The sequence below is a fragment of the Podarcis bocagei genome (genome assembly GCF_964188305.1).
Source record: "Podarcis bocagei genome assembly, chromosome: 3".
Classification (NCBI taxonomy): Eukaryota; Metazoa; Chordata; class Lepidosauria; order Squamata; family Lacertidae; genus Podarcis; species Podarcis bocagei.
In genome coordinates this window covers 54359886-54431974 of record NC_138127.1, presented here as the reverse complement: position 1 = coordinate 54431974, position 72089 = coordinate 54359886, and the positions used below count along the sequence as shown (strand labels likewise).

The following is a 72089-nucleotide window of genomic DNA, read 5'->3' as shown; positions in this document are numbered from 1 at the left end:
AAGTTTTATATTCCACCTTCTTCTGCTGCATACCAAGAAAGGCTTTACTACAACATTCCCGAAAATATGTCAGTGCTGCTAACTACTGCAATAAACCTGAAGCTACCAGCTCTGGTGATTAATCAGATTTTGCTCTAAATGAGATTAATTCAGGGAGTTTCCACAAGAAAAACAGTTGGGGCATACATCCCTCTTCTGATCTGTCCTGGGGTCTTTTTTATTTTAGTTCCTTTTTTCCTTTCTTTACTGAATTTGAAATGAGGCTTGTGCTATAATCTTGCATGGCAATGGATGGCAGATACTGGATCATTCCTTTGATAAACATCTGAAATGCTAATGAAGGGTGGATGTAGTTCTGAAATAGCAAGGCAAATGATTTTACAAAAATCTGGAGACTTTTTTTTAAAGGAGCCAACTTGAAACACTTATTTTTTTGCAAGCTATATTGTACCTCCCTCCCCCACCCCACCCTTCTTATTTTTTTACACATGCCAAAAAACAGGAGGGAAAAAATCCTACCACATCAAAATGCAGGAGCATGAAAAACTGATGAGCTTTCAAATTGTCCTCTTTTGCATGCAAATCATATCAGAGTTCTCATTAGCATAAATGCATGAGCAACTCTAAATGCTTTTAATTTCCAATCTCAGCCAGCAGAGGAGTAATTTGTCACTGTCAGGGTGAAAATCTAAAAAGAAAAAGAGGGAGGGAGAGAGATTGGACTCCATGCTAAATTGGAATCATATAAATTTTTGATTTGCTAATTGACTGATGCTGCAGTTCAATCAACTGCCTTGAAGGTGTAAATAATTCAATGTACAGTCAAAAATAAAGGAGTAATATGCTTTTGCTGAAGGCATATTAGCATTCACTGCAGCAGGACACACCTGACCACATCTCTTCCCCCCTCCATCCCTTTAGACAAATTATCGCTTTAAGTTGGCAAGTGCACTTACACTAACAAATGCAACAACTACTCAGCAAACTGCAACCCTTCAAATGAATATATATTTTGTACCAGAAACAAGATTTATAATTTATTTTACAGTGAATGTTCCAGGAAGCCATATCTAGTCCCCCCCTCCCCATTCAAGAATGGTGTGTACTTGTAGCTTTCTAATGCAATTATAAAATCTAGAAAGTGCTCCAACTGAAATCTAGCATTTCTATTAAGTTTTAATTAGCCTTTTCCCTTAATCAACAGCTTCAAATGTCATATGCAAAGTGTATTTATTGCAAAAACACTGCTCATTAGTGTGCATATACTAAAGGGTGATGTTAGAAGCCACACAGGTTAAATGCAGTCGTTTACATCATACAGTGCTTGTATAAAATGCAGTGTTTTGTACACTGACTGGCATTCGTCTTTTACTTTATCTTTTATCACTATTAGCCAGCTTGAACACCACTTGGCAGAAAGCTTGGGTACAAATTGAACAAGGCCTGGAAGAGGAAATAAATGCTGGAAGTACATTCAGGTTGCTCTGAAGTATTACTAAGTCAGGAGTTGGTTTATGTAGTATTAAAATAAAAAAGACCATGTCATGATTTAATTAACAACTCTCAGCACCCTTAACAAACTACAGTTTCCACAATGCTTTGGGGGAAGCCATGATTGTTTAAAATGGTGTGATACTGCTTTTAATGTTTCATGTAGATTGTGCCATTCTTCCATGCTTCACCCATGTTCCCAGAATCCCCAGGCAACGGTTACAGGGTATGTTTACTTTAAAGAGAGCATTGAAAGCTGTTTTGTGACATCTTTGTCGTATAGTAAAAGTAAAGGTGAAAGACCCCTGGACGGTTAAGTCCAGTCAAAAGCGGCAAATGAGGTGGCGGCACTCATCTCACTTTCAGGCCAAGGGAGCCGGCGTTTGTCCACAGACAGCTTTCTGGGTCATGTGGCTAGCATGACCAACCACTTCTGGTGCAACGAAACACCATGACAGAAGCCAGAGAGCACGGAAATGCAATTTACCTTCCCGCCGCAGCAGTACCTCTTTATCTACTTGCACTGGCGTGCTTTTGAATTGCTAGGTTTGCGACAGAGCAATGGGAGCTCACCCCGTCATGGGGATTCGAATTGCTGACCTTCCGATCAGCAAGCCCAAGAGGCTCAGTGGTTTAGACCACAGTGTCACCCATTTCCAAGTGTATATAGTAAGCCTACAAGTTATACATTTAACTTCTATGTGTGTGGCAAAAAAAAAAAAGTTCAGAAAAAATTTAAAGGGTTGGGTTTCAAGAAAAACCTATATGCGATTTTGACTATAGTCATGGTCCCCCGAATGTAACCCTCATGTAAGTTGTGGATTTACTGTACGAAAAGCACTCCTGTGCAGTGAAAAGGTATTCTAGTATGAGGTATCATACTAGGGACACAGGTGGCGCTGTGGGTTAAACCACTGAGCCTAGGACTTGCCGATCAGAAGGTCGGCAGTTCGAATCCCTGCGACGGGGTGAGCTCCCGTTGTTCGGTCCCTGGTCCTGCTAACCTAGCAGTTCAAAAGCACGTCAAAGTGCAAGTAGATAAATAGGTACCGCTCCGGCGGGAAGGTAAACGGCGTTTCCATGTGCTGCTCTGGTTTGCCAGAAACGGCTTAGTCATGCTGGCCACATGACCTGGAAGCTGTACGCCGGCTCCCTCGGCCAATAAAGCGAGATGAGCGCCGCAACCCCAGAGTCAGCCACGACTGGACCTAATGGTCAGGGGTCCCTTTACCTTTACCTTAGTATGAGGTATCAGTTGTCTAGTTAGTGTGGAAATACTTTAAACAAAGAAAATAAATATTGCCAGATTGGCTAAGGGATTTATACCCTAAGGGATTTATACTCCTAGGGAAGTTTACAAAAAGTTGAAATTCCAATAAAGCACAAAAAGTGTAAAAGCACTTAGTAGAAATAAAAACGGACACAAAGCAGCTTTAAAGTAGTGGGCACAGTATGGAGAAATAGGGAGAGGGGCTGTAGTAAATATCCACAAATGAGGAATATGGGTGAGTGTGTGTATATAATTACGTCTTGATTATAAGAAAGAAAAACGCAGGTCAAAATCAGCAAGCGTACTGTACATTCTTTCACACAAGCACTTGTACAGGCATAGAGACTGCTTGTACCATGTAATGTGAACAAGCCTACTGTTTTGCTTGGCTGTGGAGATTACAGAACATGAATATGCTTGGTTTTCTTTTCAGAGATGAGAGTAGACATTGAGGATCTGAACAATTAAGTAGAAGATTCACTTAGGCCAGCTGGGAGCTGGCAACTGAAGAGAAATGTAGGGTTTTTGGGGGTGGGGTGGGGAAGATTCCCCTACCACATATGTACTTTTGGGGACTTACAGTGTGGTTATATACAGAGGACTGTCCTCTGCCTAAAGGATTGACAGAAGGCAATCCTTTCCCCTCTTCTTTTCTGAAGGAGTTATCTATTTGAATAGTTGCCCAGTCCAAGGCCACTTCAAAAATAAAAACAAAACAAATCAGAAAAAGGATAGCAGGGGCCTTGAAGTTACCCAGGAAAAACACTTGGACAGCAGACTAAATGGGCACACAGGTCAGCTGGTCACAGAGTGAGATGTATTGAATTTATTTTTAAATGATAGGAATCATTTCTAAATTATGCACATCTGTCCTTTTTGTGATATCTTTGTAAGTAGCTAACCTAGTTTAGAGGGGAAATTAACATAAAAAAATTAGCTACCATAATTTAGAGGGCAGCTTTTTCTCTATTTTGCACTGATTACGTGCTTGGTTTGGTTGACTTTGTGCAGAATCTATGAAGTTGTTCCTCTTACTTAAAAAAAGGAGAATTAATACATTGTTGCTTATTCAGCGGAGCTTGGATAAATTCAAAGCACACGCTGCCACTCTCAAGGTTAACAGCTTTCACAGCAACAACCAGGGGTGTTGCTAGGTACTTTAAAGACTCAGGGCACTGGGTCATAGCACATATTTGCATAAAATATGCATATGCTAATTTATATGTAAAGATTCAAATTTAGGCTGACTTTCACAGGGGGGAAAACAAACTTGCTGCCATCGGGGCTTAATTTGTATGTGGGTAAAATAAGATGGTAGATTCTGGGATCTCATTGTCCCTATTCTTCAGGTACCTGACCATGCTGTAAGAGAAGTTTTTAAAAAAGATTTATTAAAATAATGCACAAAAGGCCCAGGGCTTGGCACCCCCCTTGGCAATAACCATATTACTTTGATATACTCTAGAATTCTTCATGTGGTGGCAGTGAGTTTGGTATAGCAGCAAAACCTTTCGCAGATGGTGAGGTGTCATGTGGAGGATTTAAAAGCGTAGGAAAATAAAGTGTTCTTTGTCTGACATGGCATAATTTATATTTCCTTTTTCATAAAAGAAGGGGATCCCATTTTTATTTTTTGATACCAGGGCATCTTGTACTAGATACACCACCCTAATAATAACCATGGTGATATGAGTGAGTGGCTCAGTTCAAGCGTAACGCCAAACCATTGACTCTTGGAAGAAGCGTCAGACTTGAGGGCGCCCTCTTCTTCCCCAGGTGTGCTCAGAATCATTACTTACTTTAGAATTTCTGGTAAACTGTTACATTTGTACCTGCAAGCTAAGGTTTGTGTTCCTGGCTTGCAGACCAAAGACTCCCTATTTTTCCAAGTTCGGGAGTAAATGTGAGAATGATGGCACAACGCTATACAGGTCTAATGAGAATTCCCACTAAGCTCAGTGCTGCTTACTTCTAGGTAAGTAAATCTAGAATGGTCTCTCTCCAGTCTTGTTCTCATCATGTCAAACAGTACTGTGTCCTGAGACAGTGAAGAAGTCAGCTCCAAGCATTCACTCTCCCATCCGTGTTTTTACGCACACACAACTTCTTAAACTCAAGAGCGATTTTCCCCATACTGATCCCAACAAAGAGAACAAAGAGCTCTGAAAGTAGAAAATAATCCTACAGTACTAGAATGAACAGTGGCCAAGTGGCTTAGAATATTATTCAGACTGTGAGGAGACAATTAAAACCCTGCTCCAAGAGATTAAAGCACAAAAGTACCAATATTTCAGGCTGTTTTTGGAAACACATCTTTAAATATATGGATTTTTCCTCCTTTAATCCCTTGTTACATAGCTGCCTCTGGTAATCTTGTGGTTTATGTCTCATTCATGCAACAATTGTGAGCTAATCATTTGGACACAGTGAAAGGGAGCTTTTTTTAATAGGAGAAATTAAAACTCACTGTAACTAATTGTTGGTTAATTCTGCATTTTGTACCACACATGCAGAGCATAATATCTTTTCACAAACAAATTTCACCCTAACAATATGGCTAAATTGTACTTTAATATTACCTGGTGGTTTACTACAATTTTACCACTTCAGTGTGATTTTAAAAATATATCTGGGAATACAAAGTCAGGATAAAAAGTGTTACCCTAGAATGTGAAGTCCATGGGTAAGATTCAATGATAACCAGGAAGTATATGAGTAATTTTGCAATTGTAATAAACAGGAATTTACATGCTTGGCTTTGGCTGGATCCTGCTCAAATCAGAAGAGTGAAAGGATGATGCCTCAATTAAGACAGTGCTTAAGTCTCATTTAAACTGCTGGGTAAACTCAACTCCCATTCATTTCAATGGGACCAGAGCACAATTTCCTTTTTCTGGATCAAAGCCAATTTCTATAGGAATTTAAGGAGGAAAGCAACTGTTTCCCTGAGCGACAGAGCATCAACAGAATGATTACTCTAAGTACACATTTGCATAACAGCTTCCCCTGCTAATGGTTTAATTCTGGAGTGCACAGAAAGAGCAAAGAAAGAGTCCTTCAGTAAATACCTCCTACTTTGATACAGGGAAACGAGTTGCTCAGTAGCAGATCCTGTACTCTTGATGCATGCTATGGAAAAAGAAGGGAAACAATGGCAATAGCAATGTCACATATGTATGGTTATGGGGGGGGGGAGTGGAGAGTAGGAATTAAGTGCCTCAGATGCTCTTTAAAACCCACTCTAAACCTCCATGCAGATATGCTGAGCCTTCACAATTCCTCTGGTGCTATAAAATCAATAGCCAGGAATATCGTGGCAGTGATGGTAGATTATGGCTAGGTGAGCAAAAAAACCAAAAACAAAATCCTAAATGCAAGTTGTCTAATTGCCTCTTAAATTTAACACAAATAATTTTTTTTTATTTTTTTTTTTAAGTGCCGGGTTCTTCAGTCACCCAAGTACCATTTCATTCATTGATCAGAAGAAAACTAGAAAGCAATAGCACTGATAGGCAAAATTGTTGTTGTTTAGTCGTTTAGTCGTGTCCGACTCTTCGCGACCCCCTGGACCAGAGCACGCCAGGCAATCCTGTCTTCCACTACCTCCCGCAGTTTAGTCAAACTCATGCTGGTAGCTTCGAGAACACTATCCAACCATCTCGTCCTCTGTCATCCCCTTCTCCTTGTGCCCTCCATCTTTCCCAACATCAGGGAAAGATGTAGGCAAAATTGTAGGCAAAATTGTAGCAAACAGGTAATATGAAACAACAGCCTAGCAATGACAAACAAATCCAGTAAAAGCTATATGGGGGACATGAAGAATCGGGGAGGTGGCTTTGCAATATCACATTTTTTTCTCAGGAAAGAAGCTTCATTTATTTCAAGTCAGTTACTTCTAAGTAAAGTGTGCCAAAGCTAGCCATTTGTGTTTTATACTAGAAAGGCAGCACATTTTGAGAGTGGATGAAATAATGTGCACAGGGTGGAAACTGCTTTAAACCAACATACCAAAGAATGCATGGCAGAATCCTCCATCCAGCATCAGACTAGCAGCAACAATCTTCCATTTCTTTGTACTGCTGTGGAAGCTTATTTCTATCTGCAGTCTTAGAATGGTAGCTCCACGTTTCTTTTTCTACCTTCTTTATAAATGCCCAATTGACTTGATTTCATTTTTATTACAAAAAGGTGGCAGTCTGGCTTCCCTGCTGGCTTGGAGCCAAGTACATGTACCCCATTTTTTGAGGTCCCTGTGTAATTTGCAGTTACACAGGTGCAACTACACAGCAGCGGCTATGAAAGTGATCGTGTTGCCCAGGCTGGTAGCAGAGGGAGGTCTCGCTCATGCAACAGTAGTGAGTTAATCATTGGACACAGTGGAAAAGATGTACAAGCTGATGATGGTATAAAAGTGATTGCTCCAAGGCATGGGTAGGCAAACTAGGGCCCAGAGGCCGGATCTGGCCCAATCGCCTTCTAAATCTGGCCCACGGACGGTCTGGGAATCAGCATGTTTTTATATGAGTAGAATGTGTCATTTAAAATGCATCTCTGGGTTATTTGTGGGGCATAGGAATTCATTCATTTTTTCCCCTTCAAAATATAGTCCGGCCCCCCACAAGGTCTGAGGGACAGTGGAGCGGCCCCCTGCTGAAAAAGTTTGCTGACCCCTGCTCCAAAGCCTCCTGCCTGTGCATTTAGATTAGAGAACGTTTCAGGGAATTTCACTGGGAATACTAATGGCAGTTCATATCCAGATCACCTGTGCATGCACCCACTCTGGGGGTCGGTGGGAATGAACATAAAATAAAAACCTTTGTTTGTAGGGGTGCAGACATGTTAAACAAAAATTCACTCAGCTTGCTTGTTAGCTATTTATTCTGCAGTGGCATCAGCTGAGAAAAGCATCTGTTCTACATGCCCATTGCTGCCATAGAAGGGGAAATCTGGAAGCACTAGCAACTTGTGGCAGATACTTACTGGGTCTGTGACGTCTCCCTTGGTTAAAGTGCCAATACACGAAGCCCATTAAACAGCAGGACTCAACATGTGGGGAAACTGTTGATCTTTGCTGGTGCTGGCAATTAGACTTGGCTCGTTTTGCTGAACTGATGTACTTCCTTTCTGGATCCCTTCAGCAAGATGCTGCCTGTGCCTTCTTGTGCTTGAGAAGCGCCTTTCAGATTTGCTACGCTGAACTCTGTGTGAGGGAATGTGGATCCAATTGGCTGCTGAATCGTTTATTTTGAAGCATGTGAGCAAGGAAGTCGGCCATTAGATAGCCAATATGGCATCGTAGAAGGTTGAGCTAGGAAGATATAGAGTTAAAATCTAAACTTTAAATCCTAACTGAGTGGGTGAGTGTGAGCCAATTGCCCTCTTTCAGTGGAACCTCCCTCACTGGATTGTTGTGATAGTAAGAGGGACAGGCCATGTGTTGCTCTGGAGGAGGGGCGCACTAAATATGTGAGAAATAAATTCAATGCAGCCTATGATTTTGTGATTTGTTTAGTTTTTATACAGCTATAGCAAATTCTGTGATTAATATAATTATGAATACTTGCCTTTTTTGGCTTCTAAACCAACCTTTTATGGGAGGGAGGAAAGAAACCCAGCAAGGAAAGAAATGCAAAATGAAAATAACCAGAGTTGGGTTAACCGTTATAAGGATGAAGTGCAAAGACTGAGACTCTTAGCTGCAATGAGAATGATTATATGTTTAGAGCAAACAAATTCCTTCTGTGAACTTGTGGTCAGCCATCTGGAAGCGAAGAGACAGTTTGATACCCTCCTATTCGTGTATCATTCTTTTCTCAGCTGTAGACTTCCTTCCACTGATGTAATGCTCTGTGCCTGATGCCAAGAACAATTATGCAAATGTACCACTATTTCGTAATGAAACTGCTGAGTCTAGGGACTAAATTTTGCAGTGCTCCCTGCTGTGTCCTTTGACTCTGACCTGGAAAAGACAGTTGTGTGTTTCCTGGGGGAGAGAGACTTAAACAGAAAAACACCAGGCAGAGACACTTAGACTTGTCCACACTGGACCTATATGTAGATTTGCACCTCCTTGTTACCCCAGTAATGTGGGGATGCCCAAATAACACCCTCCCCATCCCAGTGTTATCCTGGATCTTTCCCCACTTTAAATGCAGGATTTCACTCCCCACCCCCGTCTTGGCCATTTCAGACTTTCCAAGAATGGGAAAACATCACATGGACAACACTGGGATGGAAAGAACACTGTTATTACTATTATTATATTAAATTTTGATACCACCCTTCATTCAAAGATCACAGGATTGTTGGTTGGTGTACAATATAAAAACACAAGAATACATACCCCAATAACAAACAAAGCCTTTCCACACACACACCCGTGAATCCCAACTCAGCCTCAACCCAGCTTTGACTTGCAATATTAACAGTGGATTACATAGCAAGGTTGGGGGTATGGGGCATTAGGGGAGGGTTGATACCTCTGGTGGGTGACACATCATGCTCCTTGTAAGATAGTTTGTCCACCTTTGGTACCCACCTTGACCTCAGCTCTCACCGGTGGATCCTAGAAGCATGTGACAGCTGCCACACCTTGGACGTGGCTTTGACTGGCCATCTAAACCAAGTGAGGGTAGCTGATGGGTCTCAAGCCCTCAATGAGTTAGGGACTTCCTCTGCATGGGAAGACACGCTCTAGCAGATTGAGAAGATGAGACCAATAGAGGGTCCAATGGTCAAGAAAGTGGTTTCTGCAACTGCTGTAAAGGGAGGTGAGGGGCAGATGGGGCCCAAAGGTAGCCTATCTAGGAGAAGGAAAAGTAATCCTAAACCTCCGCTGCCTTGCAAGATATCTTCAGGAGAAGAAAAGGATGTGAAACCTACACAAATCCAGAGTGGAGTCCCTAAGATGGTTGGGTGGTGCTTTGTACAATTCCTTCTGGCATTTCCTGCAGCTAAGCTGGTGCCAGAGGTATTGCTCTGCTCTCCTTTGAACCACATCAATGAGGCTGAAAGGGTTTTCTTGTCATCCAGGCAAACCAGGACCTCCATACATGCTGCCCATGTTTGCACCCTGGAGAGGTCACTTCAGTGCTGCTAACGCAGCGGTTTGACTCCCACTCCCCTGGAGGTGCGCTCCATTGTCTCTCAAGATGGAGGACAACATCCATCTGCAGGGCTGCCATAAGCAGGAGAGAAATGGAAGAGGATAGCACTGGAAAAAGACCTAGAGAGACAAAACCAACTGCTTTTCACCCTTGCCTTCTCTTTTAAGTAGCCTCTCCTGCCAGCTAATTGGTGGTGCTTTGAAGCGTCCCACGCTGCTGTCACCAGCTCTTCCTTGCACCTATTAAATATACTGCTAAAACAGGTCACAAGGGCAAAGAAACACTTATTTTCAAGGCTGGGCTTCATTCTCAGTAATAGTAAACTTTTCTTATCCCTAATAAAATATTTTTTAAGAAAGATTCTGAGCTTAACCCCTCCTCCCCTAAATACTGTGGCTCATTCCTTTAGACATATATGCAAATCAAGTTCTCAAATTCAAAAAAAAGAAATAGGTCAGAAGCAAAGCTTTATGCTTCTCTTGCAAAAATAAAATTTAATTAACGATTGCCAAAAGCAACAAGACTGAGTTCTTGGCAATGTACTGATTACAGTTATTAGGTTTTTCTTCAGGTCTTGAAGCAGAGTGGCTAAGAAATTGAGCTACAAATCAGAAGTTCCTCATTTGAGTCACCTTTGTCATGACCTTTCCAGCTATGCAAGTGCCTCTCTCTCTCTCTCTCTCTCTCTCTCTCTCTCTCTCTCTCTCTCTCTCTCTCACACACACACACACACACACACACACACACACGCACACACACACAGCCCTCCATTGGTTCTGTGGTGACAATGATACTCACTGACCTTTCAAGATTGTTGTTAGGATTCTAAGTAATAAACTGAAGCACTGTGAAAATCTCTAAAATGACCATATAAGTATATAAATCCCAAGTATTATTCATATTGATTTCTTTTAAAAAATATATCTTATTTTTAATGGAACATAAAAGTATAATAGCAAATGTCAAAAACAAAAGTAAAAGGGATATCTAGAACTGAACATAAGGCAAATTTCTGTACTGGAATCAAGTATAACAGATCAATATTACATAATGCCGTTAGCTGAGCAAAGTGGGCTAAGCCTCTCACCCCCACTCCCATTATAAACATGAGCCCTCTCCTCCTGCCTCAACTATTTCTACTCAGATTGGGACCCAGAGACTGTTGCTAATTTCCACAAGCAGTAGAGGATGACCTAGTGGCGCAGAAACATTTACCTGACCTCCTGGCAGGTGAGTTACTGCTGCTTACTGGGAGGTGGAAGTATGAGGGAGTAGGGAGTGCAAGATTGTATCTGCTGGTGTGTTGGAACTATACTGACCCTGTCTATCCCCTCTCCCTCCCAGTAAGCAGCAGTGACTCGCCTGCCGGGATGCCAGGTAAGCATTTCTGCCCAACCACACCGTCCACTATTGCCCCCCAAGTAACTGCAGAATCTCCTTGTGGTGATGCGCTGTCACTCTGGATAACGGATCTCCAAAACATCACAACTTTGTGGCTACACACACACACACACACACACACACACACACACACACCTGTTAGTGTAGCATAATGAGAGGGAGTTGTAGACTTGGTAACATCTAGTCCCATGGAATTCTAAGGGGCCAGACAAAAATAGCTTGTACAGTGGTACCTCGGTTTTCAAACATAATCCATCTCAGAAGACCGAGTTCCGAAATGTTCAAAAACCAAAAATTCAATACGGAAAACTCAGTACGGAAGCCACGTGGAATGTTCAACTTCTGGGGCATGTTCGAAAATCGAAGCATTTACATCCGGGTTTACGGCATTCGGAAACCAAAATGTTCGTCAATGTTCGAAAACCGAGATACCGCTGTACTCATGACCATATGAGTGCCTTTATCAGAGGTCATTTAGTACATTTACACCTCACCTTTCATCCATCACATAGCTCAAGATGACTCCATGATGGATTTCAAGGTGGTCTCTTATACAAATGCAGACCAAACATAAAGCTGCTTAGCTTCAGCAAAGTGACTCTATTGTGGATCTTCAGGCTCAGTTCCCTTTCCTATAAAGTGCATATATCTTGACTCATTTGCACCTTGAACAGTAAACTCTGCAGGTGCCATTCATGTTCCCTTCATCTCCCTGTAGCACACTGTGCTTTGGGTTATGTGTGTCGATATGCTTTCAGGGAGTGGGGAGCTGATATGAGGGAAATATTAACTGAGGACAGGATGTGGGGTGGGACTTGATAATTTTCTTGTGCCTTGTGTAGATTTCATAATTGGGTCTTGCCAAATACATATGTTACCTCATTTAACTTTGTCCCTTCCATGTTATTTTAAACTAACCCTTGCTTTCAGTAATGGAGTGGGAAGAAAGAAAGGGAAAAGAGCAAACATTATTACTTTACTTACTTTGCAGAATTGCCAAGAATGCCGCCAGCAAATCTTAGGCAGATTTAATTCTAATATTAACTGGTTCACTTACTAATTAATCTCCTTTCTCCTTTGTTAGCAACAACATGCTTTAGAACAAGAAACAGAAATCTAAGAAACTTGTCTTTGTGTAGCTACAGTGAATTGTAGTGTGCTGCTTAAACTTTTATATACAGTGAACAGCATGGTAAAATGTAATGTTGCATTTTACAATATATTTAGTTCCTTTAAAACAAGGATGGCCAACACCAACATACAAGATCCAGCCTGCAACCTCATCCCCAGAAAGCATTTTCTGGTCTTAGTGGCCTTATAATAACAGTAAAGCTTTCAGAAATAATGATTCTATGTGTGAAATTCACATTTGGATTTTATATGACGTATGTAAATAACTGTGTACAAAAGTGCTACGAACAAGCACATGAGTGTAATAGCTGTATCCCACTTACAGCATTCAATACAAATGCAGTAAGGGGAAGACAGGAGTGCCTGGCGTGCTCTGGTCCATGGGGTCACGAAGAGTCGGACATGACTAAACGACTAAACAACAGGGGCAATCGGAACTACCTTCACTGCTTCGTTCACCACATCTGTGTCAGTCATGCTCTCCCGCTGGTGCACGATTTGCATCAATCTGAGATGCCCTTACATAGCATGCAATCTACAGGACAGGAAGCCAGAGTCCTGTTCATTCTCATAATACACAATGCCAGGTATAGGTTGATACTGCTGAATGGTTCTAACTAGCAGTGGAGCAAAAACTCAAAGCAGGAAGTTCTTTGATTATGCAAGCACCCCTGCTCAAATGCAAGCACAATTAAGGCAGTCTCATGAGTAGGCAGTTTCTGCTTGCGCCCCTAAGCCATTTGCTAACTGCTACCAAATCCCTCAAGAAAAATAAGTAATCTAAGGGGAAGGGGCAGGTAGCAGCTGGAGGGGTGTTAGGCGGGAAGAGCTTAGGAAATGTCTCCTCCTTCGCACATGAAAGCCTGGCAATGACAAACTGCACAATCCTGCCCATTGGCGGCATTATCTACAGCCAGTGAGAGGTCTATCAGCTTGTAGGTCAAGCCCACGATCTCCCACAGCATCACTTGCCTAAAGGGGGAGAGGCCCAGTGAGCTTCTTCCATCTTCTTTGAAGTTCTCCATAGCCCAAGGGGGAGCCATATTTCCCCCTCCATCAGTTCCACTTTCTGAGTTCCTTCAAATGCTCAGTATCTTTTGAAGGCGTTCAGGTTTTCAGCAATAATTCCCAAAGGCACATTTGATTTTGAGGGCTAGCACCATTCAATAGTTGGTTGCCCATTATTAATCCTACCTTGACCACTTCTTTGCCCATACACTATTATTTGGAGAACTGAATTAGACCCTGAGATTCTAGAATTTGGATTTTAAAGTATAGGTAATTTATAATTGTAGAATTTGTCTTAGGACAAATAGAAATTTAAGATTTTAAAGTATATCATACTGTTCTGTACCTATAGAATTCCACACCAGATTACTACTTTCCCCAAATATTTTCCCCCTTAACTGTAACACCTGAAGAGGACAATTGCTGAGGATAGATTGTTGTCTGTCATATTTATAAGAACTCTTAAAAACTCTTTCTCCCTGTAAATTAAATGGAGATATGCAAATATATCCAACAAGCAACACAGCAAATAATAAAACAGTCTCTCTTGCACAAGCTTTGGATAAGCTCTCTGTGGCTTTGGCACAGCCATTCCAAGTATTAAATTCTTTATTTTACACGTCATTTTCATGCACTTTTATCTCACTTGCATGAGTTAGATAAGGATACACAATCAGCCTATGTTATTAATCATAGTTAATCTATTCCATGTTGATAAGTAACTGTTTGATTTCAGATTTTGCTCCAAGGGCTCATTCAGGATTATATTTCTAACAGGAACAATGGAATCACTTCTCATTCTTTAAGTGAATCATCAGAAGTGGTGTAGTAAAGTTAAATCACTCGACACCATTTCCTTCTAAAAACAAGTATTTTTATTTTTAAAAAACTGAATAAAAATGAATGTCAATGTACAGATGTTAATGCTATTAAAATGTTCAGCTACATCATTTGCATTTTGCTGGCAATGTAGGAAATCTAAGGAAACCTTTTGTGCCAGTTAGCATGAAACTGAGCAAAGTGGAGAGCTAGTGAGCATTTATAGAAGAGGGTTAGCTAGAAGATGGCATATGATTAAGACCTTGTATATGTAAGCCAGTGCGTATTGATACATGTGGCCATTTCTTCAGTAGCTTAACAGGGAAAATACAATTGTCTTCAGAATTGGATGATATACCATTTTATAGATCATCACATGACCAGACCAACAAGATGTCATTTAGCGCATACACACACACACACACACACACACACACACACACACACACTATACAATTTAATGTATATTTTATATAAACCACTTAGAGGTTTCTGTAAATAAGTGGTATACAAAATCTGTTAAATAAACAATTAAAATACAAATAGCAAACTCATTATTCACAGGCTAATGCTTATGTAGCCCAAAGAGCGAAGTACTGTATTGTCATACTTGGTGGGGCCCACAGATTGGCAGAAATAGAAAATGCTTTGGGGGAATATTCCTAAGGGAAAGAACAAGGCAAAAACAGCTCAATGGTGAGCAGCCATGGAATGTTAACTTTTTTGGGGGGGGCAGGGTGACAGGAAACCAGGGTGGAGGAATGGAATGGAGTATCCTGGGAAACGCCATGGCTGGCTGGCTGGAACTTTAAGCTCCCCTTGTGCAACATTTTGTTACAAGTCCCACTTGTGTTCCTTAATTGTAGCTAATATAATCAGCTGCAGAGCAAGCCAATTGGGCGCCTGAGGCGGTGCGCATACCCTGCGCTCAGAGGTGGGGCCAGCTGGGGCAGGACACACTGTGGGGCCTCCTAGGAGTCTGCCTGCCTCCTGACTCTCAGCCGCCCTACAGCTGAGGGGGAGGCAGCTGGCGGACCATTTGGGGCAGCGCAGACCCTGTGGGCGCCCAAGCCACCGCGTCACTCCCAGGAGAGACGCAGTCGGGCGCACTGGGCAGTGAGTGCCGCCCAGCATTTTGTCACCCCCCTCAGTGGTGACACCCGGGGAGACCCACCCCACCGCACCCCCCCCATCCTCTGCCCCTGAATATAATCAGATAGTCTCAGTTTTAGGTCCTGTTTAGACACAATGACCCCCCAGTCTGCAGATAGGGCTACACGTACTACCTGCACTGGAATACAGATGGAAATAAGTTACTTGTTTCAAAAAAAGTTACTTGTTTCAATAAATAGTTTTCAACAGTAGCTATTTCTTAAGTGGAGAAAGGGCTGAATAGTCAGGAACATTGGCTCAGCATTTTAGGTCACTCCCCACCCTAAACCCCTGTGGTAGCAAAGCTAGGAACACTTTGCAGTGAGGCCTCCGCTAAAGCACATCATTTGGCAGCAACAAGCCATGCTAAAATGATATGATGTATGCACTCTTATCTGCTCATTGGAGGCTGCTTATGGGACTGTTACTTGCACATGACTGCCATATTTTTATAGACATATTATGCACATCCTCCAATGTGAAGGAAGTCATATACATGGTGCTGTCTGATCTTATATTTAAAGCAACCCAGGCAGGTTAGGCTGAGAGAGAGTAAATGGCTTGAGATAAATCCATCGACTGTTTGCTCTCACAGTACATTGTTCCATGTGGCTGTATTTTGGACTCTGTTTGTACAGGATGGATCACATTCAAACTGAGTATAGGTATAGGGGAAAAATGTTCCAGGCTGTGTTTGGAACTTCTGCTAATTTAAGAGCTGCTGTTGTGGAAACTTGTCGACTTCTATTTCATTGAATAAAAATCTGTGCATATCAGTTCTAATGGCTGCTCATGAGATTGGCCTTTCCAGACAAATAGGATTGTTCCTCTTCTCCTGTAATTAATTCTGATGTGTGTGTCTGAATAGTATTTCTTTCTTGTGCTACTTCGGCTTTCATATTTAATTGAAAATGTGTTATGTTTACAGAACATCAGAGACAAGGACATCATCTTTTAACTTGCGTGTTACAGCCTCTTTAAGCCACAAGATGGCAATATCAGTTATATGGCTTTCACCCCCTTTTTACTGTCTGTCTTATTTTTCTGATTTTCAAATAATTGGATTCCTAAAAGTCATCTTTAGATTACAGAGGTGTTCTGTAATCATGTGATTTTAGGAAAACTATCACTAGCAAGTCTTAGAACGTTTCCTCTAACAGATTCTTTCAAACCAAACCAGAACCTGCATTAAAAGCAACGAGAAAACAAGCTATATTTTGAAATTGTTTCTGAAGGACTGCAGCTGTTCACTTTAAGAGGACTCAGATGGAGAGGCAGGTTGGGTTAGAAGGAGTTAATGCTTTGTGTTTATAGAAGCAGTTGTGCTCAAGTGATAAACATCGGAGTGCAACTTGTATAACATGCCCTCTTTAATGTTTCAGACTAGGTTCAAATCATTTGCTCAGAAGTGTCTCACTTTTAAATTTTGAAAATCTGGTCACATCTAGAGCTGAAAATATAACTTTTGTCCTTGGCTCTTTACGTACAGTCTCTGGAGTGTTCTTTGCAGATGCTTTTGATAGGAGTAGCAATGTATCTTTCTCCAAATAAGAGGGATTTCTGGTCCAGAACAAAAACTGCTGGAAGTTGTACTGCAGGTTCTCTACTGATCACAAATAGTGATCAATAGTGAAAGTAGTGACAATGTCCTCTCTCTGGATCTTTCCTCAAAACACAGATCTTAGGAAAGTCAATGCTGCTGGTTAGCTCAGTCTAATTCATACTCCCAGTAATTTGATATATGGAAGTGTAGACTCTCCCAATAAATGTAAGAGTTTCTCAAACTACTTGAGATGTTTCACCTGATGAAGAACTCCTATGTTTCCTTTGAATTTTAGCAGCATTTCAGTGGCAACTCTTATCTTTTTCAGTTCATGGCTAGTGGGACTTGCACTAGCAGACATACATAAAGAAGCGTGCTCAAATTTTTAAATGATGGAATGTTTTTTGTTTAAAAAAACAACAGTATTCTAGCAGGTAGGAAAGGCACAAGGTAGAAACATGGGAGCACTTGGGAATGTGTCATCATATATTAATATAGTATGTGTAATGTTGTGCAAACTGAGTGGTAATGTTTTTCCTGCGCAGTGAATTTTCAGATGAAATTGGTTCTAGAGTTCTTTTATCTGATGATTTCCAAGAATTACCAGAAAGCGTGAAGAGTAATGCAGCCAGTGTGGTTCAACTTCCAACTATTCACCTTCAACAGAAAAAAATCAGCAACAGTTATATTATGTTAAACAAACTGGTCAACCTCTTCAGTGTCTGTGAGTTATTGAAATCACAGATCATCTGAGTATATTTCGGGGGGGGGGGGGAATAGGACCTGAAGTAGGGAAAGGTTGGTGACCTCAGCCCTGAAATCTGAGCCTGTAGGGGGTTCTGCTGCCACCAGTTTCCTCTGCCCCACTGTAAGGCTGGTGTGGCTTTTTCATTTTGTCTCTGTAGGATATTAAACTAAATGTGAGAACCTTCCTGCTGTACTTTATAATACTCTTGGGCAATCAGAAAGCTTTCTGGATTTGCAAACAGTTGTATAAACTTCAATAGGAATCACTAATATGAAGTTATCTACTGTCTCTATATCAGACCTGGATGAATGAATTTTAATTTGACCCGTAAGAGTTGAGGTAGCCAAATAATAACAATGAAAAATGCATGAGAAGAGAAATTTCAGAGTGGTGATTTCACAGACAAGCTTATTTTATGCATCAGTTGCAAATTAATTGGAATGCCATTCCTTTCTTAGTAAGCCCTTTTAGTTATTGTAACCAGAAGTTCTGAAGTGTGTTAGCAGAGGAAGGATTATTGATGGATTGCTTTTTATTCAGGATGGAATTCTTAACATTACTTTTGCAAGGAGTTTAGCATACAGAGGTATGCTGCTATACTATCTCAGCATTGCAACCTTCTCTGTGTGACCTATCAGTCATTCAAGCTTTGAATTTATGGATTCTGTAAACAGAAATAGCTTCCAAAGGAAAACAGCCCTCTATACATAGAATCTAAATTCATGTAAATGTAGTGACCCAAAAAATGACAACTGACGGTGGGCAGGTTGAATCTCATAACTTTATGATGTTGTGCAGCTTAGTAAGAGGAAGTTATAAAAATATCCCTATAAAGGTAAAAGAAGAAACTTAACACAGAGGAGAGATGTCTTTGAATGTTAGAATGTATAGATATGCCCAACAATATAGTATTGTTGTGGGTTTTTTAAACCAGATTTCTTTGGGGATATCCAGGTGGGTTGCTCTGAGGCAAGACCTAGACTTGACATCACATCATGTTCTGGTGATATGTCTCTATGGGAGCTAAGAAGGCATAACTCATCTGAATTCTCTTTCCAGTCTAGCCACTGGGAGTGGGCTAGTTGTGTGTCAAAAGAACGTGTGAGACACAAACTTCCATGTGGGATTCATTCACATACCAGCAAATTCAGATTGCACACCTATAGTTGATTGGAGGTCTTGCATAACAAACCAGATTCCTCCAATGATTTGACTTTTGCAATAAGAGAAGCAATGGGGAAATTATATTGACAGTGTGGGATAACACTTGTTTTGATGTAATGTCAGCTAAACCTTCCACAAACAAATGAGAATGACTGTACAATACATGGGTCACCTGAAAGCTCCCTAAGAAAGATACAGAGAGTTGAGTTTGGGTTTAGAAAGCAAGTAGCATTTGAGTGCTGTCGGTTTTATGTGGGAACTGTATACTTGGGCTGTCTGTTGAAACATATGCATTTATGTCCTCCTATGTTCAGTGTTTATATATGTAAATAAACATAAAGGAAAAGGTAAAGGTGCCCCTGACAATTAGGTCCAGTCGCAGCCGACTCTGGGGTTGCGGCGCTCATCTCGCTCTATAGGCCGAGGGAGCCGGCATTTGTCCGCAGACAGCTTCTGGGTCATGTGGCCAGCATAACTAAGTCGAACCAGAGCAGCGCACGGAAATGCCCTTTACCTCCCCCCCCCCCGGAGCGGTACCTATTTATCTACTTGCACTTTTTGGCATGCTTTCGAACTGCTAGGTGGATAGGAGCTGGGACCAAGCAATTGGTCTCTCACAGGGATTCGAACTGCCGGCCTTCTGATCGGCAAGCCCTAGGCTCTGTGGTTTAGACCACAGTGCCACCTGCGTCCCGTAAATGAACATAAGTATCACAAAACACAAATAAATTTCCAGTGGACTCCTTCCAAAGTGAACCAGAAGGGGGCTATTGCTGTCTCCCTGGAATGTCTTGCCACATAAAGAATTGGGGTGATCTTAGTATTAGGCAGTATAATAGGGAAGCCTCCTACAACTCTTTCAGCTCAAAGGAAGCTAGTCTAGTCATCGATAAATACTTACAAGTAAAAAAACAAACTAAAAAAAAAACTAGTATGATCCAGTTAAGCACATCCTCAATCCATACACCCTCTTTCTTCTGTTGAAAGAAAAGGGAATTTGAAATGCTTGACTTTGGCTGAATTATAGCAAATTTGGGCACATTAATGAAGTTTGCAATCTTAACCCCATTTAGTAAAGGTAAAGGGACAAGGGACCCCTGACCATTAGGTCCAGTCGTGACCGACTCTAGGGTTGTGGCGCTCATCTCGCTTTATTGGCCGAGGGAGCTGGCATGCAGCTTCCGGGTCATGTGGCCAGCATGACTAAGCCTCTTCTGGCGAACCAGAGCAGCGCACGGAAACGCCATTTACCTTCCCGCCGGAGCAGTACCTATTTATCTACTTTCACTTTGACATGCTTTTGAACTGCTAGGTTGGCAGGAGCTGGGACTGAGCAACGGAAAATCACCCCGCCGTGGGGATTCGAACCGCCGACCTTCTGATCGGCAAGTCCTAGGCTCTGTGGTTTAACCCACAGTGCCACCCGCGTCCCCTTAACCCCATTTACATGGGATTAAATTCAATTGGAGTTGCTTCTGACATGGTTAGGATTGTGCTGTTAAGTACCATGGGACATTGTGGTCAAATGGTAAGTTTGGTTTGGTCCGTCTGTATTCAGATCTCTACTCAGTTGTTAAGGTTCCTTACATACAGCTAGTACCTATTTTTTCAATCTTAAATTCCCCACCTATAAAATGCAGGCATCAATGAGCTTCACATAGTTAATGTGGGAATGAGACAAGGGCCAGGATTGAAAGACTTGTGTAATTAGCTCTGTGAATCTGGAGGGTTCACAGAATAGCAGCCTCCTCTGACAAACAGGAACTTAAAAGGGCATTTGTGATATGGAAGGGGGATGGGGTGGTAATTCCACAAGCTTGTGTAGCGCTTCAGATTCCAGCAAGGATTGTAAACCAATTTGCATCCTAGCCTTTCTATTAAACAACAAATTTTAAAATGGTATTTGCTAGGGGCTATGCTCCTGCTTGCTCCACTCACCTACCCCGACATCCCCTCCACATTAACCCTCCACAGCTTCCCCTTCCTGCCCCCTGCAGCTACTAAGCTTGCTATTCCGCTCCCCAACCCCTTTTCTAAAACCACTTCTGTTTTCTGTTTTTCATTCTCACTTTGTTTTCACCTTCACCCCCAGGCCCAGGTCTCTTCCCCACTCCTTCTGTGCAACTTCCTTGTACACAAACCACCCCTATGAAAACCTCCTGCATCTCCCTCCTCCTCCTGTCACAACTATTAAGCACCCTTTCTGCCCTCTTCCCAACTATGAACCCACCATCCCCTCCATGCAAAGCCAGGATTGTGAGGCAGCTCTACATATCCTTCAAGGGGGGCTGCAAAATGACTGCCTTATATTTTTACATATATAGAGAGAAATTGTCTGCAAATGAAATTACATCCATGATCCTAATGATAGCAGGGGCAGCACAGTTCTGCAGTACAGTAGCGGTTCCAGTTCCTATAATTTCATTGTTACTGAAGCTTTCTTCTAAGTGCACTAGAAGAAACAAGTTCTAAGTTCCACAAGTTAGCGATAATGCTTTTCTCCCAGGACACAATAACCAAAGCGTCACATTCTGTTTCTTGCTATAAATCCTTTATATGTGAAACTCAAACCTCTGCTAGGCTAGATTAATGGTTACCAGTGTATATAATATTTATCAAACCTCCTTTTATGTTGCTTGGCAATCTGTGCTGCCATCAAACACGCTGAAATAATTGACATTTAGTGCGTTGGCTTCTTTTGACTAAGAAGCATGACATTCATGTAGATAGTAAACATTTGGCAATTGCTGTAAATGTCTCCAAATTTAACACCATGACCTTTTCTCAGGTAAATGTTTTGGGATAAAATGTAAATAGTGATTCACTGGATGTCAAATACCACTGGATGTCAAATGCTGTGTGATCCTAAGTTTGCTGCCTTGTTATTTTTGAGAGGCTGTGAATTTGGTTTACAGGACCTCCCTGTTTAAAAGTCTTTGCAACAGAAGCAGTTGAAAAAATGTATTTACTGTGCATGCAACACATTTTTAGTCCCGTATTACTTTTTTTCATACTGTCTTTTTGATTAATTGGAGTTAGAGAAAACTTCTATAGAGGCATAATTAAATAGCAGCGTGTGTTTAAATTGAAACTGCTCACACTTTAAGTAAGCTCAATAATGCTGAACAGTGACACTGTTTAGAACTGCTGTTTGGTATCTTGATTGAATATTGTATTGACAAGAAAATATTGTAATGCGTTCTGAAAAAAACCATATTTAGAGGGCTATATAATGATTTATTTATTTTGTTTCTAAAGCTGCCCTTCAGAGTTATTCATTTCTGAGGTCTAGTACTCAGAAACGGGTTTCTCAACTGTGCTACTACAGACTGCCTGTAAGTATCGCATGATCCAATGATTCGTAGAATTGTAGAGTTGGAAGGGACTGCCAATGGTCATCTGGTCCAACCCCCTGAAATGCCCACTAAAAAATAAATCCCTGGAATCCCTGTACATAGAAAACTAGCTGTTGAGGGGGGTGGGTTCTACCTTAGTTTATTCTGTGACTCTCCATCTTTCTGCATGCAGGGAATTTTATTTTTTATATGAAGAGATATTCAATCATATGAACCCCACCCCACCCCCAATTTGCAGCCTAGAAACATATTTACTCCATTGTTAGTTCTTGACAAGAACTAGGCCTTATTTAGCTGGGTGGGTTAGTTGACTCCCAAAGTCTCCTAACCTGGCAGGTTTTCCTATCTAGAATCTCCAGGTCCACTCTCATGCTAGAAACCTGCAATGTTCCCAGCATCTAGCTTATCACATGGCATGCTTCACAAAACCCCAATTGACCGGTTAACGCTTCCTTGGAGTGTTAAGAAGGAGACTCCCTAGTAGCTCTACAGACTCCCTAGTAGCTCCATCCGCACAAGGATTTCTGCTTGCACAATGGAACACCCCCTTTCTGTGCATTTCCTAAATCTGTTCTAGGGGTTCCCCCAACCTTCTGGAATAGGTTTGGGGGAGGACACAGGACATGCATGGAGGAAGGAAAGGGAAGTACACCCCGTTGCACAAGCAGAAGTCCTTGCAGTGACAGGACATGAATGCCACTTGCTGAACCTGGTTTCCCAACAACTATCAAGTAGCCTGCCCACCTTTCCCAAGAGAGGAGAAGAAAAGAAGAAGCCAACACGACCTACCTTCTATAAAGATCATCTGCAACAACACACTTCTAGGCATAGTGTTATGTGTACACAGCCAGAGGTGCTGTGCATGCAGTGAAATAGAAGTGTGTGTGTTTACTTGCAAGCTCTGAACTACATGGTGTATTCATGCAATTCCACTTAGCAAAATCAATTCTCATCTAGGAAGAGCAGAATGGTGATAACCATTTGAATGCACTGGTGCATTCACATCTAGAAGAGAAAATATCTTAGTATTTTCATACTGACCCTGAATGTGGTTATAAAGCAGCACATAGCCTTTTCTAGGTCAGAATTCAGTGACTAAGTACCAGGCTATATGTTACAGCCCTTCAATTGCATTCATTAAAGCTTGGTGGCTGGTGTTTGCAATGAAAAGAGTGGGTTCTTTTCCATAAAGAAGTGTGGAGATGAGTTCACAAAGCTAAAAGAAGCAGCTAACAGGCTTTAAATTTACTGTATTTTTTGCACCATAACACTCACTTTTTTCCTCCTAAAAGGTAAGGGGAAATGTCTGTGCGTGTTATGGAGGGAATGCCTACGGGTGGCATGCCTACGGATTTTCCTCCTCTAAAAACTACGTGCGTGTTATGGTTGGGTGTGTGTTATAGAGCGAAAAATACGGTACATATAATGCACAGTTTGGTTTTGATGCCAAGAATGCTACTCTGTGCACCATATTGTTTTCAGGACAAACCTATCAATGGTGGGAGGCAGGCAAAGATGACCTTCCTCTGCCTGGCACTCCCAAGACCCCCCTGAAAAGGTGCCCCAAATGTTTAGGAGTCCTTTTTATGCAGTGGACTGCAGTGCAAGGGGTCTGATGGGATGGTGAGATCACAGAAATGCATTTGTTCAGTCCTGAATGCTGATATATTTGACTCTTTTCCCCTTCACTTTAATTGTGTTAAATCTATATAAATCTACTTTAATTCTATATAAAATCATCGCATTCAACATTATCATCAGTAAATTACTCCAAATCAACAGAGATTTAGAATATTCATGCCTGCACCCAAAGAACCCTTAGATTTATTGAGTAAATTAGAAATCATTATAATAAGTTTATCTGCATCCTGTACTTTCAAAAAGCCAACAAAAGGTACCAAACAGAACTACAGGAATTGGAAGATTTTAACGTGACAGCCTCTCACATAGTGATCATGGTACAGTGATCACATCTAAATGTAAAATCTGTGATAGGAAGTTGGAAAGTTTCACTGAAAAATCCAGATACATAAATGTGTCCAGAACTTGTTGATTATTATTCAGAACTTCTTCATATGAGACAGTTGTGCATCCATGGATGTAAAGGCCAGAATATCAGATAACCTGAAGCAATCGATAAACAGGATGGAATATCCTGCCATCTTAACAGCTATGCAAATGGGATACTAAGTTTGAAGCCACTTTGTTACAACCAATAACAGCTGTGAAGTCAATAACTGTGTCTAAAAGATAGCAAAACATTATGTAGACCTAATTGTCTTAGATTTTTATTAGATGTTTTTCTGTATCACTTTTAGAGTTCTGACCTTCCCTATTGATTAAGTGGCAATTTTGTCTGGCCAGTGATTGAATTATTGAATCACACCTGCCAAAAGTGATCAAGAGTGCATGAAATAAAGGGCAGGTGTCATGTGATTTACAACCCAAATGAGTTGCTTGCTTTGGTTTTGATTAAATAATACAAAATAAAAATTAAATTAAGTAGTGACCAAATTGCAGGCAAAGAACTATAACAATTTTAATTTTTTCATTTAGTTTAATACCATAGACTAATATCTCAGCACTGTGTGTGATATTTTTCTTTTATAAAAGTTATGGCCACAGTTCCAAACCAAAAATTGATTATATTTTTCATGCTCTTTCAAATTGTTGTTTGTGGCACTGTTGTTGTTAGCAATACACATATACACATGTATGTGTTGCACATACACTTTTAGGGGATTCTCTTACTTGCATCATATACAAGTCCCCTGGTTGAATGACTCCATCTCCATATACCTGTTAGGCACTTGGGGACTTTGCCAGTGGTTAACCTACTTCATTGGCTCATATTAGCATGTGGGGTTCTGACAATAGCATACAGTTCAGGCCAAGTGTCAAGCACAATGGCAATCAATTATTTGGGGAGGATCTGAATCAAAGGGTCCCTTGCTGTTCCTGCTAAGTAATACTAATCTGCACTGTTCTTGTGGTAGGCTGCGTGTAAAGTCCTGGACATCAAAACTGCAGATTTCATGGTGCAGTGAAGCTGTACATGAACAAAACCTCCCACATAGGTTGAGGAATCACTCTGTGTCCTCAAAAGCCCAGTATTGCAGGCAATTACCCCCATGTTGTCATCTACTGGGGCAGTAGTAGAGAGGCCTTATTCAAACAAATCAAAACACAGACTGTAGAGACCTCTAGAGGCAACATGAGCTCATGGTAGCATAGGCTTACATGAGTGACATGAAGACTGTGCAACAGAATCCCTATTTTCCCTTCTGCTTGGGTGCTGGGTTACATATTTAATATACGTTAGGTAGCTGGTGACTAATTTCACCCATTTATTTCAAGGCAACTAACTGTCTGGACTGAGGCCATGCTCCACAACCATTCTTCCACCTTGAGCCCCCCAAAGCTGGAGGACTACAACTCCCATCACACTTGACCATTGGCTAGTGTGGCTGGGAATGATGGGAGCTGTAGTCCCAACAACAACATTTGAAGACCCAATGTTAAGGAACATTGCATCATAGCAAGCTGCTAATGAGATTGCATTCTCTGCCTAAATATGCAATGTTGCTTTGGATGTTTTAGAAACATACTAAAAATGGCATTCAAAAGGCTTTTAAAATCCTGATACGACATAGGTAGGTTGTCAGAGGGAGGGAGGGATTGATGACTGCTTAGAAGCACCGACTCCCCCTATAAATGTAAGAAACTGCAAATTGCTTTTAATGACATTCATTTCTAATGGGAGCTCATTATGCAAAAGGAAGATTAGTATAATTAATCTATTTGTTACAAAAAGAATCAGTATTGCATCTAAGTAGTCATGAGCAAAGATCACAAAAATGAATGAAAACAAGCATAAATGTCAGCAGCATTAACATACCTGAACCCCATGACTGTTTCATTTCTATTTGACAATGGGCTAGATATGTGATTCTAGCCAGTGGTAGGATATATACAATCTGTCCCACTCTGAATGTTCTGACAAATAGCCTTTCAGAAACCTCTGGAAATTAATTTTCTAAAATGTAGTAACAAACTAGCAACACAATTCTATGCATGTCTAATCAGAAGTAAGTGCCACTGTGTTCAGTAAGTGCATTTAGGATTGCAGCCTAAGAGTACAATTTGTGAGATTTGTGCTAGAAATAGACAATGCCTTGGATCCAATAGTGGCCTGGTTCAAGTGGAACAGAATTATACTTGTGCCAGGGGGTATCTCTGATTTCAACTGATTTCGCTCTTACACACACACACACACAGAGAGAGAGAGAGAGAGAGAGAGAGAGAGAGAGAGAGAGAGAGAGAGAATGAGCAACAGAGCAACATTTAATGCTGCTCAGAGGTTCTCCCCAATTCTCAAGCATGGCTTGGGCGGCAATGCAGGGGACTTTCTTAGTAAGTCAAGGAGCTGGGACAGGTCTGTTCAACAAAGCTGCAGGAATCTTGGAGCAGCTTTTGTGCATTGGTGTCTTCTTATCCCAGTGTTGTCTTCCTAGTATCTTGAAACCTGCAAACCTGCCAGAGGCAACAGTGGGACAAAAATAAAGCAATAGCATGGAAACTATGGATTGCAATGGGCTTGCCATAAGATCTGCAGCTTTCTGAGAAAGACTGTTGACTGTCTCTAACCTACCACTCAGGATTCTTGTTTCAGTGTTCGAAACCGTACACATAAGGGAGTCCCTTTCACAATAATGCTGATCACCCATTGTCCAGGGAGTGTTTCATTGTGGGGATGGATGGAGCTTACTCCATGTACTCCTGCCTGCCCCTTCATGAGTTCTAACGGGACAGCAAAAGAGGGCTACACAAAATATCTAGCATCACAAAAGTGAATGGTACTTCACATATTGTCTGCAGATGTTGCCCACTGACCTTAACTGAAAGGACATTAAAGATACAGAGAGGCTTTTATCCTGATTCATTTGAAGCAGAAGGCAATTGTATTTTGTCCCTTAAGGAAATATGGGGGAAATGAAAGATACTCTAATCATTTCATCTAATTGCAAATTATAATTGCAAACTGTAAATCAAAAACTATATGAATTCTTAGTAATGCAATGAAAAAAATTAATTGTACTTCACAATGCTGAAAACAGAGCAAATCAATTATATTGTTGCAGGACACCCCAATCTCTGTCGAGCCGCTGCACAACGTTCCAGGTGCTCCATTATGTCACACCCCTATAACAGCCATTTTGTGACAAGTCATGCCCACAACAGCCATTTGTGATTCACACCCATTGGCTGAATTTCCCATGCTAACTGATTGTTGGAGTGAGGGACCTGGAAAACCAGCAGGAATGAAATAGAGCATCACTCCAGTGGTGATGTGTAGGTGTCAAGGACAGGTAGGAGTCTGAAGGGCAGGCAGAGGAGGCAGGGGGCAGGAGGGTGAACTAGCAGAAGAGACCAGTGATTTGTGGGGTTCTGTGCCACCTGTGAGACAGGAGGCAGAGACTGGGCAAACAGAGACAGAAGTATAGGCAGGAGAAGAGGAGGTGGAGGAAGGTGCAGAGGTGGAAGAGACAGTCTCAGAGAGTGTCGGGCCATAAGACTCTCCTCCATCTCTTCACCCATGATCTCCCAGGATGAGGAGAGACTTAAAGTGGCAGGAGGAGCTAGAGATGCTGTGCAGAAGTCATCAGCTGCTTGCATGCACCATGTCAGAAGAGGAGGTTTAAATGTGCTGTTGGAGGCATGGTTGCGCTGTTGCTGCAACTGTTTAGTTTGGAGCACAGGTCTTTAGAAGAAGATGGCTAACTAGATATTTAGCAGGAGTGGTGCATGAAATTCTTGCACCTTAGGAGCTGATGTAATTGAGTGTTTTGCCAATAAATAACTAAACTTCCAATCATGTGTCTTCGTTGGGGGGCTAGGTGTGCTCGGCATAACAGGCTTCCCTCCTCCTAACCTATTCTCGCAGCAACTGCTGGCCCAAGGTTGCCCAATGGACTTAATGGCTGAGCACAAATTTAAACCCAGGCCTGCCCTGTTGTCATCATACAGGACTAACATATTCAAGTATTGACACAGTTGTACAAAATAGTGCCATTTACATATAGGATGGTTCAAGAACTGGAGAATTACTCAGTTTAGATTGCTGCCTTTCTCAAAACTTTGATGGCAAATAGTTTCATTCATTTCTTCTTTTTTGATGCTCAAGTTCCAAAGGAGGAATACCATCAAGGACTTTCCCATGTTCAGTTTTGTTGCTTTTACTTATACAAGAGCAACCTAACCAGAAGTGGGCAGCATGAGGGCCCTTGGGTGACGTCTGGCCAGATAATGTTGACATTTCTCCATTGTCTGTGTAGTCATGCACTGCCACCATGTGGCAACTGAGCTGAGGGCTAATGTTTATAAAGAAATGTTGGTAGAAATAAATTTCAATGAGAAAAACCAGGCTAGTTGGTTCTCATTGCAAACAGCAACCATGAGGGTATTCCAGTAAAGATCATGGTAGGGGCAAAACAATAAACAAACAAAAAAACCTAGCAACCTTCCCCCATACACAGTTCCAATCTGGTTCAGGGCCTTGTCAATTTGTTTTTTAACAAAGCAAAAAATAAGCCACACAAGACTAAACCACATAAATAATGTCACTTTGAGTACTTGGGGGAAATGCTGTGGAAACAGTCCTGCCGATCACTTTTAAAGCCCATTAATTATTGTGGGCCAGGGTTAAAGCATGTGCCTAACTCTGTCCTTCAATATCATTGGGTCGTCACAGGGCTTAACATTGGCTAGATCACTCAAATAAAAACTTGGGGGCACAATCCAGTCAGCCACTGCATCCCTTTCCCTCTCGTGTGTGCACTTTCCCATTGCATGGGTTTTGTGGAGGACCTTTTTTGCAATTTAGAACACTGTGAAATTAGGGTTATAAATTGTGTGAGGAGCCTTTATTAGTACAGGTGGTGCTCCGCTTCAGAGATTCACTTTCCTAATCATGGATAAAAGTGGAACACTGGAGGGCGTGGGACTTCCCAACCAACCCCAATATTCTCTCTCACATTGTGCAAAGAAACAGCACATCTGAATAGGGCTATAGTTCCTTTCCCCCCAGATAATCAGTGATAGTACCACTCAGCTGTTCAAAAGGGGACCTGTTCCATGCTTCCTCCCCCCAAGCATCTGATTGGTGGCATCACCAGTTATCTAACAATGGCAACCTGTGCGTGTTTCTGACTCTAGAGCTCCCTTCCAATTGGAAGAGGCTTATATAGTGGTTCCCCAAACTAGGAAAAGGAGCAGTATTCCACTATTTCAGAATGACAAAAATTTTATTAGGAAGGCAATGCTGGGAAAGGAAAAAAGCATTATGACTGTGAAACGTTGGTGCATTCAATCACATTTAATTCATATTTTGAAAATCAGTCACTGCCTTGACGTATATAGTCATTGAAATACTTTAGCTCGGACCTTCATATAATATCATATTTTATTTTACTTTGAGAACTGGCCAGCATATCATATAGTGAGAAATGCTATTGTTCCTACATAAACAGAATCCAGAATGATAAAGATATACAAATATTTTGAAACCAGCCATTAAAAACCTCTGATTGTATTAACTGGACCATGCTTGAAACAAAAGCTCCTCTCAGTGAAAACTTCCCCACTTACAGCAAAGGGTTCTAGTTGATGACTAAGCTGAAGTTCACTCTAGCCCTAGACTATTGTGGAATTTGATACAAAGAAAAGAGTGGTTTGGATAAAATTGCTATGAACCCTTTAAATTGACCACAAAGACAATATACTGAAGAAAAAAATATAACCATGAGTAGGGCTGGGGGCCCCTCCAGAACAGATTGGGGCATTGTGGGTGCTGATCGGGAGAAGAAGAGAAAGCCAAAGTCCTGTTGTGCATTTGATTTGGGTCCTATAAAACTTGCTTAATAGAAATTATTGGCAATTGTTCAGCCCAGTACAATCTACCTAGTCTATTTTTGAGCATTGATTGAAGTGTAAACCATTAAACAGGCTCACATGACCTGTTATTTAAAGTGGTAAAGTTGCCATTTCAGCTCATCACATGCCGCTCATCTGTTATATCCAGAGGAAGGATATGCAAAATTAGGCTAGCAACCAAGGGAAGAACACTGAATATCCTGCTTAAAATATTCTATCCAATGCACTTGAAAGCATGTCATCATCCTTGAAACTGTTTGAATAGGAGCCAGCAGTGAGATCATCTTAATCCAATAATCTATGTCTTAAGCAAACAAGGCAAAATTAATTTTGTAAAATTAAGTGTTTGTCTAGGGAGGTTAAAATATTAATACTGCATAATCCCCTGGACTTTAGTAAAATAAACAGAGATTGAGGGTTATCCTAATGCAGGAACTGAACAATTTGCTTTGTTTTATGCAGTCAAAGATGTTTGCTTTGTGGATGAAGAAAAATATATACTGCTACAATTTGGTGTTATCTCATGCAATTTTATGATCTAACTGCATTAGTTTGTGTTCTTATGAGAAAAGTGCTGATAATTCAGCAGAACACACTGAGTCTATCCATGAGTGTATTAGAAACCTGTAATTTTCATCTGAAAATTAAATATACAAACTTGATGGAATAGCACACAATAATATATATTTAGAGGGATTATATTTTAAAATGCCTGTAAAAATGGAAAGCAATTTTCAGGACTTTTTAAAAAAACAAGGTACCACTTAGCAAGTCAAATACTTAACACTTCTTGTCCTGTATGCTTCTTCCTTTCTTCCTTTTTTTTTTTTTTTACCTTCCTTCCTACCTTCCTTTTTGTAAATCTATTTTAGATCAATTAAATTTATGTATATCAATATTCTTCCCCCTTTTTAAATGGTAAAAATGCACTCTCATAATTGTGTGTCTCCATATAATGTTCCTTGCCTGTAGATTCAACTGTGCACCTGTCTTCTGCTGAAAACCTTTGTCAACATAGAAAAGAAAGGTACTGTTGCTCTGAAGATCCTGCAGCTCTTCTCCTCTAGGTACAGTGGTACCTTGGGTTAAGAACTTAATTCGTTCTGCCCAAGGATTAAGGCTTTCTGGGAGACGATATATAATGAATTGAAAAGGGTATTTAAATATACCTTCTTGAAGAAACCAGAGGCCTTTCTCCTGGGCATAGTCGGCCAATTGGTGCCAAAGAAGGACAGAACTTTTTTTATGTATGCCACAACAGCAGCAAGAATACTCATTTCAAAGTATTGGAAGACACAAGATCTACCCACCCTGGAAGAATGGCAGATGAAGGTGATGGACTACATGGAACTGGCGGAAATGACTGGCAGAATCCGAGACCAGGGAGAAGAGTCGGTGGAAGAAGATTGGAAGAAATTTAAAGACTATTTACAGAAATATTGTAAAATTAATGAATGTTAGAATGATGTTGGATAGAAATTAAGGGGTTTTCAGCTGTAATACTATAAAGGAATATGAAAAATGGATTATTAATAGGTAAAAATTTAATGTTACAATAGCTTAAGATTAAAGGCAAGGATAAACAAAGAGGGTAAGGATTTGCTGAACCAACAAACTGAACTGGAATACAAAAAAGGGAGGCGTGAGGAGGTCCGGGAAATAAGCTAATGAAAAATAAGTAATGGAAAGAATGAGTTGTTTTTAACTATTTTTATTTTGTATTTTCTTACTTTTTATTTTTATTTTGTAATACTTTGAAAATTTTAATAAATATCTTATAAAAAAAAGGAACTTAATTTGTTCTGGAGGTCCGTTCTTAACCTGAAACCGTTCTTAACCTGAGGTACCACTTTAGCTAATGGGGCCTCCTGTGCTGCTGTGCCGCCGCCATGCAATTTCTGTTTTCTTCCTGAAGCAAAGTTCTTAACCTGAGGTACTATTTCTGGGTTAGTGGAGTCTGTAACCTGAAGCGTCTGTAACCCGAGGTACCACTGTACTGAGTTGTGGGAGAGAGAGCAAGACTGTCTAGATTTGAACGCCTTGATGCAAATACAGTGGTACCCTGGGTTACATACGCTGCAGGTTACAGACACCCCTAACTCAGAAATAGTACCTCGGGTTAAGAACTTTGCTTCAGGATGAGAACAGAAATCGTGCTCCAGCGGCGCAGCGGCAGTGGGAGGCCCCATTAGCTAAAGTGGTGCTTCAGGTTAAGAACAGTTTCAGGTTAAGAACGGACCTCCAGAACAAATTAAGTACTTAACCCAAGGTACCACTGTAGACCAAATCCTTAACCTTCACATGCTTATTTGTATATTTACAAGCCTCTTTTTCACCAGCTGACTTGCTGCTTCTGAATGTTTCCTGGTAATTTAATAAGTTGATGGAATAAACTGTGTATACACTTCTTAAGTGTGGCTGCATTGTTACAGGTACAAACTATGACAAGCCTTGTGCACTCCACTTCCTCTTGTTCTCTCTTTCATGTGGGATGGCAAAATTAGAAGCTTCCGTTTGCAGTTTGAAACAAGCTATAGTTTCTTGCTTTACTCAAATAAGGGAGAGAGTAGTTTGTACTAAGCGACAGTTTGTTCACACAGTAGGATGGTCATAGTAGGAACAGATCCTGGGCCTTTGAGTTCCAGCCACATTTCATGACTTCCATCTAAAACACAAATACCTATCAGAGAAATGCAATTTGTTTCCACATTCTTAGACCCATAACATGACTTGATGCATTCTTTCTTTCTTTCTTTCTTTCTTTCTTTCTTTCTTTCTTTCTTTCTTTCTTTCTTTCTCTCTCTCTCTCTCTCTCTCTCTCTCTCTCTCTCTCTCTCTCACACACACACACACACACACACACACACACACACAGTGCTGGGCTCTCAGGATAAGAGGATCAGGAGTGACCTGGCAGATAATCCAGTGTACTCTTCTACTTTAAACAAGACTTGAAACCTGATGGAACATGTCTAGATGCTACTAGGACCAGGAGCACGCAGGCACTGCTGGATGTGACTACTTCTCAGCTACTTTTATTGAGAGAAGGTCTATAGAAATCCAGTCAGTTCCCTTTGCAGAACTTTGAATCACCCAACATTGCAAGCCAGTTGTAGCTGAACCTTAGCATCTGCTTGCTCAAAATCATCTGAAAATTGCTCTGCAAACCAATCACTACCTTGCATATTGTTTTCCTTTGACAGCCTGAATGAGCAAACAAATGATCAGATCAAACAAATGATCAGACAAGAAAGGAGGAGGAGTGGCGTTATATGTCAGGGATGTGTATACCTGTGAAGAGATCCAAGATTTAGAACCTCAAAGCCAAAGTGAGAGCATTTGGGTCAAAATTAAGGGAGAAAAGAATAACGGAGACGGAGACCTCATTGTGGGAGTTTACTATAGATCCCCAAGCCAAACGGAAGACATAGATGATGCCTTCCTGGAACAGATGGCCAAGCATGCAAAAGGAAGGGAGATAATAGTAATGGGGGACTTCAATTACCCGGATATTTGTTGGAAGTCAAACTCAGCCAAGAGCATAAGGTCAAACAGATTCCTCACTGGCCTTGCAGACAACTTCTTTGTCCAGAAAGTGGGAGAAGCAACAAGAGGAACAGCCATTTTAGATCTGGTCCTAACCAATGTTGATGACCTGGTTAGTGGGGTAGAAGTGGAAGGATCATTAGGCGCGAGTGATCATGCTCTTCTGAATTTTACTATACAGCGGAAAGGAGCAGCCAAGCATACTAGGACTCAATTTCTTGACTTTAAGAAAGCCAACTTCATAAAACTTAGGGAAGTGCTGGGTGAGATCCCATGGACAGTAATACTAAAAGGAAAGGGAGTTCATGATGGCTGGGAGTTTGTTAAGAGGGAGATAGTAAAAGCACAACGTCAGGCAATACCAATGAGACGGAAACATGGAAGGTGCTTAAAGAAGCCAGGGTGGCTATCTAAAGAACTTTTAACCGAGTTAAGATTAAAAAAGGATGTGTACAAAAAATGGAAAAGGGGGGAAACCACCAAAGAGGAATTCAAACAAATAGCCAGCACATGTAGACACAAAGTCAGAAAAGCTAAAGCACAGAATGAACTTGGGCTGGCTAGAGAGGTTAAAAGCAACAAAAAAGGCTTTTATGGGTATGTTCGTAGCAAAAGGAAGAACAAAGAAACAGTGGGGTCACTCAGAGGAGAAGATGGTGAAATGCAAACAGGGGACACAGAAAGGGCTGAACTCCTCAATGCCTTCTTTGCCTCAGTCTTCTCCAATAAAGAAAACAATGCCCGACCTGAAGAATTTGGAGCAAATGATTCAGCAAAGGAAACACAGCCCAGAATAACTAAGGAGATAGTACAAGAATACTTGGCTAGTTAAGATGTATTCAAGTCTCCAGGGCCAGATGAACTGCATCCAAGAGTATTAAAAGAACTGGCAGATGTGATCTCAGAACCACTGGCAGTCATCTTTGAGAATTCCTGGAGAACAGGCGAAGTCCCGGCAGACTGGAGGAGGGCAAATGTTGTCCCTATTTTCAAAAAGGGGAAAAGAGAGGACCCAAATAATTACCGCCCAGTCAGTCTGACATCAATACCAGGGAAGATTCTGGAGCAGATCTTTAAGCAAACAGTCTGTGAGCACCTAGAAAGGAATGCTGTGATCACCAATAGTCAGCATGGATTTCTGAAAAATAAGTCATGTCAGACTAACCTGATCTCGTTTTTTGACAGAATTACAAGCCTGGTAGATGAAGGGAATGCAGTGGATGTAGCCTACCTTGATTTCAGCAAGGCATTTGACAAGGTGCCCCATGGTATTCTTGTAAAGAAGCTGGTAAAATGCGGTCTTGACTATGCTACCACTCAGTGGATTTGTAACTGGCTGACTGACCGAACCCAAAGGGTGCTCATCAATGGTTCCTCTTCATCCTGGAGAAGAGTGACTAGTGGGGTGCCACAGGGTTCTGTCTTGGGCCCTGTCTTATTCAACATCTTTATCAACGACTTGGATGATGGGCTCAAGGGCATCCTGATCAAATTTGCAGATGACACCAAACTGGGAGGAGTGGCTAACACCCCAGAGGACAGGATCACACTTCAAAACGACCTTGACAGATTAGAGAACTGTGCAAAAACAAACAAGATGAATTTTAACAGGGAGAAATGTAAAGTATTGCACTTGGGCAAAAAAAATGAGAGGCACAAATACAAGATGGGTGACACCTGGCTTGAGAGCAGTACATGTGAAAAGGATCTAGGAGTCTTGGTTGACCATAAACTTGACATGAGCCAACAGTGTGACGCGGCAGCTAAAAAAGCCAATGCAATTCTGGGCTGCATCAATAGGAGTATAGCATCTAGATCAAGGGAAGTAATAGTGCCACTGTATTCTGCTCTGGTCAGACCTCACCTGGAGTACTGTGTCCAGTTCTGGGCACAATTCAAGAAGGACACTGACAAACTGGAACGTGTCCAGAGGAGGGCAACCAAAATGGTCAAAGGCCTGGAAACGATGCCTTATGAGGAACGGCTAAGGGAGCTGGGCATGTTTAGCCTGGAGAAGAGGAGGTTAAGGGGTGATATGATAGCCATGTTCAAATATATAAAAGGATGTCACATAGAGGAGGGAGAAAGGTTGTTTTCTGCTGCTCCAGAGAAGCGGACACGGAGCAATGGATCCAAACTACAAGAAAGAAGATTCCACCTAAACATTAGGAAGAACTTCCTGACAGTAAGAGCTGTTCGACAGTGGAATTTGCTGCCAAGGAGTGTGGTGGAGTCTCCTACTTTGGAGGTCTTTAAGCAGAGGCTTGACAACCATATGTCAGGAGTGCTCTGATGGTGTTTCCTGCTTGGCAGGGGGTTGGACTCGATGGCCCTTGTGGTCTCTTCCAACTCTATGATTCTATGAAATCACAAAGCTTCTTGACCTACTCAGCCTACAGAGACAAATGTTGTAGTGTCACTTCTCTAGGAAACTGGAAAATGAGGCAACCTTTAAAAAAACACACCAGTATTTAAAACCCTTTCAAAAGCTGCACCTGCAACAAATCTGTGATTGTCTGACCAAATCATGCCCTCAAAGTTAAGGCTTCATACCTACAAGGGCATACAGATCTGGTTAACTTTTATCATCTCTACGTTAGTCTTAATGTACCCAACATGCGTGTTATATAAAGTGACACTCATCTAGATGCTTGTAATGTACTGTACAGGATAAAAACCCAAAGTGCGTCATCATGAGCTCTTAAGAGCCAGAAGAGATGCAAAAAGAAAAGGAAAGGTAGCCATGCTGGTTCATAAGAAGAAGAACAAGCCCGAAGTTGGGTAATCACTTTATAAGGACCAACTAAAAAGCTAAAGGCTTTGTACATGCGGAACTTACACTACAGCTAAGTGATATGCCGTCACAGAAGAAAAGGAAGGTGGTGGCGGCAGCTCCAGCAATAACAACAACTGAATTGGAGTTGGGCAAAGAATGGAAGGAGGACTACTTAACAGTTGAAGGATGCACAGACTGGGGTAAGCATAAAGACCCATATTCCACGTATTCCCTTAGCAGTCAGATGTGCTTCTCTCTCTCTCTCTCTCTCTCTCTCTCTCTCTCTCATGCATGCGCGCGCACACACACGGATTCTGATGCTTGTACCAAGTCTTCAGTGACTGTCCACTCCAACTCTCTCTAAACCCTGTTTAGGGTTTAGCCTGTTCCACCCAACCTATTTTTCTCTAGAGATTAGCACCCTCCTGTTTACTTTGGAAACCCCTGGTACCACTTGTCATGCTAATAAGATAGATTTGGGGTTTTTTTTAAATGAATTATTCATGGTAAAGTGAAATTAATTCACTCTGTTTCCCTCCCTGCCATTCCTTGGGGGATATTAAGGCTCCCTGCACGTTTTAATAGCTCCTTTCAATCTTCTAGTAACAGAAGCACTCATTTTGAACAGAATGAGAAACATTTTGTATCCACCTGTTGCACTGCAACATATTTTTTTAAACCCTTCAAGTGCATTTTTACTAAAGCACTAAAAGCCTCAGGCAAGCCTAAAGCTTATAGCTCTGGAGGAGGAGAGAAGAACAGAAAGAATTACCAGGTTTTCACCTTCTTTTCAAATAACGCTGTCTGAGGCACTATGCACACTTTAATTTGGTTTAATCAAAATGAGTAGGATGTCAGCTGATCCACACGTGGGGGTGAGGGAGAAATTTGATTCCTTTTGCATTTAAAGGTGAACCTGCCTAATTTGCGGTCTCTGGCACACTTCGCAAAACAGCCATCCTTCGAAATTTGCAGTCCTCTTGATTTTGCAATGCACTTCTCGAGCCAAGCAATATGTACAGAACTTCCTGTGCTGGGGCAAAGTGTGCCTACAAATGCATGTATTGCTGAAAATAATGCTCATAATTGCATTCCATTGGGCCAAACTGCATATAAAAATGTATACAGCAGGAGAACTCCAACTGAAATTGTGATGGGTTTTCACAAGGTCTCATTTGCTTTTTAAATTGCAAGTGGATGTAGACATATGGAGAACTGTGCTTAACATTGAAAAAATAAGTAAAATGAGAAACCAAAACTGACAGATACAGTCATACCTAGCAGAGGCATTCATTGTAGGTCCCCCTCACCCCAGACTGGGTGATTCACAGTCAAACTGCAATTGCAAGAGACTACATGTTTGAATTCTTTTTCTCAGAGGTGGGGTGGGAAGGGCTCTAGATTTAACCCTCTTCCCAAGAAACCAGTTTTCTTAAGGGATAACCCCTCATACCAGAGATGCCAACTTAGATAAAACATTGGGGGGGGGGGATTTGGGGACATGGTCTATGAAGAATTAAAGAAAATGCTCAAACATCCACTAAAAGACCAGAAGCCTTTTTACTGGGCATTATGACAATAAACATCCCAAAAGAAAGCAAAGGATCATTTCTATATGCAACTACGGTGGCTAGAGTATTAATTGCCAAATACTGGAAAGGGAATTTGACTCCAGCTAAGGAAGAGTGGCAAAGTAAATTGGGTGAATATGTAGAACTAGCCAAAATGACCAAAGTGATAAGAAATCACTCGTTTACAAGGTTTAAAAAGGAATGGGAACATTTTAAAAAACTATCTAGCTAAAGATGGTTCCCAACTTAAAACTTTGATGTGCCTAGAATAAATTTCACAAAGTAAAAAACAGTTATGTGAGTTATTTTATAGAGAGGGAAGGTTGAAAGAATACTAGAACACAGTTTGAAGGAAAAAGGAAATAAAGAGATATGAAGAATCCGCTAAGAGGTAGGAGGAAGTCAATTAATGTACTATGGAAATGAATAATTTTAGAAGAAGAAATAGATTATGTATGCATGCATGCATGTATGTATGAGAATGAAGGAAATAAGATGTACAGTGGTACCTCAGAATGCGAACGGGATCTGTTCCGGAGCCCCGTTCGCATCCTGAATGCAACGTAAGCCGTGACAGCACGTCTGCGCGTGAGCGGGTTGCGTTTTGCCGCTTCCGCGCATGCGCATGATGTCATTTTGTGTGTCTGCGTGAGCGGCGAAACCCAGAAGTAACACGCTCCATTACTTCCGGGTTGCCGCGGAGCACAACTCGAACGTGCTCAACCCGAAGCACATTCAACCCAAGGTGTGACTGTATATCTGCAGATTTTAAAATGCAATAAAAAAATTATTAAAAAAAAATTGGGGGCGGGGTAAGCCTTACCCTGCATAATCGATCACAAGATGCGGAGCATGCAAACCATTTGAATGACAACCATTTCTCATAAGGCTTGGTTTCCATACCCTTGAACAACTTGGTTGACCTCCTCTGCACACGTTTCAGCTTGTCAATATCCTTCTTAAATTGTAGCACCCAGAACTGGGGTCCAGTCTCCAGTCTGAAAGTGTGTCACTTCTTTAGCCACAAAAATTCCTGAGGGCTTTAATCCCCTTTAATTGTGCAAACATCCATTTCCGTTATGTGACTGAATCCACTCCGTAAAATACGAACAGTTCAGAGGCGACCGCAGTCTCTGAAAAGCGGAATCATGGCTATTATTTTCTTATGTGTAGGTTGGGTTTTAATCTAAAATGAACGTGACTAGGCTCAGAAAATGTAAACAGCAGAATTGAAATCTAACAGCCAACTATTTAATAATTCTTTCCTCTGCATACTTTTTGTTGCTACTCCTGTCTAATTGGACAGCTCTGTATATTCTCTGTATATACACAGTAACCTCTGCTTACACTTTGTGTGTTATCTTTGGGCAGTTGCTTATATCAGATAAAAAGGGGGTAAGTATCTCTTGCTGATATCAGTGGCAAGGTCACAGAGTATACCATCACTTCATTCATCTTTCACAATGGATATTAATTCATTTCATGTAAGAAAATGTACTCTACTATCTGCTGGATAATAATTTAAAGAAGCACTATCAGTTCATGCACTAGCACTGGCTTCTTTAAAAAAACGAGCATCTGGATCTGATGCACTTCAAAGCAGAATGCTACGCAGAACTAGTCTTCTTTGAAGTACAGCTACAAGCACAGACAAGTTTAGGAACCCAAATCAGTTTCTGAATCTGCTGTACTTGGAAAAAATCCCAGTCAGATGTCTTAAAAAAATAATACGCATTTTAGAAAATTGGTGTCTGAATCAGCTGTACTTCAAAGCAGAATGTCTCATACAGCTCTTTTTTTTTTTTTTTTTTTTTGCTTTGAAGTATGACTAATTCAGATGCAGACTTACTTTCTTCCTTTTTTTTTAGGATGAGGGAGCCGAAATTGGCATTCACCTTAGTCATGCTCTGGTCATTCTTCTTTGCTGCTGTGTCGTTTTCTTTCTTCTTCAGCCAGTGTGAGAAAGGTGTAGTGCACCATGCTGTAATAATAACCTGAATAATTTAGAATCATAGAATTGTAGTTCTGGAAGGGCCCCTGAGGGAGGGCCCCTGCAATGCAGGAATCTCAACTAAAGCATCCATGACAGATGGCCATCCAACCTCTGCTTGAAAACCTCCAAGGAAGGAGAGTCTACCACCTTCGGAGGGAGTCTGTTCCACTGTCAAACAGCTCTTACATTCAGAAAGTTCTTCCTGATGTTTAGTCAGGAATCTTCTTTCTTGTAACTTGAATCCATTTGGTTTGGGTTCTACCCTCCAGAGCAGGAGAAAACAAACATGCTCCATCTTCCACATGACAGCCCTTTAGAAATTTGAAGGTGGCTATCATATATCTTCTCAGTTCCTTCTTTTCCAGGCTAAACAAACCCAGCTCCTTCAACTGTTCCTCATAAGGCTTGGTTTCCAGACCCCTCATCTAGAGTCACCCTCCTCTAACACATATTCCAACTTGTCAATATACTCCTTAAACTGTGGATTAAATTTGTTTATTATAAATTTATTTCTTTATATGCTACCATCCATGTGCATGGGGCTTTTCATAAAACAGATCTGATGGGTCCTTGCTTCCAAGAGGCATATCATCTTAAAAGGCACAGAGGAAGGGGGTGGAGGAAAGGGTAAACAGGTGAAGAATATACAGTGGTACCTCAGGTTACATACGCTTCAGGTTATAGACGCTTCAGGTAACAGACTCCGCTAACCCAGAAATAGTACCTCGGGTTAAGAACTTTGCTTCAGGATGAGAACAGAAATCGTGCTCCAGTGGCACAGCGGCAGCAGGAGACCCCATTAGCTAAAGTGGTGCTTCAGGTTAAGAACAGTTTCAGGTTAAGAACGGACCTCCGGAATGAATTAAGTTCTTAACCCGAGGTACCACTGTATTCTATTCTACTTTGGCTTAGGTACAATAGGGTGTTGCATCTAGGGGGATATTCCAAAGGCTTCCTGGGAAAAGTGAGTTCTGAAGAGGACATAAGGGAGAGCAGTTAGAGGATTCTTGGAGGAAGCTCCAGGCATAAGGGAAAGTGAGGGAGAATGGGCAAAAGATCTTTGGATGGTTGAGACTGGTTGAGCTGGGATCCAGAGCAGAAAAATAGCAGGGTGGGGCCATGTCATGGAGGGTTTTGAAGGTAAGTAAAATTAGTTGATGTAGAATCTGGCTAGAGCTATGAGAAATTCTAGACTGCGGGTGGAAGCTCTGCACAGCACCCATTGGATATTTTCCACATATTATATACATGCATGTATATGCTAAATATTACATTACTGTTGGGAAAGAGACACATCTTGGTGGTAGAGTAGAACACCTGTTTGGCATGCAGAATGTCCCAGGTTGAATCCCCTGCATTTCAGGTAGGACTGGGAAAAGTTCCCTGTCTAAAACTATGGAAAACCACTGCCAGTTAGTGTATACAATGCTGAACTAGATGGACCAGCTTCAGCTTCCTAATCTCCAGTGTTTGTAAGGGGTGGGTGGGGGAAATCTAGGGTGTATTTGAAACCTGTTGTTTGAAACTGGGTGGGAGGGGGCTGGGATTCACTGATTCTAATAAACCTTTCATTTATTCCAAAATAATTTGGACAGAAACTGCCTATTAGATTAGTTTCTCACATCACAAACTATGTCCCCCTTGGAGATCGACATCTGGTAGGAAGTCCTTAATTAGAATATTCCTAGGCTGCTGCTCCAGAGAGCTGATTATGCAGCAAGAGGAAGATACAGAGAATTCAATTTGTATTACAAGGGAGTGAATTGTTGCTAGCACAGAACAGAGACAATCAAGATGGTGTATTGGATTTTGAATGAAAGCTTGTCAGTTCTGTTATTTGTAAGTATCTATTTCATAATCAAGCTGCTGGTTCTGATTCATTTTCTGATATTTCAAAGGAACTCTCCACTTTCCCCTAAATGTTTCATTTTTATCATTCACACAACTGATGCTCAAAAGTTTCATTCTGTTTAGAATTGGGTTCTTTTGACAAATACAACGCAATTGTGAGATTTCTTAATTATACATTGCATTAGAAAGAGGAAAAGAACATTGTAATTGTAATTGATCATCAATATATTTTCTATTTACTGTAGTTATTGTGGTTGGGAATGAACTTATACCTGTTTATTGACACATTCAACTGGTATGAAGAGGAGTGTGCCTATCTTTATACTCGGGTTATGTTGGGTGTAAGTAAAAGTTTGTTAAATGCCCCTTTAACCAGGCTTTCTCTTGGATGTGCTTCTGCATTGTTATTTACCCTAAAGTCTCACTGATCTGCATGCCATTCTGCTTCGTCTCTCCCCCCCCCCCCCGTTTTTTGTAACCAAATGCCCCATAATTTTAAAACCAGCCTAACTGGTTGCTTTTTTTTATCCCACTTGATTCGTTTTAGTTTTGTGATTTAGAAGTATACTGCATCCGTATCTCATTCATTTTTGTTAGTCATAAACTGGATTAGAAAAAGAACTTATCAATTGTTTCCTATATTATGTATCTATAGTAATGCACCTCTTACCCAAGCAGAACCACTTACTGCAGGGACATCATAATATTCCTGACTACCTAACATGATATGATTTGTGACATTATACTACTACAGCCTTCCCCGATTCGGTGCTTTCCAGCTACTTTGTGACTACAACCTCCATCATTCTTGGCCATTGGCCATTATGACTGGGCTGATAGGAATTGTAGTCCAATGATGTCTGGGAGGCATGAGGACCAAAACGTTAAAAGTCTTGTTGCAGCATTAAGATTCCAAATCTTGCCTTCATCCATTTCACACACACACCAGGTCGCTTCACCCTGCTGTACGGCAGAATTGCCCTCCCTGGCTGTAAAGCTGTGAAACATAAAATAAAATGGTAATTTGTCAGCTTTGGGGGGGCTAAAACATTTCTTGTGCTTTTATTCATTTCATATGTGTAACACATTTTGTCATTTTGTATCTAGTCCACGCTTGCCTGGGCAAGAGCTTCTGCCACCTGCCTCAACTTTAACTGCCTGCTAATCCTCTTACCAGTTAGTAGAAACCTGGTTTCATTCTTAAGGGGAACAAGTTTTGTAAGTACTTTTTTTCCTATTGCACAAGTATTGCCTTTTAAACGATCATTGAAAAGGTTCACTGATAATCTTGTTGTAAATGCACATTTAAAAGAAACTGGTAAACTCAAGCATTTGACTGCTAGTGGATATTTATAGGAGTGTATTTTTCCATAGACTCATCACAGTGTTGCAAATATAGCTATAATATTTCAATAATAATAATAATAATAATAATAATAATAATAATAATAATAATAATTTATTAATATCCCACCCATCTGGCTGGGTTTCCCCAGCCACTCTGGGCGGCTTCCAAAAGAATATTAAAATACAATAGTCTGTTAACATTAAAAGCTTCCCTAAACAGGGCTGCCTTCAGATGTCTTCTAAAAGTCTGGTAGTTGTTTTTCTCTTTGACATCTGGTGGGAGGGTGTTCCACAGTGCGGGTGCCACTACCGAGAAGGCCCTCTGCCTGGTTCCCTGTAACTTGCCTTCTTGTTATGGGGGAACCGCCAGAAGGCACTTGGCGCTGGACCTCAGTGTTAGGCAGAACGATGGCGGTGGAGACGCTCCTTCAGGTATACTGGACCGAGGCTGTTTAGGGCTTTAAAGGTCATTCGTTCATTCATTTTATTTGCATACCACCCTTCAGGGCACTTCACAGCATAAAAATACAAGATGAAAAGAGAAAATACATAATAAAAACAAAAACAAAAGTTTATCATTACTGGAGTGAGCCTAGGTGACTTAGACTCATTCACTCTCTCTTTTTTTCTCCTCAGCTGATATAGCTGCAGGGAGGACATTGGGAGCTCTTGCTACTATTTTTATTTTTTTTAACCACCAGTTGTTTAGCATTATGCCCCAATCTGGACAAGCTTCAAGTAGCTTTAACTATAGTTTACTTAAAGAAGCCTACTTCAGATACTGGTTTGTGAAGCTAGCTTGTTACAATAAACCACAGCCAAAATTAACTTGAGTTTTGCCTCTCAAAATGGCCTCTCAAAATTCTCCAGCCTAATTTTGAGCAAGGAAATGAGGAGGACCATGTCATCAAACTTCTCCAAGGTGAGGAGAAACTCTGTAACAGTTTTTCAGGAGTGTAGCTCGCCATTATCAGTGACAGCAGCACCATCTCCTTTTTCCCTAAGGGTTTTTGATCATTCTTGAAATGATAAACCATAGTTTATTATTGTAGGAGTGAGCATAGGTGAATCTTGGAATCACCTCTCAATATTGCTTATGGCTGCAGTATTCCAGCTATGTTCAGTAAATTCTGGACTAGATAAACTGTACTTTATAATTATGTTTGCATGCAATTTCAAGTTCATAAAAATTATTTAAGATGCATATCTTTCCCCCTTTTCATCAAGTGTTGTGGAGGAGTCCTGAGGAGACAACTTGACAAAAGTGTCACATTTCACAAGACTATTGCATATGGAGTAGCTGTGAATGCAAGTAAGTTGTTTTTTTAACCTAATGCTTACAATGTAGGCTTCCTTGTTTTGTCTGGAGTGATATGAATTTGGAGTGCTAATCTTGCAGTCTTAATGCAGGGAGGTCCAATGTGGAACTGGCCCATGTGGGAACACTGAGGGCTGGGGTTGTATGTGTGACCTGGCCCTGCTTTTAGCCACACACTTTCAATCAAATCCCTGAATATTTGGAATTCAGGTGTGAGCAAACAAATATAAAATATTTTTGGGGGTTGGGGGTGGGATCTCTGAAGAACTCAACTTTCTGCCCTTGGTATCCAGAGACACTCTCAGTGTTCTCAAATATGTCTCCTTAGAATCTATTGTTTTCAATGAAACTCCCAGGTAAGAGTGCATTTTCCCTTCTCTCTGATAACAACACTTTCTGCTGTAATGGAGACCGGTTCTGTTATTTCAGGGATGGCTTGCTGAGGGAGTGAATAAATGCAGTTGTTTTTTGGGAAAAGGAAGAAGCTCTGTCTGGTATCACTTATGGTACCCGTAGTATTGATTTGCAATTCTTACATATTTTAGTAGCAGGTGAGATTCAGTTTCCTTTATTTCTATCTAGTCATCAGATCATTACAAAACAAAGGTTTAACAGAATGAAAGTAACGCAAGGTAACATTGACTGAAGTTTAGATCCACCGAAACCCTACAGCATAAACAAGCTTAAAATGCCAACTAAGGCTTACTCAGGGTAGAACCACTGAAAGTAATGATCATGACTCAGGTCCATTCTCTTCAATGGGTCTACTCTTAGTAAAACTTAGTTGAATGCCACCCTGATTTTTCCTGGCATAGCACTACCCTGCCCCTTTAAAAAGAAAGAAAGAAAATGGCCCTCTTTTAACAAATATGAAAATGCAATATTAAATTGAAATAAAAATGAGATGAAACAAAATGAATCCATGCAAATCCAAATACAATTATGTAAAACCTAAATGGATAAAAGCATAAAACAAGACTTAAAATTCTGAATCTCCCTGGCAGGAGACAGCATTCTCTCAAAAAATTTCTCCTCTCATTAGTTACTAGAAAACGTGCAGTCTTCACAGGAGGCAGGAGCATTTGCTCTTCTCCAAACCATTCCAGTTTTCTACAAAGTTTTCTGCAGCTTTCTTTACTACATCCAAGGAGCAACACAGATCCTTTGTTATGCAGAATGTGTGCCTTTAACTATTTAATTGCTGGGTCAGAGGGCTTACCCTTTTAAACAGGAGGATCTTACGGATAGGAGTGCCAAAGACCAAACACACACCTTTATGCTGCAATCAATTATTTAGTCAATAACAAGGTCTAAAACAGGGTTCAGCAAACTTTTTCAGCAGGGGGCCGGTCCACTGTCCCTCAGACCTTGTGGGGGCCTGGACTACATTTTGAAGGGGGGAAAATGAACGAATTCCTATGCCCCACAAATAACCCAGAGATGCATTTTAAATAAAGGGACGCATTCTACTTATGTAAAAACATGCTGTTTCCCAGACCGTCTGCCGGCCGGATTTAGAAGGCGATTGGGCCGGATCCATGGTCTAAACATTATCCCTATCCATTCATACTTACTCAAGCATACCTCCTCAGATGGCCAATCTGAGCAGAGCTGGTGAAGAGGTCAGAGTTTGGCTGATACACTCTGACCTCTGGACTTGTCTTCTTGATCTCCAAAATCCTAGGTGCACAAGTCCTTGCTTTATACTTTCCAGTTTTTGTCAAACATGACGAAAGTTATGAGTGAGTAGCATTTGAGGTCATTTGATCTGGGGTCATCAGGGTAGTTTCCCAGACCCTCATATGTTGTTCCATCACATGTTGTTTTTCAGACAGACAGGTTCCCACTCCCTGATCTTTTGAACTTTAAGGAGTCCTAAGACAACCAGAATGCAGCCTTCTGTCTTGGCCTTCTTCCTGATCTTTTAACCTTAGGTCTCACATATTGGAAATAGCTGTAGATTTTCAAAAGACCACTTGCTTTTAGCTGTTCGTGGTGTGTATTTTTGGCTTTCCTTCCTCCAGCAGATGTTCCCAGATGCCCTCTATAGTTCCCACCAACAATTCGGCACTCAGATCCATTCTTTATCATCAGCCATTGAATAAATATTCTCCCATACATTCACTAAACACCCCCCCCCATTTTTTAAAAGACATATATTACATTCTTTGTTATACAGGCAACTCCCTCCTTACACAGGTTCAACTCGCATACAACCGTGTGTGTGTGTGTGTGTGTGTGTGTGTGTGTGTGTGTGTGGTGTTGGGAAATGAATAAATAATTCGATTTAAACTGCAAAAAAGGTGTGAAACGGGCAAAAATGGCCCCAAAAGAGCACAAAAGCTGAGAAAATGGTGTGAAAAGAGTGGGGGGAAAGACTAGGAAGTGCTGCTGGTTTTTTAAAGGAATTTTTCACGGGGTTCCAGAGGTTTAGAAGGTGTTTACAAGCTTTTTAGATGCTGTTCCCCACTATACATGATTTCACATATATGTGCGGTACCTGCGATTGTAACCCTCATGTAAGTGTGAAGTCGCCTGTACCCAACCATCAACTCTGATTCATTCCTTCTGCATACAATGCAGATCCAGTGCAAAAGGGATGAGTCTAAATAATAGGATCAGTGGCTCAAGAGTTCTGCCCAACAGCTGTTGATATTCCCTTGCCTTCAAGAAGGACTGTGGAAGGGCTCCAAGATGGCACACTTCCCACCAGGATCAGTCAGCTGAATTTTTGTTCTGCTCAAAACCTCAAAAGAGCATGGAATGCAGAACACATTGCAGTGCTGCGTGGAGTTATATTTCTCTATCAGCCCAGCAACATACCGCTTTTCTTTTCATCATAAGAATGGATTCCTGAAGAAGGCACAATTTCCCCCTTTTAATTAACAAGTCATTCCAGGAATAGAAATGTATTACCGTAATTGATCTTGTTTTAGTTTCCTCAAGGTATCAAACTAAAGGTGCATTAACTTAAAGTCCACCAAAGGGAGATTTCCTCCCAATACAAATAGCAGCTTTAGGAGAGAGATTTTCCTCCCAGCTCATACATGATTGACTGGGTCTGAAAAGTGCTACTTTTGGGCTTCTTCCACAAAGATGGGGAAACTACCCAGCCGTGTTTCTCATTCCTATGGAGGAAAACCCTATACATGTAGATGGGGCTCCCTTTAGACCAGCGGTTCTCAACCTTTGGGTCCCCAGGTGTTGTTGGACTACAACTCTCATCATCCCTGAGCTCTGGCCTTGCTAGCTAGGGGTGATGGGAGTTGTAGTTCAACAACATCTGAGGACCCACAGGTTGAGAAAGGCTGCTTTAGACAGAGCTGGTTATGTGATGCATGGGAAACATTGTTGTTGAGAGGTTGGGATTCCCCCCTAGTTTTTACACACATTTCTTGTCCACAGATACTGCTTAGGGCCTCTGCCTTGGGAGGAATGGAACAGGGATTTTATCTAACTATGTATGTATGCATTTATGATAAGACATGGAAACGATTAATGGACTAGGAATAATTTACAGGATGGTGGCGATCACAGTATAGGAGAGGTGTAAGTAATGGGAGGCATTGGCAATCTATGCAGGTTAAGACATGGCTGTTAAATTCTGAGCACGGTAACTGTGAAATTAATAAATCTGAGTGTAAGAGATGCTTCTAAATGTTTTAGATAGTTTTAAACTGTTTAAAAATATGTTTTTGTTTTATTTTAAATTGTACTATTTTAACATTTCGATGAATAGAATAGAATCCATATAATACAAGTTAGGAAACTGATTGTAATGGGTATGCTTAAGTACTTAATTAAAAGGTGACTAACTTCAGTGCAACTATTATCCCAGACAGGCATGCAGAAAGACAGAGAAGTGGCTTTTACTCTCTTGAATAAGTATGTGCGCCAGTTCAATAAGAGCTGTATATGCTTCGCTGAGAACAAACACAGATTAGCCAAATGTATCAAGACATCTCTCTTGTTTGGCTCTTTTTCTACATGCTGAACTGATGGATAATGACCTGTAATTGCAGCTCATTTACTAACCCCCTCTCCATAAAACAATCCAGCAATGAGATAGATGGAAAATTATAGACTAGCGTGCAACAAAGTAATAATAGCACATATGAACTACTTATGTATGATCATAGACTTGCATTTATGGCCTGCTCTTCCATAGCTGCTGACGTGTGATGGGCATGTTTTGAAGGTAAGAGGTGCTCTATACACTACAATGGGCAAACACACACATTTCTCCACAGTGCCAAAAAGTGGGGGGTCTATGCATCTTCCACACAAAAAGGCTTCAATGTAAATTGAACAGCGCGTTGCCTACAAGGGCAGCCTCATTCACAGAAGTGGGAAAGACAATGTTGTGTGCTTGTTCCTCTGCAATCCCACAGAAGTGAATAGGACAATGACTCTGGTGTTTTGAACCTATGGGAATGAAACCAGGCCCCTGCATGCATTCACAGGTTTTAAATGATAAGGAGAGCTGTAGAAAAAGTGGAAAGATCATCACCATCATCATCATCATCATAAATAAAAATAAATTTTTATTTATATCCCGCCCTCTCCAGCCGAAGCCGGGCTCAGGGCGGCTAACAACAATAAAATAAGACAACATTTTAAAATCATTTCATTAAAAAATTACTTCAAATCAAATTGATGGCAACCATTGGGTAGATTGCCAAAGGAGGGAGTCAGGCTGTGCCCTGGCCAAAGGCTTGGCGGAACAGCTCTGTCTTGCAGGCCCTGATAAAAGATAAAAGTGAGAGAGCTGAACCACCCCATGTTTGAACGTTATGTATCACATATGAACTGAAACAGTATTATATTGATTTATAGTATAAATATGTATTCAGGGATAATATCAACCTTTCATGGTTTATATTGTGACATTCTCTCTCTCTCTCTCTCTCTCTCTCTCTCTCTCTCTCTCTCACACACACACACACGAGAGAGAGAGAGAGAGAGAGAGAGAGAGAGAGAGAGAGAAATTGAATGCAAAAGGTAAACCAAGCTATGTTCTCAAGCACATAACTCATTATCTGACCATTGTTGGAAAAATATTTGTCATCACCATCATCAAGGCTACCCAGCTCTATTCTGGGAATACATGTTTAGCCAGCCATTGTTTACCCAATGACTCATCCATGAAATAAGGATCTGTTTGCTTCCAATATTTCATATTATGGTCCTCACTTTATACAACTCTTTCTTTTCAAAGCCATTCACATCATTGCACATTTGATCAACATAGAGCGATACCATCTTAGCCAGTCAAAACAAGCAGGAGAGTTAAGCAGTAAACTGTCAGGCATTGGCAAGAGCCCTAATGAATCCTACTTGAACCCAATCAGGAACTATGACATGGTAAGTTGACATTTTGGGGATTGGCTGGTGTTTGTCATTGGACTGTTTCCCCTGCCTTGAAAATGCATGCACGCTCTCTCTCTCTCTCTCTCTCTCTCTCTCTCTCTCTCTCTCACACACACACACACACACCAGAAACAATAGAAGCAAAAAGTCTTCAAATGTTTAGTGTCTTCAGATGTCTGCACAAGCACACTTTATTTTGAAAGAAGAATGTGGCACCATGTGTATAACTCATTATTGCCTAACATCTGCCTTTTGGAAAGTTACAGCTAGATTAATCTGCATAGGTTTCATTCTTACCTTTCTGTTTCATTGAATCTTGCTCTATTTCATTCCCTCAGAAGGACTCCAGTGTAGCAAAACAGCTACCTCTTCAAACATATCATTTCCTGTAATCCTTTCACAGAAGCAAACAAATTGCAGCTAATATTATTTATACCACTTTCCAGCACAAACCTAAGTTTTAATTATCAGTGCCAATAGGTTGCATCCAATGCCAGTTCTATCCATTAAAAATAACAGACATAACTAACTTAAGCCTATTAATTTCAGTGTGTCTACTCTGAGTAATACTTAGAAACAACCCAGTATGTCTGATTAAAACCCCCCAAATCTTTCATGTGTTTATTTTTATGCTGAAGCTACAACATTTATTCATTTGTCCTATAAAACCACTTTATTATTTTTCTTTCCCCCAAAAAAAGAATACAATAACTGAAATACTAACAACCACTGCTGGAATGACAGGTCTCCTGATCACTGTGTCATTAATTCTGATCATGACTTCATCTACAGAGATCATCACAAGGTCCTTCTATGAGGTGTTCTGGTATACTCATCACCTGTTTGTTGTTTTCTTCATTGGTTTAGTTATCCATGGGATGGGGTGAGTATCAGTATACATCAATATGACTCCATGTCATCATCATAAGTCATCATTTGTGTGTTGCTTTCCTACCAGATTGTGCCCAAAGTCACATCACCCATATTATAAATTTATGCAAGATGGATAGTGGATTTCTTTGAGGGCAGCATAGAAACAGTCTGAGAGGCCAACACTCCTGCTTTCTGCTGTAACCTACCCACAAATTTCCCCAGCCTGCCGCCATCAGGAATGGCTGATACAGTGGGTACCACATTGCCACCCCAGAATGAGGCAGGGCAAGAGTGAAGCTGAGGCTGCCTGGTTCACTGGGGGGAGCACTGGACTGGCTGCGCTAGCGTGCCTGAACAGCCCTGACCTCATTGCTGCCCAGCTTTACCCTGGCACATTGTCCATATAAGCAGCAAAGATGCCACTGTTGGCACTGCCCCATTGTGATGGACACTGCTGACCACCACTGTGTTATTCCATGTGTGCTGAAAGAAAGGCTCACGAGATTTTTAATTCACAGAGGGACTTTTTGATGGTAATGTAAGTGAAAAGGGAATGTCAAAGACAATTTTTTATTCAGCTCTAGCTTTATAACACCTTTCTTTTTCTGTTTAGTCAGCTCATCCGTGGCCAGACCCCTCAGAGTTTGTTGCTGCACAATGTCACTTACTGCAAAGATCATTATTTGGAGTGGGAAACATCAGGTCAATGTCCTTTGCCACAGTTCTCTGGCAATGACCCTGTGGTAAGAATGACTCTTGCTTCTTGCCTCATTCTAGGCCCTTTCAGATGTGCTGCTGTTCATATTTTTAAAAAAGTGTTATTGTTACTTTGCTGTTTATTAGAGAGTGATTGCACTTCTTCCAATCCACTCCAAGGAGGGAATTGTTCAGAATTTGGGTTTTCCAAACTTGGGTCTCTAGCTGTTTTTGGACTACAACTCCCATCATCCCTAGCTAGCAGGGCCAGTTGTCAGGGATGATGGGAACTGTAGTCCAAAAGGAGCTGGAGATTTAAGTTTGGGAAAACCTGGTTCAGATTGAGAAATGTTCTGTGCCTTATGCTCCCTCATTCCACCAAGCAGTAAATGTTGGAGTTATAAGAATGTGCCCACATTACTGATACCCCTTTCAGTGTTTGTTGTTGTTGTTTTGCATATAACATGTGATATGATATAATTCTGACCCTGTGGGAGAATAGACAGCAGGAACTACAGTGGTACCTCGGGTTAAGAACATAATTCGTTCCGGAGGTCAGTTCTTAACCTGAAACTGTTCTTAACCAGAAGCACCACTTTAACTAATGGGGGACTCCTGCTGTCGCCGTGCTGCCGCTGCACGATTTCTTTTCTCATCCTGAAGCAAAGTTCTTAACCCAAGGTACTCTTTGTGGGTCTGTAACCTGAAGCATCTGTAACCCGAGGTACCACTGTACTTGGTTTACTGAGTCAGTCTGAGCTGTCCATCATTTTAGAGACTGCATTGACAGGCCTCCTGTCAGAAAAAATGGGGAAATGCCATGAAACAAAAATTGCTCAAACTACCACCACCTTGCCACATATAAAAGTGAGAAACTGCACAAAGCACCTTACACACAATGAAAATATTGTGGAACTATTTAAGGTATTTCAGAATAAGTCAGCTATAGGGCTACACAAAACACATCTGGAAGAGCCCCAAGAGTGTTGCTCTGTTTACAAGGTTGTGGAAAAACAAGAGTGCCTCCTGTATAAAATGAATTGCAGTGGCACCTGTTTAAAACTCCCAATTAATTTGCTTGACCGTCTTTGCCAATAATGCCTTCCAAGCTGTTAGATGATTTCATTATGTGTCATATTGTGCCTATAATTCTCTGATTAGAATAATGTTGCCAGTCTGACCACCTAGTGCAAAGAACAATATTTTATGTCAAGGCATTTTTTAAAAAATACAAAATGAGAAAACAAAAGTAAGCTGTCTAAGAGTTTGAATTCTTGTTCAAAAACAAACTCTCCAAAGACTGCAAATCCACAGGGGGTAATTAAGTAACCATCTTGTGTATGCTTGTCACATGCTTGAGTGACAAAAATCTAACATTTATTAAGATATTTTTAGGCTACTATTCACAAAAGATTAGGATTGGGCAGAAAGAAAGCAGGAATAAAATTACTATGTTAAAATACAATGGGGGGAAAAATACATCAATAACTTAGAAGGATTGTAATGACTGACCTAGATTGGTTCCCACATAAAACTATTATTTGCTACTACCCTGCATGCATATTAATGTATCTCAAAAAACTTAGTGTCTCCATAGAAATAAATACTGTGAATAAAGACAGCCATTGTCTTGCAATACCGTGCACTGAAACTAATGAGCATAACATCAGTGAGGCACGTCTCCTTCCCTGCACACCCAAAGGAATGTACTCAAGATTGGGGAAGGACTGTGACAGTGGTAGGGCACCTGCTGTACATGGTTAAAGTCCCAGGGGTAACCTCCAGCATCTCCAGGTATGACTGGGAGAGACCCCTGCTTGGAATTCTGGAGAGCTGCTTAGTCATTGTAGACAGTATTGGGCTAGAGGGACCAATGCTCTGACTCAGCATAAAGCAGCTTTCTGTGTTGTAGATAGATTAATAGATCGACAGATCTCCCTAGTTTCATAGCTGATGCTTCATTGTGCTTTCAGTGGTGGCTGAGGCCCATTGGGACGAATAGGGTGGAACTCAAGGTGACCAAGGGTAGGTGGAGCCAGAGCAAATGACTTGCAATGCCGACTAATTCTACTTTTGTGAGCATCCTCCTCTGAGTTGTGCAACACTGAGTCTAAGAAGGAGGAAGCTGACAGCCAGTGCTCTGGACTGATAGTAAATAAGAAGATAGGCAAGGTTGAGGGCAGACTGAGGCTGGAGGACCAGTCTCTGTTGCATAGTTTTGAATGCTGATGGATCTTGAATCTCAAAGTCATACCAGATTAAGATGATTTGGTCTATGAAACAGATGACAAACACATTGAAGTTGGGAAAACACAATGTTGGCACATACCACTTAGTTTTACAGATCATTCACTGCTTCCTGGAAGATTTCCTCTGAGTGGAACTCAATAGATATTAGGATTTCCAAGAAGGAAGCTTTCCTTACCACATTCCCAATGTAGACATTCACAAAGAAGTCTTTGTGAACGTTAAATAAGCAAGGAATGTTACAGCCATCTATCTTACTCCTTAAGGAGTTTCAAGATTTGTTTCTTGTGCCTGTGCCATGGCAGCGCTGGGTAAGGATGTTTGGTTGATTGTCACCAGGTCATTGTTTTAAAAAAACAAAACCCAACTCTTCTGATTTACAACGCCACCACTAAGCCACCCACAAGCAAACTGGGAGAATATCTCCTGGAGGACTTTGAGATTCAACTTTATTCATCTCTCTGAGCACATGAGAATAACTGGTCAACACTGATCAAATCACACAAAGGTGTAAATCAAAGCCTATATGAACAGTATTGCTTAAACAGTATCACTTAAAGCCGTCCAGAGTGGCTGGGGAAATCCAGCCAGATGGGCAGGAAATAATAATAATAATAATAATAATAATAATAATAATAATAATAATAATAATAATAATAATTAATGATAATGATAATAATAATAATAATAATAATAATAATAATAATAATAATAATACAGTAGTATTGAAATGGAAATGCCTGTTTCCAGGACAGTAAAAAGGCCATCAACATTAGGTCTAAAGTGGGTCTCAAAAGTGTCACAAATGGAGAATTCAGCAAGCTTGCCAAGGAATGAAGTCAATCATCTCTTTAAAGAATTCATATGTTAGTTAAACTGTTATTAGTTGTTTAGAACATATATAAAAGAAACACACTTCATAGATTTGACCAGGTTCACCTCCAAGTGATGGTGTTCTACCTTTAGAGTACTAAAGCCTGTATCCTCAGCTTCCATCATCAGCCTGTCCAATATCATTTAATGTCAGGACTAATGAATTTGTCACCTTGGCACAAGGCAAGTGTCCTGAATACAAGGAAAGAAGCTTTGGTCACTCAACAAGTCATCAAAGACTATTCCTTTCCAACAAAAAGAACACTTTAAAGATAGCACTTTCTACAGCTGCTTGCGAAAGGATCAAAGGAGCATATTTGAAAGCCCTTGCTGAATTCTCAGGGAGGATATCAAATAGTTTAAAAATTCCTCAGCAGGGTTTTTCTGTCTGTGCAATACAAACAGAAAGAAGAAAGACGCTTGATTTTCGCTTTTCTGTAGCTAGTAATTAGGCCAATGATTTACTTTTCATTGGTGACTTGCACCACTGCAGTTTCTTAAGCCAGAGCAATATTTTACCTTCAGTACTTCTGCTGAGATGAGTTATAGCCTGAGAAGCAACCCTATTATGGTGAAGAATGTTGATGCAATGGAGTGACTTTGATCTTGTGGTGCCACCTTAGACTCCCTGGTGCAAGCATTAAGCTTGTGGTACTCAGATAATCTTACCTCATATATGCCTATTTGACCACTCTGAACTGCAGAACTGGCACTCCTACAGGTATCACTTAATATTTGTTTTGCACTTGTAAGAAATCAATAATTTAGTATGGCTTCACCCACAATTTGGAATTCCCTGTCTCTTGATATCAAGCAGGTAACTTTGCTGTACACTTTTTGATGCCTGCTAAAAAACACTTTAGGCAAACCTATCCAGACATGTAGAAGTTGACATGTGTTTTAATCTGTTTTTAGTTAAACTGTTGGTTTTAATTATATTTTGGATTGCTTAAAATACTTTATCTTTTTAACTTTATCTTTTATTTAAATATAGTATTTTTATTTAAAATACGTTATCTTTTTTAACTTTATCTTTTATTGACAATGTGATTATTTGGGGGGGGGGGTTCTAAACCACCTAGCTGTTCTATTTGCAATCAAGTGGTATATAAATTTCATTATATAAAATAAAAATCAAGCTAATGTTCCAGAGGGTAGCCGAGTTGTCACAGGAAAATTAGTGAAGAGTCTTGTGGCATCTTAAAGACCCACAAGTTTCATATGGCCCAATGTTATGGATTAGAGTCCTTTTAAGCTTAACCCATTATAAATTTGTTAGTCTCGAAGACTGCAACTAAAAAGGCAATTCATTCAAGACAAGAGGGCAAGGCTATAGTTGCCATTTACATTGCCCCCTAAGTGAAAGCATCACCATGCAATGAGGCTAGAGAGAGTTGTGGGCCATAAATGACCTCCTTTTTGCATCTTTAACGTCCTGTTCTCAAGTATGACTGCTAAGTTGCAAAGTCAGTAGCAGTTCTGGCTCCTCCCTGGGAACATCCAGTACCCCAGATCAGATTTAGGAGTACAGCTGATAAAAATGCCCAGGCCAGGAGGACAGGGCAGCTCCCACCACACAGTTCATCCCCCAGTCAAGTCACTTCAGACGGCTTTGTGCTGGTTGAAAAAAGCGTATCATTCCATAAACTGGGACACTTGTTTTTGCAGGTTCTGCTATCAATTTGTAAGTGACCCCCACCCCCAAACCATGGCCCTTGATGTTTGAGGGACCCATTGGAATGGGGTGGAATAAGGCAAATGAGACTTGAGTAGGTCAGTGGAAAATAATTGAAAATCAGGTGCCTCTTTCTACTAGTGAAAACATCCCCTGTGGATACAACCAAGTGTATTTTTTTGCCTCAATGTCATCAGTGTTAAATTTCAACAGAAATCATTGCAACCAGTTCTGTGATGATACCATACTCTGGAAAACTGGGGAGGAGGGTAATGAAAAATGTGGAAAACCTGCAGTGTCAAAGGGTTCAAGAATTTTATAGACAGCTATTCTGCATCACTTTGGCTGGTTCTGATAACAATACGTATTGCACAACTGTGGGCTTTAGAATGATTATTTTAATTATTATGAATTGGAACTAGTGTCTTTCCTTTTATTTGCACCCAGTGCATTGATGATGTGGGAATATAAATCAGCTCCTTTAATAATGAGAGTTTTAAGAAAATCTGAAATGTGATGGTAATGTGTGAATTTGCTGAATTAAAAGAAAAAAGATTAAACAATAGTATTTGCAAACAGCTACATGATCTAGTTTTGTTCACCATTGGATACAGACTAGGGCAACTGCCCGGTGTTTCTCCCTGTTGCACACTGTTATTCTTGGTTTTATTAATATATAAAGTATTAATTAAAGAGAAACTTAAATCTAAGTACTTTGGTATAATTGAGTTGCAAAGTCAATAAATGAAAGCACATCCATTTTGCATATCCTCCGTTGACTAAAATAAGCCATTGTAAGCTGTTTTTCCGATACTAAAACTAAAACGGGAGAATGAATGCTTGCATGTCTAAAAAAATCCTGCATCTTCCATTATATCTAATTATCTAAAGCTGTTGTAGCTCAAGCTGAACAGAATGACCAGTTAATATATATGGTCAGCTAAGTACATTTGATCAATAGGATGATCAGTATATATGACCATGAAGTGCAATTATCAGCTATAATATCTTGAGGTCTAAGCAACTTGATGTCATAGATCTGCTAAGTGTAATTATTGACAATAAAACAGCCCAATCAATTTAATAAAAATAGGTCATTTCAGCATAACTGAACTTTTTGGGTCAATTTCTGGCCAATGCATCATACTAGAAAACTTTGCTAATTGTACAGCAGAATCAGGGAGTGGAAATTGGTTCTCTCTTCTTAAAGGTTCAAGAATCCAATCTAGAGAGCCTGTGTCAGAAAAAGAGAAGCAACAATTTCACGGAGCATGCATTTATGCACTCTGAGCCAAACAGGAACCATGTCCTGAATAGCTGATGGTGGCTTGCATCAGCAACCATCATGCTTAGGCAGGTGCAAGAGGCCCTATGCCCTGGCAGAGCCCACCACTGACACCATGGACCCTCTACAGCCCACCCCCTCCTTGATTTCCAAAAGTTTGGAAAGGCCTCCCATTGTTTTTTCTAGTTCAGGACTCTGAACGCTGAACAGGTAGGGAATTCCATTTCTCACCGTTTCCCTACTGTAGTCTAGGCATTACTTACTTTAATATTGCATAATTGTAAGGTAAAGGTAAAGGTAAAGGACCCCTGGATGGTTAAGTTCAGTCAAAGGCGACTATGGGGTTGTGGCGCTCATCTCACTTTTAGGCCGAGGGAGCCAGTGTTTGTCCACAGACAGCTTTCCGGATCATGTGGCCAGCATGACTAAACCACTTCTGGTGCAACGGAACACCATGACAGAACCAGAGCGCACGGAAACACCGTTTACCTTCCCGCCACAGCAGTACCTATTTATCTATTTTCACTGGCATGCTTTCGAACCGCTAGGTTGGCAGGAGCTGGGACAGAGCAACGGGAGCTCACTCTATCGTGGGGATTTGAACTGTTGACCTTCTGGTGGGCAAGCCCAAGAGGCTCAGTGGTTTAGACCACAGCTCCACCCACGGCCTTATTGCATTATTGTAACACATTCTAAGTAGGGCTTTCTTTGCACTTCCCTTGGAAACCTAGTTAGTTCAGGAAGATGCAGCACAATTACTGACAGGAGTGACACCCTGTCAGCATATTACACACCCTGCTCAGAGAGCTGCACTGTCTTCTGTTTCATTAGTGGGTTAAATTCAAGGAGTTACTGTTAGTATTTAAAGCCCTTAAGAGCTCCATGGGCCATAAGTTTCCAACCCCTGTAGAAAAGATGGAAACCTGCATTCTCTTCTCCATCAGTGGGGCAGTGGAGTGTTTGGCAAGCACTCCTCCTCTTTGCTTAGGAATTTTGGGTATATTGCCCGCCTTAGCATCCTCTTTGAAGGCAAGGTGGAGATGGACTGAAATAACATAGTGCCTGCAGTGGTTTCCATCAGAAATTTAAAGCTTATATATGCATTAAAACTTCTCTTTATATGATCCCCAACAGGCTTGGAAGTGGGTCTTATGCCCTGTGATATTGTACATCTGTGAAAGAATTATTAGGCTCTGGAGGTTTCAGCAAGAGGTTGTCGTTACAAAGGTGTGTATGTCATATCAGCTTTATTATCTGTATTAAAATAAAAATGTATGGTTATATTGCTTCATCAGTAGAAAGTTCTATATTCAATATTTTGTTGGTGTATTGCACATTCTGTTCGTGGCTTCATTTTCATTACCATATACATGAGCATTTCAATATTGCCTTGCTTTCATAATACTGTTAAGAAAAAAGTTTTCCTGCAACGGCAAGTCGGAAATTGAACTGCAAGGTATGCAACAGCATCACCACGTGAAAAATATGGAGGCGCTGTGGCCAGCAAAAAGTCATGCAACCAGGTGCAAATGGTAGCTAATATTTGCCCATTGAAAATCAGCTGAGTCACATCTATTTTTACATTCCTTGTTGATGCACAGGACTATTTGGGGGTTGCTATTCAGTGGTAGAGCCTCTGCTTTGCATGCAGGTTCAATCCCCAACATCTCTAGATTGGGCTGTGTGAGTTCCATGAGTTCCTTTCCTGAAACCCTGGAAAGAGCCACTCCTGGTCAGTGTACACAATACTGAACTAGATGGACCAATAGACTTGGTATAAGAAAGCTCCTTGGGTTCCTAGATATATTGCGTGCTGATTGTCATTTGACTGTGGCTTAGGTGGTGTCTCATTCCTCTGGAGTTCTGGAGCTTCATATGAAAAAACGTGGCTTTAAGATGGAGGCTGGTCAGTATATCTTTCTCCAGTGCCCCGCTATCTCACAGATGGAATGGCACCCATTCACTCTCACTTCAGCCCCAGAAGACGACTTTTTCAGTGTACACATACGGTCAGTCGGGGATTGGACAGAAGCCCTTTTCAGCACCTTTGGAGCAGAGGAGAAAACCTTTCAGGAGCCCTGGAAGCTGCCAAGGTTTGATAACTAACTACAGTGTTGCATACTTGTCATTTTGTTTTGATTAACTAACAATTTGTGAAGGGTTCCCCCCCCCCATATCGAAACAGAGTATAAATTATAATTATAGATGTAGTAAAACACAGCATACTCGAAGTCTCACTGGCAGGAGGAAAAAAAACCCATATATTAATGTTTTCCTTCAGGAGGACTGCTTAAATCATGCTACTTGGAAAAGATATTGAATATTATTTGATATGCCCATGATCCAGCCAAAAGTAAGCACTTTGACATTCCATGGTTTTCAGTAGGAAAGCTAAGCAACTGTTTAAGTCTGTAACTGTAAGGTTCATAAAGTGTTTCAATTATAAGGGAAGGGACAGGTTTGGGGGGGGGGAGCAGGGGGCTTAATGAAATCCACAGATCCTACCTCCCAATTTTAGCAAAATCATGTCCCTCCATAGTTTTCTAAAAACAGTAACACAAAGGCAATGCCTCCTTCCCCTGTAATTCAAGTACTGGGAGTAAGTCCATTGAACTCCATAGCATTTACTTCTGAGTAAATATGTATGCTTACCACTATGCTGAATGGGAAGGGAGAGGATAGATATTTTAACTAAAAATCAGAAATGTTTGTTTTTGCTGCAATGCCTATAAATAACCAAAGGATAAAAGAGATAAAAATAAATTACCCCCGGATTGGAAGTAAAACTTTTTGAATCTACTCTGGCTCTATAGCCAGTTCTTATTTGCTTGTTAGCATACTTGCTATTTTTCCCCCAGCTTTGCCATAAACTTTCTTCATCCTTCCTAATCATTATAAAATAGTACCAGCAACTTAACAGGGTATCTGGGACAAGGCAATCTTTGCAGCGGGTGCTGGATGCTGGCATTTTGTTCTCAGGAAGTTGTTCACAAATCTATCTTCTTCCCGTCTGCTTGCAGCTTCCTAAAAGTTGGCACATGTCATGCGACCTGACACGATATCACGATTCATAAAACCCCCACCAGTCAGGGATACCTTCTGAACTGAGGTGCAGTCTAGAGAAAGTTAAAGGTGCTTAAGGACCCCTGATAGGAAATGACCAGGTTCCAGTGTAGAAAAGGGACTGGAGCTCTGAGAACAAGGTTTGCAAGGAGGCCTTGGACATCTCTTGTTAAAGGTATCAGGTAAAAGGTGGAGGCAAAGATTACCTCCTCCTGAGACCCTAAAGAGCTTATGCCAGTCAGATTGGATTGGGGTGGGGATCCTTCTTCAGGCCTCCTTCCCTCATGGAAAGCCTCCTGTGTAGGGTGGAAGGATCAGCCAATTTTGGTTCTCTCGATTTCTCGTTTTTCCATTTTTAAAAAACAAACAAACAAAAAATAAAAAACCACAGACTTCTTTATTGAAAGTTAGAAATGGTTTCTCTTTTTTGTTTTCTCTCTTTTATTTATGTCTCATCCTGTTTAGTGGACATATAATTATGTATTTCTCCATGTTCCAATCTTAAATTCAGCTCTCTGCATTTCTGCAGCAACCTGCAGGAAATCCCTTAGCATTTTAGCATGAATATCTCATAATAAACACATTTTTCCATGCAGTTTTGACTAATGGACCCATTCTTGCAAACAATCCCCACCTAATATAATATGTTTTTGTATGTTATTTTCATAGATACCTTCATTTTTATGCAGACTTTTCCCTAATACATGCATTGATGGGTTGGAGATCTGCAAAATTTGGATAAGTGAGAATTCCAAAGGCCAGCTGGCTGTTTGTTTCGGAAAGTGTGAGGCTGATAGATTTGGCATTAAACGCATAATGAATCAAATTCCCCCGCCATCCCTGTTCCTGGGGGCCACATGCGTGTAGTGGGTGGGGTCAGAACAAATTTAGGTCAGAACAAATTTAGGTGGAGCAACAGGCATGACTCTTACCCTTGTACAGTAAACATCAGAGGTTTTGACATAGTGTCGCATTCCCCTCCCCACACCCAAATCTCTCTGTCATCCTTTCAGGCTAGCGAGAGGCCTAATTATAGTTCAGGGAAGCATTTCAACGGCAAAAAGCTCTTGAAGAGGGCACAAAATAGGGCCATTGGGGCTGTAGCCTGAGACTAGAGCTGGCTTCCTCAACCTCGGCCCTCCAGATGTTTTGAGACTACAATTCCCATCATCCCTGACCACTGGTCCTGCTAGCTAGGGATCATGGGAGTTGTAGGCCAAAAACATCTGGAGGGCCGAGGTTGAGGAAGCCTGGACTAGAGTGTGTGTGGATTGGGAAGGAGTTAAGCTTAGGAAGAGGGCCTGGAAAATGGCAAGGCCTGCTGTTCTCCAGCCTTGGATTAAACAATGCTGGGGTAGCTGAGCAAATAGTCTAAGATAGTATAAAGCAGCTTCCTGTGTATGATTAACTATGCTTAACTTCTTCTTTTTAACCAGATTGCCCCAGAGAGGATTAAAATATAAACCCTATATATTAAATCCAAATCCTGAATTTTAAGTCTTCTGAGTTTATGTCACTAAACCACTTTTTATCCAATGAATCAGGGATTAGGTCTTCAAAATATCCTCAAAGTAGAAAAGATGTTAGATCATTTTAAGCACGGCATTTAAGAAAGAACAATGGACAGTCGGGCACCAGTCATGTGCATTCAAGAGCAAGTGGCTCCGTAGGAAAAAGACTTCTCTAGCCAGGAGGACTGAGAAGCAGTGTAAGGGAAGAAGGAATCTCCCTTCTTGAATTGGTGGCAAGCTCGTTTTGCTCTGAATGCTCCTTTTAATGCAGACATTTTCATATATTTATGAATTACATGCTAATATATCTAATTCTATCTCCACCCTCACATTTTTCATTCCTTCACCGCATAGCAAGAAGTTTTCAAACTGATTAAAAACATTCCAAAATTAAATCAGTTCCTCTGTGGCTTGATTTGCACACTATGGAAAATAAGACTTTTAAAGCAGGATGCTTTTTTTCTTAAATCATAATTAAATATGCAAATACTCTCACTAAATTTGGCCATGCAGTTAAGTCACTAATCAGATTGCCGGAATCCTTAAAATTGCAATTGCATGCTTAAATAAAATGGCCAGAACCCTTATGCACATAGCCCTCCTGCTCTCTTCTGCTAAATCATTTCTTTGATAGCAAAGCAGCACTCATGGAAAACTGTGCCCTTCTTCTTGTAACAAATATAACCAAGTCATCATTTTGGAACGATTCTATTTTGTCCTTTAACATATTTCATTTATGTATTTATTAAAAATTATATCCCACTGTTCTTCCACTTACCCATGACAGTTAGTAATCCATATATTAAAATAACAGGTACAGTGGTACCTTGGTTCTCAACTTAATCCATTCCAGAAGTCTGTTCCAAAACCAAAGTGTTCCAAAACCAAGGCTCGTTTTCCCATAGAAAGTAATGCAAAATGGACTAATTCATTCCAGACTTTTAAAAACAACCCCCAAAACAGCAATTTAACATGAATTTTGCTATCTAACGAGACCATTGATCCACAAAATGAAAACAATAATCAATGTACTGGACTATAAAATAAATAAGACAGTCTTGTAAATGATAAAAATTAAAATAAACTTTTTTTTCTTACCTGCACTGATGATAGTCATTGTTTAGATAGGGTTTTTTTTTATTCATTTCCACAGTCACACAATCAATCAATCAGTAGCTGAACTAGGTTCCACACAGTCACAAAAACAAATTAACCAAAAAACCTCAAAAACAAAAACACAAAATAAATAGCAAAAACAAAAGCGCCCAACTTAATCCGTTCCAGAAGTCCGAAATAGACTTCCGAAATATTCAAAAACCAAGGCGCAGCTTCTGATTGGTGCAGGTGACCTGGAAACAATAGCCAATAGTCGCATCGGATATTCAGCTTCCGAAAAACGTTCGGAAACTGGAACACTTACTTCTGGTTTTTCGGCATTTGAGAACCAAGACTTTTGAATACCAAGGCATTTGAGAACCAAGGTACCACTGTATTAGAAAAAATAAAATCCACATAAACTTAAATCAACAAAAAGAAAACTCTGAACAGTGGCAGACTTCTAATTTTAGCTGAGTGTTTCTTGTTACAGACTAGCTGTGGATGGGCCCTTTGGAGCAGCAGCAACAGATGCGTTTCAGTATCAAATTAGTGTCTGCATTGCAGCAGGAATAGGAGTCACTCCTTTTGCTTCCATTCTGAAATCGATTTGGTATAAGTGCTGTAATCTAAGCACGGGTCTGAGACTGGAAAAGGTAATCAGTATTGTGGTTAGATATTTCATTTGCAAATATGCTTTGCATCACTTGCTCATTTGGGGGATCATTTCAGTAAATAACCATCATGGTTGTACTAGTCACTTGCCTTCCAGCTAATGTCCCAATTCTATTAACTTGTGGCATTCTGTGTAAGGGAGGCAAAGCTGCCTGGCTTTTTCCTAGGCAAATCCTATCTGTAGCTGCTTATTCTTACCTTTGTTCAACACTTATCGAAATGGCCCACAGTATTAAGATTCTTTGGGAGAAGCCATGACTGTGGTGTGATGCTGCTTTAAACGTATAGCGCAGATGGGGCCTTGAACTCTGCATAAATACGTTAATATGATTCTAGATATTCTAGAAGTCTGGACTATATTTCACCCAATAGAACATATGTATTGATTATGACTTGAACTTCATAGCCTAGTAAACAGACTTCATTTTGTGCTGACCCTGTTGCATTATCTTCCTTCTCTGATGTACACTATATTGGTCAGTTTGGTGATATAACCCATATCCTATTTTCATGCTAACCCACTGGGGTGGGAATTAGCTTTATTTGATTCCTGAAATATGGTTGTATAGCCTGCATTTAGTAATATCTAGTGGCTGGATTGTTGTTGTTTAACTGTGTCAGTTGGCATTCATGATGCCAAAGTGCTGGTGCCCTGCTAGTGATAGGGGTTGAGGTGAATTATTAATTTCCATTCCTCCCCACTTTTTTCCAGTTCCGCATGTATTCCACAAACAAGGTAATGCGTTGAGGGGACGTGTCTGGCCCTTGTAAAAATGCTGTGAGGTGTGTCCCTGAAACTCCCATTTTACCAACAGAAAACTGATAGTAATTGTACATGAACTCATTATGAAAATTAAGTCTAAAAAGAGGTGCAATGTAGCGGCTAAGTGTGTGAGATGTAGTCCAGGAAGCTCCTAGTTTAAATGTTACTTCAGGTGTGACTCATTAGGTGGACTTAGTTAAGCCACTCTTCTCAGCCATCTGCAATATGGATAAAAATAAAGATCTACCTCAGTGGGTTGTTGTAAGAATTACTGAGGTAAAGGATGTGAAGTGCTTTGAACACTTAAGAAGTGCTATAGAAATGTTGGTTACTATTCTTATATTGATTGCCAAAACTTGCCAAATTCTTATATTAGTTGCCAGAGCATCCTGGCTTGTCAGATATTTGAACCAAATCTCCCTGGTCCAAGTCCCTTGTGCTGTCATATTACTGGAAGCAGTTTAGATGGAGCATTAAGAATGTCTACATCTCAGTGCCTTAGAGGCAGTGGCTGTGATTTTCAAAAATCCGTTTAAACTGTATATGAATGACTGCTGGAGTATGTTTAAAAACTCTACATCGTCAATGCTGGATAGAAAATCAAGTATAAATTTACACCTGAGCACAGTAGCCAGCTATAAGATTAGCTACTTATCTCCAAATAAATAATTTAAGAGCCATATAGGACGCCCGATGAAAGCTTGCACTTTGTTGAATTGTTTTACTTTCCCTTGACAGGTTTATTTCTATTGGATTTGCCGAGATCCATCTGCCTTTGAGTGGTTTGCTGATCTCCTGTGCTTGCTGGAAGCACAAATGGCTGAGAAAGGGAAAGCCCATTTTCTAAGCTATCACATATTTCTTACTGGCTGGGATGAAAGTCAGGTATAAATGAAATCTTATGGGACTGAGTTACTGAATCTTACTTTTCCAGGACTGCAGCCTAAGGAACAGTAATCAAATGAATGCCTAATCACATAAAGCGTAGCTTCCTTAGAGTGAATAGTTGTAACATTTGTCTTTTGAAAGTATTCATTCCAACTATATTTACCACCGTAGTCCCAGGTACACCACTTGATGCCAGGTTCTCTGCAGATGCAGGAGCACCCAAGCCCTGGCAGATTGGCAGCCAGATCTGCAACTGCTCCCCAAGCCCTCTTCTCTTTAGTTCTTCTCTTATACTTTCCTCTCCCTCCTTCCAGCTTTCCTTTCCCCCTTGACTCTGCCTGCTCCCAACCCCTTAGGGCAGTGCCACCCTGTCCACTAAATTTCTGTTCATGGCACTTCACAATTTCTCCCACAACTTGCACATTCATCTCTACTAACTATTTTGGTTAACTGAAACAGGAAGGCACTGGGGACGGATTTGGGGTTATCTTCTACCTATACATAATTTGGGGTTATCTTTCAGGAGTTTGATGACCAGGGCAAGTACTGTGCAGTCTGCTACACAAACTGATGCCACTGTGATAATAAAGAAAGGAATGCAAGGTTGGAAGCAAGGGATAAGGGGTATGAATATGCAGCTGGGAGATGGGGAAAGAGAAGAGGGAAGGGAGGCATAGCTACAGAAATCCATTATCTCTTGCTGACCTTGAGCAGATGCTGCATGATGTATGTAGCTTAGCTACCCATGTGAATCTGCTTGCTAATGTGGGAAGTCTGCATGCCAGCACCACATGCCACTCATGAGATTGGGCAGGTCCACAATGGATGCCGATTCCAGAAACATCCACAGAATGTTAACATTTAGAGCAACAATACCATGGTCATAACTAATGAAGATGTCTTATGAACTGTAGAGTTGGGACCACAAGGGTTATGTATAGTCCAACTCCCTGCAATGCTGGAATCTTTTGCCCAATGCGGGGATCGAACCCATGACCCATGACCCTGAGATTAAGAGTATCATGCTCTACTGACTGAGCTATCCCAGGAGAATATGAACTTGGAATATAAATCCCATCAGCCCAGCCAACATGGTCAGTGGTCATTTGGAGGGCATCCCTGATCTAGACTTTTGAGTGCCTCTTTTAGTCTGTCCCTCCATATTTTAAGATTATAGCCTTTCCTTTTTTACTTGAAGGTGATGTTAAACTTGCTGGTTCTCAAATAATTACCTTTTGGTTCTCAACAATACAGGCTACTCATATTGCCTTACATTATGATGAAAAGTTGGATGTAATTACTGGTTTGAAACAAAAGACCTTCTATGGACGACCAAACTGGGACACAGAATTCAAACATATAGCAGAAAATCATCCTAGGTAAGGCAAATTAGCAAGTAATGTCATTATACTGCATTTTCCCCAGTGAGCTAGGTAGGGAAGAAAAATTGTACCACTTTATCAATAACACTTTCAATAATAATTTGAGCTGAGTTCTTATGCTGAAAGCATCTTTATGTGTAATAAAACTTTAGATGAAGAAATCTTGGATAGACAATGCCAATAAAATCTAATTTTTGGACAGGAGAATCTAATATTTGAAGTATTAAAATATCTTGGCATTTGTCCAGCTATAATTGAAAGACACAATCCAATTATTGTTCAGCACAAAGGACAAAGTAACACTAATTTCCCTTGAAAATGGTTATTAAAGAGATAAACAGTGAGGCCTTTTTCTTACGATGTCAAGGATGTGTTTGTTCCCCAACATAATTGGCTGTGGATGTAAAGACAATGCTCTTATGTTATTAGTTCATCTCAGCTTGAAAGGTCTAAGTTGAACTCCAGAGTTTTGCTAAGAAAAGCTTAGAAAAGGCTTATTTGTTCCCAGTAGCCTCTGAAGCAGTCACTGCAGCTTATTTTGTCTTCATCACCCAGAAAAAGGACATAAACAAAAATATTTTGTGGTTTCTTAACAGCAGTAGGGGTGTGGGAGAAATTCAATTCAGTTTGCATTTAAAGGTGAATCTATGTAATCTGAAACGGTGTGTATACCAAAATGCAGCCATCATTTGAAATTTGCATTTCTTCAAATTTTGCAATCTAGTTCTCCAAGTAATTTATACAGTTTGAATGAATATGCATATACTAATGAAAGTAACATGTGAAAAGTGCATTATCTTAGGGCAGATTGCTTTGCAAAAATGTGTATATTAGGCAGAATTATATACAAGCATGTGTATACAAGCAATACAGTATTAGGAGAAATTCACACTAAAATGCTGGTGAATTTTCATGAAAATGTTTTCTTTAATTACAAGCTGTTGTGGAAATGTGGAGAAGTGAATGTAAGACTGGAAGAATTAGAAATTGAAATTGACAGACCCATCAGTCCCTGTTTAGCAGTGCCCACTATTTACCTACCAGTTGACCAATAAGAATGTCTTCTTAAATAAGAAAAAAATGCATGGCAATCCTTTGTATGATTACTCAGCTATAAGCACTACTGAGACAAGCGAAGCTTACTTCCTAGTAAGGATTCAAGCCTTAGGAATGATATATATGGAATATAAAATATACAAATGGAATCTATCCAGTGGACTACCTTATCCAGAGATACCTAACCATTGACTTGGAAGGCCACATGAAATTAGTTGTGATACACAAAATGACAGAATATAAAGTCTTTGCTTTCAAGTCCATATAGTTCATGCTTTAAAGGATTTTTTCCCTATAAAATGTTTGATGTGTGTTTAGCCCTATGACCCTTTTAAAGGGTGACTTTCAGAAACAGACAAAAAAAGCTCCAGGGCAGTGCAAACTTCATCTTGCTATTCAGTGTTCTGACACCATCCCCCAAATAATGGTCATGAAGCTGGAAACATATTTCCCATGCTCTGTAATAAAGTTGGCATTACATATTATTATCCCCCCCTTTCTTTCCTTCTGATATTAATCTGGGTATCTTGCTTTTCTTGGCAGCAATAACATTGGTGTTTTCTTCTGCGGACCTAAATCTCTGTCGCAAACCCTTCGAAAGAAGTGCAGCTGGTATTCCTCTGCTGATCCAAGAGGTGTTCAGTTTTACTACAACAAAGAAAGTTTCTAGAATCTAGACCCCTTTTGGAAATAGTAGCTGACAGCTCTGTTTGGTGTATTTTTCTTTTTCTTTCTTGATTTTGGTGGAATTATGTCATCTTGAAACAGAGCATTTAGCATTCTGTGTTTAGTAGAGGAATTTACTTTGTCCTTAAATTGCAACCCGAGATTGCTTAGAGTGAGTTTGCTGCTTTAAAAACAACAGCACAGGAGTGGAGAGAAGTTCTCACCAGCTCAGTAGTCCCACGTATTCTGAGTTAGACAAGTGCTAAGCAAACAGGTTACCTGAAAAACAATCTTCCCCTCTCCTCTATGAGCATTAGGATTAGCAAATGGGACTTGGCTGTTTTTCTATCAGCTTATGCTAACCTGGAGGTGGGGTATTTCAGTGGCAGCACGAGTGTTGTAAAATGCCCTCCCTGCTGAAATATGAGAGGTCCCAGAAGTACCTGTTTAGGCAAGCGTTCCTCTGAATTTGATTTTTTTTAAAAACTGCTTCAGTTGTTGTGCTTTTTAACTGGCTTGTTTTATTGTATATTTTCATTAGGGATGTTTAAATGCTCTGGTGGAATTGTTATTGTGTTATTATGTTTAAATTTTATAATTGATTTTATAGCTGTAAACCACTTAGAAGCCATTTTTGCATATAAGCATTATATAAATCAATAAACAACAGCAATAATAATACATATAAATTCTAATACATTTAGATCATGCTTAGAATAAAAAAGTGATGGGCAGAACCTCAGTTCTCCAGTCCCACCATCTAGGCACAGCACATTAATAACAACAACAACAATTGTACTCCATTTGGTGGTCTGGATGAGAATCGGGTTTGTGTGGTAGTGAAGATACAACATGTGTTACTATTGTGCAGTTTTTATAGGAACAAAAGAACCAGACCTATCTGTCCTGTAAGGTCTTCTGTAGAGTGATATAGCCTTATTGGTCATAGATACACAATCTCATGAAACTGAATCAGTTACAAATCTTTATAGCGTGGAACACAAAGCTTGCAAGCTCAGAATTATTAAGGAGCACTGGGTCTAAGTTTTTCTGTATTGTTCAAGGCTTCCCTGCATCCCCTGGCCCTTTATTATGTATTTCTTTACAGCATTTATATCCTGCCCTTTAGCCAAAAAGGCTCTCAGCACTGCTTACAGAAATCAGTTTCAGGTCCTTCCCCTCAGGCTCATAATCTACAAAGACATAACACACGAGGAGGGGAGCAAGCTTGTCACACAAGGGACAGCCTGAGCCAGTGCAAGCCTGAGCTGGAAAAGAGGTGTGTGGGTGCCTGAAATGCCTGAGCCCCCAACCCCCCCTCCAAACCAGACATTTCCTTTAAACTGTAAAAATCTGCCCAGATGAGTATGTTGGCGCTCAAAAAGAGGACACGTCCCGGTTTCCCCAGATGTATGGCAACCCTACACAAGAGCTCCAAATATACTTTAATTGCACAACCTGAATGTGCCTGGTATGTGATTGAATGCCACCTGAAAATAGTAACAGTCTGGAAGTGCCCCTAGATCCAGATTAGTTACCTTCTATGCTTTCAGACTGTTCTGCTCCCCCTTTTTCTCTCTACCTGATTCAACTCCATCTGTTTTTAGATTCTAGCTGAGATCGTAACATTTTTCCTACTCAGGTGCTTTGCTACTTCCCTCCTCTCCCTGTAAGTTCTGTTTTTCTTTACTCTGGTCATTGGTAAACCATTAAGAATATGTATTTGAAACCTGACACTCACATACTTCATGGTGAAGTTTCCCAAAAGTGTGGGGGAGGGGAGAATCCATAAAAACTCCAAAGAATTAGCACATAAATAGCAGTAGATTTGTTCGGCAGTAAACAAAAGAAAGGCATTGCGGTTGTACTGAGGTGTAAAATACGGATCAAGGGGATCAGATAATGCGTTTACTGATCCACGCAATAAAACCTGAAGTGCAAAACATCCCATGTGTGTCACCAGATGAACAAGACAAATGACAACATTATACATACATGCACGTACAAGGCAGTGGTAAAACACTAAAAAAACACAAAAACCCAGTGAGAGTATACAGAGCAAGAAACCCTGCATATTACTGAACGCTACAGTTATAGTTTATAATCTTCTGTTTGGGGACCAAATTTGTATGGAAAGCTTGCTATAAAAGGCGCAGTTGTACTATGATTGAGTTTAAGGCTGTATATCTTTATTTCCAAATAGTTTTAAAAGATGTGGTTTTTCTTCTTCTTTCCCCTCTGTATGAAATGATTAATGTGGGGCATTGGCAGGAGCCACAGAGTAAGTGATGAATGAATCTCTGTGGTGGTTTGCCTGGAGGCTTCCCTTCGCCTCAGTGTTGTACTGAACCTCAGAGAAACTTGACACATTAAAAATATAAATTTCATAGAGAAAGAAACATCAAGCTTTTGTGAAGAGGAGTGCTGTGCGGAAACAAGGATCAGCTGCTACTCTGTTGAAGAAAGAAGCGGTAATTTCCGACAGATCCAGAGTGGTTCTTTTAATGGAGCCTATATAGGAAGCAGCAAGCGTAGTGTCTGAAGTACCGTGCTCTCATTCCCCACAACCTATACTTAGGGCAGCCTCCTGCAACAAGATGTAATGTTTTTGCTTCTAGCTCAATGTGGCATCTCTTCACTGCTTTGATTTATTCTCGCTTTTGCAAATCAATGTGGTATGCTACAGAAGATGCATTTTGAGTTCTTGCTGTAGTTGACTGAGTAGCAGAAGTGTTATCACTGTGAGAGGTGAATTTCCCTGGTATCAGGGTGAGTGACTTAGAATGAAAAGGGGGGAAAGGAAGGAGGTGGGGGAAAGATTGGCGAGGCTTGTTAGACTAGAATGAAACTGTATTTACACTGAATGAAGATCACTTTATTATGGATGCGGTTGAAATCAGAAATGGATAATAGGATGAGGATGTATAGAACCCTGCTGGGAGAAGTGCTATTTTACCCATTGACTACAACTTTAGGAGTGCATATTGCAGCTGTGCCTGGAGTGAGGTGGAATGAAGGGCAAAACAAAATAACAAACAGAAATGAATTTGCTTTTTGGATATGTGAAGCTTTAGCAAAGCTGCAGAACTGAAATAAACATCACATAGACCTTGTTCTTGAAGCCTGAGTTGCAGTGGCGTAGTGTAGTCTTGAGGGGGGCAGAAGGGTGGTGACCATGGGCACAAAATTCTCAGAGGCTCCCTTGAGCTTCTGCCCCTTTCTAGAGCCATGGGGCGGCAAACTGGGCCTGGGCTGGGCCTTAGAAACTGAGGTCGCACCTCCTTCTCCTTGTGGCTGGCAAAGGGATGCCCTGCCCCTTGGCTGGCTGAGCTGGGAAGCGCTGGAGCCATCAAGTCAAGAGGGTATGTGGCCACCAGCAGCAGCAGTGCTGGCACCAGCAGCTATGTGCCTCATGGGCTCCACATGCGCCCCTCAGGCACATGCCTCC

General features: G+C 40.8%; 1 protein-coding gene across 3 annotated transcripts; it reads left to right on the top strand.

Moving 5' to 3' along the window:
* The first annotated feature begins 36205 nt into the window (after positions 1–36205).
* NOX3 (NADPH oxidase 3) lies at positions 36206–69688 on the top strand. 3 transcript variants are annotated; one of them, XM_081187440.1, is made up of 13 exons: positions 36206–36643; positions 42104–42199; positions 42966–43076; positions 44433–44517; positions 49742–49887; positions 50595–50776; positions 51380–51509; positions 58677–58769; positions 59382–59635; positions 63705–63867; positions 65388–65534; positions 66792–66916; positions 68519–69688. In XM_081187440.1, exons 2-13 carry the CDS (start codon positions 42119–42121, stop codon positions 68643–68645), a joined length of 1644 nt encoding a protein of 547 aa, XP_081043566.1. In that variant the 5' UTR covers positions 36206–36643; positions 42104–42118; the 3' UTR covers positions 68646–69688. The 3 variants fall into 3 exon arrangements, with proteins under 3 accessions (XP_081043566.1, XP_081043565.1, XP_081043567.1); XM_081187439.1 differs by lacking the exon at positions 36206–36643 and adding an exon at positions 41743–41846; XM_081187441.1 differs by lacking the exons at positions 36206–36643; positions 42104–42199 and adding an exon at positions 41743–41846.
* Positions 69689–72089: the final 2401 nt, after the last annotated feature.

Bases quoted from the DNA above. Each gene is read 5' to 3' on its own strand.
- NOX3 (XM_081187439.1), top strand. From the start codon at position 41,802: ATGGTGTATTGGATTTTGAATGAAAGCTTGTCAGTTCTGTTATTT. The intron at 43,077-44,432 runs GTAAGTACTTTT...CTTTTCATCAAG, and splicing joins TCTTAAGGGGAACAAGTTTT to TGTTGTGGAGGAGTCCTGAG. The intron at 50,777-51,379 runs GTGAGTATCAGT...TTTTCTGTTTAG, and splicing joins TTAGTTATCCATGGGATGGG to TCAGCTCATCCGTGGCCAGA.